Source organism: Lethenteron reissneri, chromosome 39 (assembly GCF_015708825.2).
Source record: "Lethenteron reissneri isolate LAM-NWPU_2019-01 chromosome 39, ASM1570882v1, whole genome shotgun sequence".
NCBI lineage: Eukaryota > Metazoa > Chordata > Hyperoartia > Petromyzontiformes > Petromyzontidae > Lethenteron > Lethenteron reissneri.
In genome coordinates this window covers 9,357,420-9,429,508 of record NC_083817.1, presented here as the reverse complement: position 1 = coordinate 9,429,508, position 72,089 = coordinate 9,357,420, and the positions used below count along the sequence as shown (strand labels likewise).

The following is a 72,089-nucleotide window of genomic DNA, read 5'->3' as shown; positions in this document are numbered from 1 at the left end:
AAAAGTGTTGGAAAGCTGATATTTAGCATAAAATTCACTTGAAAATATTAAACGTCTAACTAAAATTGCAGATGTTCAGAATATTCTATTGAAATTCTCTTATAATTACAAAATAAATAAATAAATTATAACTATAAAAAAATACTTGAAACTTTATAGTAGAACGAAGCAAAATGGAGAGTACAATTACAACAATCTTGATTTGAAGCTTTCGTGACTGCAGGAATCCATACTCTTTGGTTCTTTCGGTAAAGTCACGTAGAAATAAAATAAAATAAAACAAATCACGACGTTTCGCTCGCAACATAAGCGGTCGTCATCAGGCAAAGGAGTCCGCCTCTAAAGGCAAACTGTTTATAAAGGTTTGGAGATGGGCGTAGCCCAAGTGTCTCAACAACACCAGAAGCATGGGCAGTGCACGAGTGCCAATGCAGCAGCAATGCCAATGTAGCAGCAATGCCAATGTAGCAACAATGCCAATGTAGCAGCAATGCCAATGTAGCAGCAATGCCAATATAGCAGCAATGCCAATGTAGCAGCAATGCCAATGTAGCAGCAATGCCAATGTAGCAGCAATGCCAATGTAGCAGCAATGCCAATGTAGCAACAATGCCAATGTAGCAACAATGCCAATGTAGCAGCAATGCCAATGTAGCAGCAATGCCAATGTAGCAGCAATGCCAATGTAGCAACAATGCCAATGTAGCAACAATGCCAATGTAGCAGCAATGCCAATGTAGCAACAATGCCAATGTAGCAGCAATGCCAATGTAGCAGCAATGCCAATGCAGCAGCAATGCCAATGTAGCAGCAATGCCAATGCATCAACAATGCCAATGCTGCAGCAATGCCAATGCAGCAACAATGTCAATGTAGCAGCAATGCCAATGTAGCAGCAATGCCAATGTAGCAGCAATGCCACCAATGTAGCAGCAATGCCAATGCAGCAACAATGCCAATGTAGCAGCAATGCCACCAATGTAGCAGCAATGCCAATGCAGCAACAATGCCAATGTAGCAGCAATGCCACCAATGTAGCAGCAATGCCAATGCAGCAACAATGCCAATGTAGCAGCAATGCCAATGCAGCAACAATGCCACCAATGTAGCAGCAATGCCAATGCAACAACAATGCCAATGCAGTGGGCGAGAGAGCTGCCGTGGCAAGAGGTTATATAGGTAAGAAAGGGGGGAGGAGCTAGGGGGAGAGACGGGGACGGGATGGTCTCGTCTTGTGACCAGAAAACCTCACGGGGTCTAAACTATTGGGGTAGTTGAAGTGGGAATTCAACATTGAAATGGATTCTGGCCTTGCTGGCCAAATAGTGAATATGCCAAACACCAGGTGGTTCACGTTGTACATATAGATCGTGTGTAGTCACTGGAATGTTGCTATAGGGTTTTGGCAAAGGTTAGTAGGGTTAGAACGTTAGCAGTGCGTAATGGTGAATGCTGGAGTCACTGTTACAAGTTGCGTTAATATTATGAGTAAGGTTAGGGAGATGGCTGGAATTAGTATTATAAGTAGGGTTATGATAAGGCAAGAAATTAGTTTGAGCGCTAGGGGGTGAGAGGACGTGAAGCTGGGGGGGGGGGGTGAGTGAGCGGGGCTGGAAGTGCGAGGCTGAGAACGCTGGGGATGCGGGGGGGGAATTAACTCGGAACAATAGACTAGTACCCGGCAGATATGATGGAACAACCATAAACAGTTAAGGTTTTACCTGGTTAATAACATCCTTCCAATGATTGCTCAATTTGTATATATACATATTCATTCCACAGATTGAAAAGCCCTGTTAGAATTATTAGAATCAAAATGTTTAATAACAATCATTCAAAAAAATACTAAATTGATGCGTCTCCATTCTCCCATGGAGAAGCAAAATGCTCCTTCATGGAATAAATAAAAGGTGACCTTAGTAATGTAATTTTAAATAATCAAATAGTTAATAATGAAAATTAATCAAAATTAGTGTTGTTATAACAATTCTATTTTTATATTTATTTAAAGTTGCACATTTTGATGTGACGTCACATTTCTCAAACCCCCCTCCCCCCCTCGTCACACATCGTCACACATATCTGACCCCCTTCCCTCCCTAGGTGTGTGATGTCATTTATGGACGGCCCCAAAGATAGATTCGAAGGCAGCTGGAAATACTACGGTGCCAACAAAACCTTACAATCACAACATACATAAAAATACACTTTTATTGTTCTGCAATAGACGTTCATCAGCAATAGGGCTTCGGTCACCAATACCCAACAAACAAACAAAAAACTCCCAAACAATTCCAAATAAAGGAAAGCGCAAGTCATGTTTGTTAACGTACGAAGAGGCTGCACAAAACCTGATCCACTGCCTTGCACATGCTCACGTCTCAACCGTAATGGTCGACTCGAAATAGGTCATCGCTTTTTGGACCGATTGATATACATTGCAGGAGACCCTCGGTTAACGTTGTTCATCCGTTCCCAGAAAACTATTGTGAACCGAAATAACTGTTTATCGAATATAGGAATTGCACGAGTCTGCCAGAGAGCTGTTTCCACTGCCAAAACAGAAACAACAAAGTTAACAAAGCCAGTCGAGGTCGAAACGCTCATCATACATGGGCGTCGCTGACTGGCCGAGGGCATGGCCGAGTCCCACTTACGAGTGCTCGGATTGACCGAAATTGGCACCACCGCGTGCATAACGTAAAAACAACTACCGTTCACCAAAATGTTAACGTTAGTCGAAACCACGGGGTCCTAATGGGACGCGAAACGTAAACCACAAAAAAACGCTAACTGATGTCACTGTGAACTTTGTAGCTTTTTGGCCACTCCACCGCCCGACCTGTTGAAGGACTCCCGGCTTGGTTGGGGAGTTGGTGATGGTGCTCTCAGATGTCTAGTCGTCGACTTCATGGACCAATTTCCTTGTTGTGATAACTTTTCATGTTATTGTTTGCACTTTTCTAGTTTTGGTGCCATCTCTGAATTCGTTTATTCATCTTTGATTTTGCTTGGTAATAGTAGTTAGTGGTCTTCATTCGCTTGGTGTGTACGCATGTGTGTGTGTTGGGCTTCTTTCGCACACCGTGCATAGCCATGGGATGCTGTTGGCATGATACGACGCTATATAAAATTCAAGTATTTTTAGCCATGAGGCCTCTGATCGGCTCCGCCCCGCCCCCGGTCTCCACCTCCACCTACGAGGCTCTCTGAGACAGAGTGTCCAGTGAGCCGGATCAACAACGAAGGGGGATGCAGAATCACAATCACAATCTTTATCCTGGAGAAATACGATGAGCTATGAAGCTCTTCTTTTCCTACGTATGTCCAGTAGGGGGCGGGTCAGAAAGGTACAACGATAGACAACAACAACAAAAAACGATAGGAGTGCAAAGTATTGAAAAGGTACAGAAATCACTGTGAAGACATTTAAACTAAACTCTTTTTTTATTTTACCAGGTAAGGAACCCTGAGCTATTAGTTCCTTTTCAGAAGCGACCTGGCCACAAATGAGAGCAAGTGGTTTATCATGTAGAAATTTAAAGCAGCAGCCAAATAATCTAAACACGTGACGCTGAGTCTAAATGTGAAGCGAGCAACCGCGTGCCCAAAGTGCAGCAGTTGTGCGTCCCCGCATCCTGCAGGTAGCAAGCGTCATCTTATTCTCCTGTCGTCGCCCATGGTCAGGCACAGTCATGCCATCGGCACCCCAGGATTCTGCAAAGAAAACCGAGTCACATCGGAAACGAGTCATGTCCCAATGATATCCTCAGTGCCCATGTCTCAGCTCCACCGAGCACCTCTGATTAGCGCGGTTGGCTACGTACGGTGCGAAAGAAGTTCATCATACATACGAGACAGAAAGCACAGGAACCTTGAGCACATTCCGTTTTGTCCTGATGCTAAAATTGCAGCCATGACCAACATGCACCTCAGAGAGCGAAAGCAGCCATCTCAACCCTCGGCTTGTATAGCCCAGCCGAGAGCAAAGGCAGATGGACCTCGCTGGCGAGAGACGATATTCCAGGTGGCCGCTCGGACAGCCCACCAGAGGTTAACACAGAGTGGGACTGTTGAGCAGATGATGCTTCGGCACCATCCCAGCAATGCTAATCTTCACCCGAACCCAGGTGACTATGGGAGTCGCCAGCTATCTGGATTGGGGGCCCAATAGGCCTTTCTCCAGACCTTTGATAGAGAGTCTTGAGACTCAGGTTTTTCTGACTGAATAAATGTGTTTTTGTTTTGTTTTACCAGCTGCTACTGAGATTAGAGCAGTTAGCTCACAATTGGAGAGTTGCTCGCATTCTGGTTTGGAGTTTGATTAGGCGAACAATACATTACTCGGGGGGTTTTAAATTATGGTACCACTTTGTGGGGACGGTTACGGTGGTTGTTGACATTTCGAAATATTGGCCACCGCCGTTAAAGTGTTGAAAGGGCGCCGCGGTGGCGAGATGTTAACTACCTCGGCTGGTATGCAGGAGGTTGTTTATTTGATCCCGACCCTGATGCCTGTATATTTGGAGATTGCGTGTTCTCCCCGTGGTCGCGTGGATTTTTCTCCGGGTACTCCGGTTTATCCATCCACATTTAGAAAACACGCGTTTAGAGTATTTGACTGCTATACATTTCCACGTGATAAGCCACTTCGTTGAGATATAATTTGTGGCCAGGTCGCTTCTGAGAACAGCTATATAACTCAGTGGGCCTTTATCTGGTAAAATAAAACCTAGTTTGTAATTTCCACCACTGGCTCAGGAATACCAATGAGCAGGGAGACACCTTAAAGTTCAAGACTTTTGAGGAACATTGATTTAAAAAACCTACCGATTTAATTTGTGCTCGATTCTTGACACCGGGGTGCGCTTTTAAATGTTTAAGGGATGCAGAGACGCGCAAGCATTATTGGGAAATAAATAAGTGTCCACTCGGCGGGTCTAACGGATCCTAGCGAGTTGGATGAGTGTGCTCGACTCTCATGGGTGAGGGGCTATCGTAGGTCGCTGCTGTAAATGTCCACTTCGTTGAGCTATCGTTTGTGGCCAGCTCGCTTCTGAAAAAGAGCTATTGATCTCGGTGGGCCTCACCTGGCGAAAATAAAAAATGTATATCTTCTTGGTTCTTTCGGTAAAGTCACGTAGAAGGAAAATAATAAAATAATAAAATAATAAATTATAATTAAATAATTCTCACGACGTTTCGGCCACAACGCAAGCAGCCGTCCTCAGGAGGAGAACAGGTCTGTCAAGTAGACTCTGTCTTCTACGTAACTTTACCGAAAGAACTAAGAAGATGAATCCCTGCAGTCACGAAAGCTTTAAATCGAAAAAAATATATAGTTTAGTTTAGGGAACACAATCGGATGGTGGAGCGCCATTCAATATCGGATTGGTCATCAGAGAAAACTAAATAGAAATGAGGAGTCGGTTGGGAGACTGTTACGAGGTATTATTAATTTGGATTGGCGGATACTCCTGGAAAATTCCAGGAAGGATGGGGAAGGGAATACAATGAGTGTATAGAAGGGGGTTCGAGACGTCTTGAATGGAGCGATTCCCTGACGTGTCCACGTGCTGTGCAGACGACGCGGAGTTCAAGACGCGGGCTGGAACTCATTTTCGAAATGCAAAGCTAATCATGCAAATTCCGTTGACGTCACGGCAGAAGGTTGGGTACACAATCTCCAAAGGGCTGACAATCTTATCACACCCTCTCCCCACTATCTGGAGGGGGTCTTCCGCTGAGCTGTTGACCTTCAACTTCCACTCCAAGGCCTATTTCAGTAAATCCGCTCTCCTCTCAAATGGTGTAACCACCCAGTGCGTTGTAAAAAAACAAAAAGCAACGCACCTGTCATTTGATGTTGGCACCAGCGCGTTAACCATTGCCTCTACCCACCGTCAACAAACATCAACGTGCAAACAAGTTCACTCTTAAAACTGGTGTGCGTGCTTAACCCTCCCTGTTACTTAGCGGTGCATAGTCCAAATCAAATGTTCGATGAACGTACACACGCACACGGTTGTTCCAGCAACCAAGACCTTCTGGCACTGACTGTTGGCACATGATGGTGATGACCGCAATTACCGACATTTTCTTGCCAATCAAATTAGCCCGGATAGGGCCATGTCAGGTCGTGGAAGCTGAGCAGATCTGTGCCGACATTGTGCTTGGATGCGCGGCCGCCACGCACAGCTATCGGCTGCTGATGGGCCATGTGGTGGACGGGAGAGGGCAGTGCAGGAAAAAGCCGTCGTTACTTTGTGTGCTCTCCACCTTAAAGCCGGCAACCGACCAGCATGATGGAGTATGGTCTAATAACCCCCAAGGACGTTATAATACGGGGAGGCCCTCATCTAGTAGTGGAGCGGCAAAGGCATGTACACGTACATCTACTTTGCAAATTGATACCGTGTGGCGACACGCAAATGCTTCCCTGCTATTGGATTTTGCGTGTCTCTCTCTCTCTCTCCCCGTGGTCCCGTGGACTTTTCTACGGGTCCTGCGGTTTAGCCCTCCACGTTGAGAATCAACGTGCGTTCAAGAGTATTCGGCTGCTATACATTTTCCAAGTGATGATAAGCCACTTTGTTGAGCTATCATTTATGGCCAGGCCGCTTCTGAAAAAAATTGCTTAATAGCTCTGTGTGCCTTAGCTGGTAGAAAAACAAAATAGTTTATAGTTTAGTTTATATGGGTGATGACTCAACATTGGCAACGATTTAAGCCCGTCCGGCACCGTCAATACCCCCACTACCACGATTCCGCAACTGCATATCTCTGCCTGCCACCCACACGCGCGGCGATCGTACAAGCGTTCGTCCTGCCTCCTGCACCTCTTTTCTTTCCACTCTCCAGACGACGTCCCCATCGGACTCACAGCCGAAACCGCTTTGCAACCTCACCGCGTACGATGCGAAAGAGCTTCAAGACGCAACAATACCGTACGGCACAACAGGCATCTCTAGGCTTTCACGCTCTTCAATGTTCAGTCAGTCAACTCTATAAGACATCTCAACCGCAAAAATCTTTTTGACGGAGGGCGCAATTGATACCCTCTGCCTCAATGAGAACTCCACTCGCTACCCCAGTGTTCCTCACTAATTTTCTAAGGGGGGTGGGGCACTTTCGACATCATCAGGGTGCGAGGGCCGCCACACGTTTGAAACCACTGGGAGTTTGACAGGAGCACGATGATGATGCTGGTGAGGCGGTGTTGTCACTCTTTGTGTGTTAATTCTAGATTTGAAGCTTTCGTGACTGCAAGGATTAACCTCACAAAAATAATATCCAGGTGCCTACCTTGGCTCCTCCCACCCTCAACCAGTATATATACAAATACTGTTTCTTGGAATTTCTCTCACTTGATACAGCTATCGTGCTGTGACGGTCCCACCTGAAGACGGAAGCTTGTGTTGCCTCCGAAACGTCGTGATTTTTATTTAATTTTTATTTTACTTTTATTAATTTAATTTTTTACCTACGTGACTTTACCAAAAAAACCTAAGAATATCTTTGTGTATTGTCGGGGGCCGCATGTTAGGGGCCGCGCTAAAGGTCACCAGGGGCCGCGCTAAAGGTCACCAGGGGCCGCGCTAAAGGTCACCAGAGGTCGCCAGTGGCCAACGGGCCTCGCAATGAGGACACCGCAATACCCCGTCTACGAGCGTGTTCGCTACCCTGACGAGAGTCGTGCAATGATGAAATCCAAATTGTATTTTACTTTAGAATTTTGACCAGGGCCGGTTCAAGTTGGAAGGGAGCAAGTGTCTGTTATAGTTTAACACGTAGGCTTTCGTGAACGATATCCAAAATACAGGGGGGGGAGTGGGTTTGGGTTAGATCGCGTAAATATATAAATGTGTTGTTAAACCCGCCCCCACCCGACACAGTCAATTAGTAAGGTTTGTCAATGTAAGCAGAAGATGAATCCTACCCCACTTCGCCCAAGAAGGGCTCACAAGTGATGCCATGACATCTACCCCTCTACTTAAGGAACGAAACAGGAGGATTTCTCCACTCTGGTTGTCGCCTGATGAAGCTAGTTGTAATTACTGACGAAACGTCTGACTAACATTGTAAATGTTGTGGTTTTTTCTCTGAAACACACCTGAGTGCTGTACTCGTAACGAATTGGCATGTTCTGTTTACGTGACAAATCTTACTAATTGGCTGTGTCGGGTGGTGGCGGGCTGAACGACACATTTATATATACGCGATCTAACCCCCCAAAAAACTTTATGACGGATCTGTTATAGTTTCATGGGCTCCCGGTTTGTATTCTCCATTCCTTCCCTTGACTCTTATACCACCACCACCACCACAACCACCACCACCACCACAACGACCACCACCACCACCACCACAACCACCACCACCACAACGACCACCACCACAACCACCACCACAACCACCACCACCACCACCCATGCCCGATGATGCCAAACACACTCGTGTTCACCTTGGCTATTTCAGTTTTGTATGTTCATTGTGATATTTGACTCTTAACGCTAAATCATGTTTAAAAAGAACAAACCCACTTTAATTTAGGCACATAACTGGGAGTAACACGCGTACCGACGATGTGGTTTTAATGACCACATTACCCATACGGATGTACCGTAGTGCCACTGAATTGGGTGTCAAACGTTGTAAAGTCTCCGAGGTTCTAGGCCGCAGCCTCTAAAGCCCAGGCTTCATTAATCTGGCCCTGATGAGAACTCCTGTGTTTTTAGTAGTAGGGTTTTACCCTTTCAACTGGTACAAAACACTGACACCTTTATATAAGGCATCATGTTTGCAATAACCACAACACAAGCAGTCAAAATGCAAACAAAAAGAAACAACTCTGATGATGATAATGATATGCACTGTCCTTGAAGTTGATTGGTCCACACTCGAGACAGCTTTTCTTAGAGCCTAGTCTCCATTGGTGTTGGACCAGATGACGCCAAAAGGCGTACAACTCAAAAACAGCGTACTATCAGAGTATTGAGAGCTCGGGGTAAGCATTTACACTATGAGACCTCCGTTACCAGTGGCAAAATATAATGATAGATTTTTACCCTTTCAACTGGTATAAAAACTGACACCTTTATACAAGGCATCATGTTTGCAATAACCACAACACAAGCAGTCAAAATGCAAACAAAAAGAAACAACTCTGATGATGATGATAATGATATGCACTGTCCTTGTTTCTTTTTGTTTGCATTTTGACTGCTTGTGTTGTGGTTATTGCAAACATGATGCCTTGTATAAAGGTGTCAGTTTTTTGTAACAGTTGAAAGGGTAAAAACCTATTACTATATTTTGCCACTGGTAAAGGAGGTCTCATAGTGTAAACTTTTCGGTTTAGTACCTTCACTCTATTAAAAAATAAACTTTTTTTTTGTAATTTACCAGGTAAAGCCTACTGAGCTACATCGCTGTTTGTCAGAAGTGACCTTGCCAAGAATGAGAGTTCAACGAAGTGGCTTATCACGTGGGAATGGATCGCAGCCAAAGACTCTAAACGGGGTGATGTTGATTCTAAATGTGGAGGGGAAACACTGGAGGACCCGGAGAAAAATCCACATGACCACGGAGAGAGAGAGAGACACGCAAACTCCACATATACAACAGGTTTCAGGGGTTGGGATCGAACCCACAAACGCCTGCATACCAGGCGAGGGAGTTAACATCTCCCCACCGTGGTGCACAGTCGGGTTATTTGTCTGTGAGTCAAATGTTTGATAGCCATGACATGCGCTGACCACTGCTGACGAAAGCATTGCTTCTAAACCGCACAAAGAACCCATACCTACGTACGCGTTTATATATATAGATATAGAACATTAAATCGTGACTGCGTATGCGTTTGTGGTGGGGTGGAGGAGAGGTGTTGAACTTCAAATGTGTTCGATACATGTTATAAAGCTGGTTATATTGTAGCTTGGCTTCGTATCAGTGTTATTATGGTGAGATTGTTAAACGTTAATCTCAGGGTTAGTGTCCGATATAGTGTGAGGGGTCCGGTACGTTTATGAGCTTTAAAATCAATTCTAATTGTGGGCCTTAGAGGAACCACTCGCAGTCATTGTTACTCACAAGACAAAGATCCCCCGTATAGCCTCAACAGACTGTTGGGGCAAGTGCTGTTAGCGAGCACCTATGAAGGCCGGCATGGCACACGAGGGGGTGGGTGGCCAGCACCACACCCGACTGCCTTTGTCTCTCCAGTGACGATGTTTACACACATTGCACGGAGTACTCATTTGAGGCTGAGTCGACCTAGGGAAGGCCCAGGACCGGTTAAGATAATCGTCACCGCTGTTGTCCGTGAGAAGGAATTTGATCGCCGGGTTTGGAGCACAGTGCGCTAACCACTACACTACCACTCCCCATTATGTAATTTTGAAGACAAAGATATCCCTTATAGCCGTAATCGACTTGTGGGGCAAGTGCTGTTAGCGAGCACCTATGAAGGCCGGAACGGTACACGAGGGCGTGGGTGGCCAGCACCACGCCCGATCAACTTTGTCTCCCCAGTGGCGATGTTTACACACCGCACCAGGTACACAGTGCTCTAACGACTATACCACCACTCCCCATTATGTCACACCACGTAAACACACACGCGCGTAGTAGATAGTTCAACACATACCCTACACATTCAGTACTCCCACTAACAACACTTTAACAAAACATTCACTGCACGTTCAAACACATCGTGTCAGTACTCTCTCCTAATGTTTATATATTGTATATGTCTGTTCAGAACGACACGTATTGGGGGGGGGGGGGGGTACAGCGGTTGGTTAGCGCATGGCACCTTTAAACTCTGCCACCTGAGTTTGACTCCCAGCGACGGTCTAGCATCAGTGGAGGGTGATGTCAGGAACAGACCCCCCTCCGACTAATCACGATCAGGGTTCAGCAACCAAAATAACAAGAAGATCCTTTTTTTACGTTAATTCGGTGAAAAAAATAACCCAATATTTCAAGAGCCGCAAAACAATGCAGTGAACACGAGACGGTGGCTCCTTAAACAATAACTGTCCCGGAGCAGTCCTTGAAGAGTGGCAGCGGCTGCCCAGCCGCGTGCTGCCGACCTCTGCTAATGCCCAGACTGAACGAACTCGCGTGCTGAAGTCTTCTCAAATAAACCCCCACAAACGATACGGCGTAGATTGACAAAGGGTTGATTAAAAAAAATATATTATTATTATTCTCGTTCTCGTTAATTTGCGAGTGGTAGGATTTGTTCTGGGGACAGTGTCACCTATCCTAATTTTAGAATTGATCATGAGCATTAAAGAGCTGTTGAGTTTTCGCCCTAATCAGAGGGTTGACTTATCAACACGTGACTCTCATCAGGGTGACTCAAAAGTTCCGCGGAGTCCGAAGTCGACAGAAGACTGGTTTCTGTCACGTAAATATGGAATTCCCATAACTACAGTGCTGTACCATTTCAATGTTTCTGAATGAGATTTGTTTGCTAGTTTGCGGAGGGAGGCACTGACGAATGGCAGTAATATAAAGACACTTTCCTATGAGGGCCATGCATTTGGAATGTTTGGCCTATTCCATCAGTGATCGTTTGTTTTCATGTGGGAGGAAAGTGGTGTACCCGGAGACAATCCACCGCGCATTTCAGCTTGGAACACTTAAACCTCAGCACACATAGATTAAAGAATGCCGTTACATTCCAGAATCCACTGCAGTATTGCCAGATCCTGACCATCCCTGACCGCACCTCCGATTAGCACGGTAGGCTACGTACGGTGCGAATTAAGTTCAACATGCATAAATACATCTCTATTCGGCTGTACCAGGTGGGTGTTATAGGTTCAAGCCTGCAACACCTGGTATTCCCAAGCAATCTCCTATCCCAGTACTAACCAGACTCGAACTTGCTGAGCTTACGAGGTCTGCCCAGATCGGGTGCATTCAGGCTGATTTGGCCATGCGTACATCTTGACTTGAGCGACAAGCCTTGGGGAGCATGTGCTGGGTTTGTGTGTGCCAATATGTGGACAGACGGACCAGAGAGGCTCCAGGGAGTGTGACCAGGGGGCAGACCCTTCAAGGACGGCCAGGGCATCCAAAGGGGTCTCGGCAGCCAAAGCTGTCTCTCTCAGCCCAGCAGCGAAGCCCTGTCATGAGGCGGGGGACCAAGGTCAAATTGAAAGAGCCTCCCTGGCTCAAACGAGTGCTGGGGCAGTGCCCATTCGCTCTCTTAATGATCATGAGCCTTCTTCTTCCTAGCGTTGTTCCCGCTGTGGCGCAGGGTCCGCTTTTCGGCATTGTCTTCTCCATTTGGCTCGGTCCAGGGCATCTTCAGGGGATGCTTCTTCGGACGTCCGCGTGGACGGCGGCCCTCTGGCTCAATACGCATGGCAGTCTTGGCCACTGATGACTCTTCACTTCGCATCACATGGCCGTACCACCGAAGCCTTGCCTCAAGCATCTTGTCCGCAATGGGGGCCACACCAAGTCGCTTCCGAACGTCTTCGTTCCTGACACGATCCCATCGAGTGAGCCCGAGGCTCCATCTGAGCATCCTCATCTCCATGGTGTGGAGAGCTTGTTCGTGTACAGTTGTGGCTGGCCAGCACTCGGATCCATAGAGTGCCACCAGTCGGACGATGGTCTTGTATATTTTTCCCTTCAGCCTATCCGGCATTTTCCGATCACGAGCCAGTGGTGGAAATTCCACAACGGTGCGAACTTCTTTCGCGCCGTTCGTAGCCGACCGTGCGAATCGGAGGTGCGGTACGGGTAGGGGGCACAGTCCACCCATAGAACAAGCACTGGTTAATTCACGCAAAGGGGCGCCCGTTGTATAGGCCCTGTGGTGTTGGTGTAGTGTTGAATTGATCCCGAACCGAAGTTTTGAACGTATGGCTTCTGATCGTGATTGCAGTGATCGTTGTCCACTTTGTCCATCCACTGCTCACTACTGGATGAACACATTCCCACGCCGTGCAGGTCGTGGGGGATGATTGGCCATACTTCACCACGAAACGAATTATATGGTGATACAGCATTTGCAGCTGTGCACAAGCAAACTAACAAAATAACGTTTTTACACGATCGTCAATAATACTGCCATAAAATTCTACTTTTATCGGTAATGTTTCAAGAAATTGTCCTTATTCAAAGCACATAGAAGCCAGAGAGAGTTTATACGTTGAGGGGCGCCACGGTGGCGAGGTGTAGGCTACCTCGCCAGATATACAGGAGATCATGGTTTCGATCCAGACCCTGACGCCTGCTGTATATTTGGAGTCTGCGTGTCTCTCCCTCCGTGGTTGTTTGTAAATTTTCTCAAGGTCCTACCGATTTTTCCCCTCCACATTTACAATCAACATGCGTTTAGAGTATTTGGCTGCTATAAATTCCGACATGATGATAAGTAACTTTGTTACGCGATCATTTGTGGCCAGTTCGCTTCTGAAAAATATCTACGTAGCTCAGTGAACATTACGTGGTAAAATGAATAGATACGAGATTGAGCCTGCACTTTACACCATGGGACCTGATGGAAACTACATAATAATACTAATAAAATGTTTCCCGATAAACAGTTTTGTAAAGTGGCGCATTTGAATAGTTGCCGAGTACTTCATCACGTGGGTCAGCACGGGTTGGTGAAAGTGGGAAACATAGTGGGTGGGGTAGAGTCCAGGGCAACTGACTTTGCTGTCCAATGTGTCATCCCGCAGTACAATAATCGTCTACCTGTAAACTGGTTTATGTGAAATGAAGGGCCCGGCGAGATGCATCTGGGAGTCCCTTACGGCCTTATGTTTGCACTGGGGCCACTCATCCAAACACTTATCCAGGCTCAGCCCGTTGAGCTTACGGGATAGGGCACATTCCATATGATTTGGTCACGGACAAAACAAATTCCACCATCTCCCTTTAAACCCCATCCCGCTTCGAGCTACCACAACGATTTACTTGTAGTCTTTAATTTTTTTATTCTGTAAATGTGTACAGTTCTCAGTGAATGAGAGCAATAATTAGCATGCCTGTGTGTTTTTTTTCCCCTTAAAAAGAGTTCTTGGAAATCCCCGTGTAGGACCTTATCTCGTGTGCTCTGAAGAAGGGCCGTTGCTCAAAACGTCGCCTATTATATATTTTTCATTTTTAGGCCTCGGCGTTCCTGACGAATGAGTTGAGTTTTTTTTTGGTAATTGCCCTTATCTTAAGAGGTATGCGTTTTTAGTGGTTAAATATTTAACTGCCCAATCTCGTATTTTCTAAACCCATTTACCCATTTGTTTACCCATCTAAAGAGCACTTTAGTGATTCTCGGTTGGTAAACCCCGGCGACTACTGAAGTATGGCCCACGCACGGCGTGGGGAGACCTTCATCCAGCAGTTGGTAGACAAAGGGGCTGTACACGAACATACATATAGACACCGAGTCGAGCACACGCATGTAAAAGATAAAGACGCAGCCCTGGAGTTTCTTGCTCACGCCAACTGCTGGCGGAAGGGCGTCAAAGGCAGTCCCGATTCCGCTGGTTCAACTTTTAGTTAATTTAGTAAATAGATTTTTTAAAATGTATTTACAATGTACTTATTGTCATGCTGAGTGTCTGTCGCTGCTGTGTCTTGTACAGCGCTTTGAGATCCTTGGTGAAAAACGCGAACTTAATGGAACAACGATTATTTGTATTCTTGGATCTTTCGGTAAAGTCAAGTAGAAGGGAAATAATAAAATGATAAAAATAAAACATTATAAAATTCTCACGACGTTTCGGCCACAACACAAGCAGCCGTCCTCAGGTGAAGAACATAGTTGTCGTGGCCAAAACGTCGTGAGAATTGTATTATGTTTTATTTTTATTATTTTATCTCCCTTCTACGTGACTTTACCGAAAGATCCAAGAATATGAATCCCTGCAGTCACGAAAGCTTTAAATGGAAATGATTATTTGGCCTGCTCTTCAACACTGACCTGATGTATTAAGAGCGGTGGGAGTCGTACCCACGCTTTACCTCACCACAAAGCACCTGCCAATCGACTGTCGTGTACAAAGCCACGACAATACGATTGTGTATTCTAAGGTTTTTTCGGAAAAGTCACGTAGGTAAAAAATTAAAATTAATAAAAGTAAAATAAAAATAAAATAAAGATCACGATGTTTTGGAGGCAACACAAGCTTCCGTCTTCAGGTGGAACCGTCACAGCACAATAGCTGTATCACTTGATACAGCTTTTTTTCTTGATACAGCTATCACTTGATACAGCTGTATCACTTGATACAGCTTTTTTTCTTGATACAGCTATCACTTGATACAGCTGTATCACTTGATACAGCTATCGTGCTGTGACGGTTTCACTTGATACAGCTATCGTGCTGTGACGGTTCCACCTGAAGACGGAAGCTTGTGTTGCCTCCAAAACGTCGTGATCTTTATTTTATTTTTATTTTACTTTAATTAATTTTAATTTTTTACCTACGTGACTTTACCGAAAAAAACTAAGAATATGAATCCTTGCAGTCACGAAAGCTTCACATCTAGAATTAAGTACGATTGCGGCCACGCAACACAAACTATGGGCAATATCGTAAACCAATGTAGTATGCGCTCCTTTGACGGGCGATAATTTTCATTTTTTTATTTGACCAGGTGAGGCCCACTGAGCTACGTAGCTCTTCTTCGGAAGGGCCGTGGCCACAAATGACAGCTCAACGAAGTGGCTCGTCACGTGGAAATGTGTAGCAGCCAAACACTCTAAACGCGTGATGTTGATTCAAATGTGAAAGGAAAAACCGGAGGACCCGGAGAAGAAACCACGCGACCACGGGGAGAGAAAGAGAGAGAGAGACACGCAAACTCTAAATATACAGCAGCAGCAGGCGTCAGGGTCACGATCTAACCCCACGACCTCCTGCACACCGGGCGAGGTAGTGAACATCTCGCCACGGCTGCTCCCTCCTGAACGCGGCTGCCTGGCGTGACAGTGAAAATTGGAGTCGTCGCCGCTCGCCGCTGCATAGAACCTCTTCCCCATACGAAAGGGAAGACAATTCCAGCGGTGCCGTGACCACCAAAGGCCACCAGAGGCAGTGCGTGTAGCTTGGGACCTCTCTCCCCACCCCGCACCACAGCGCAGCGTGATCAAGCGCCAGTGACGTCACTGGAGAGTGATCGCTACTAGAGAGCCCCGTGGACTCTCTCCGGGCTGGGTTCACACAGAACGGCGAAGGCGAGACGGGAGAGATAGCCCGGGGTCTGTGGAAGCGGCGGCTGCGGTGGTGCTGGTGGTGCTGGTGGCGTTAAGATCTCTACACTACATCCCACCCACCCCCTACTCACTCCTCTCCTGCGCCTCGCTCATTCAGCTCCACTGCTGCGCGGATGATCTTGGCCCGTCCGCGGCGGTGGTGCTGAATTAACGAGGCACTCGTTCGGGTTGTCTCGCTTGTGAAGACGGCAATCGACGGGCGTTGCATTGCGAGCTGTTAGGTTGGGTTTTTTTTTCTTCGGTCGGTAGACGAGAGAGCGTAGTAGCATAGCGATACCTTTAAATATCCGCGCACGCACGCCACGTGAAAAATTGATTTTTTTTTCTCAAAATAAACCATGGGCTCCGATAATTGCATGAAAGGCTTTTGGAAGCGCAATTGGCTTCTGTTCAGCACCGTTGCCGCCGTTGTATTGGGTGAGTATCTCTTGCATGGACGTCTTATTCTACGTTGTTTGTTCGTAATCTCATTAGATGGTGCCGCATTTCATTAAATTATCGTGTTGTTGTTGTGTGTTTTTTTAACGTACGCCTATGTGCGTGCGCTCGTGTGAAACTACGCATTTTAATGGGATCTCCAATGATCTCTGGCAACATCGCGACAGTATCAGCAGCACACTACAGGAATAATAAGCACAGTCTTTACCACTAACCCTTGTGCCACCACTAACACAACCAACAACATGTTAACTAGCAATGCTATTTCTCTATGACCGTACATTTGTAAACACTGCACCAATCACAACCACCACCCCAACACGAAACCTTCGCCACCACCACGAACACAGCATCACCAACCACACATCTCTTAACGAGAACTGTTTTAGCTATGCAATTACATTGTACCAATCACAACCACCACCAAACATACAACCTACCACCACCGCAACCACATCTCTTAACGAGAAATGTTTCAGACATACAATAACATTGTACCAATCACAACCACAACCAAACCTACAACCACCACCTACCACCGCAACCACATCTCTGAACGAGCAATGCTATCTATGGCCATACATATCCACTCCACCAATCACAACCACCACTAAACCTTCTTTAAGCCACCAAATAACCCAAAACGTCCGCATCGCCACCATCAATATCTCTCTTAAAAGACGCACACTGCTTATCCGTGGCCTTACTCTGATAAGAACGCAATTGTTCTCACTCGCAATGACACTGCGACCGACGGCTTGGGGTTGGGAGTGAGAGTTGTTGTTCGTAAGCATGTTCGGAGCTGTCGCTTATCAACTTGACCGTCATTCATTGTTGCAAGCGAGTTTGCCAATGGAATTCCGTCTGATGCTGACAATTGCACGATTCGCAAGCGTGGCAGTGCACAGTGACACACACAAGTAGCGGAGACACACAGAACAGCTTACGCAGTGTGTACACATTGTGGTGTAGTGTGTGTGTGTTGTGGTATTGTGGGCCTTGCTAGGATAAGATGGTACAGAGGGCTGTAGTGTGAACTGTTCTGCCGCAGTCCAGTCTGTTGTGTAGAGGCCTGTGTCTGTATGTGTGTGACTGTGTGACTGTGTGTGACTGTGTGACTGTGTGTGACTGTGTGTGTGTGACTGTGTGTGTGACTGTGTGACTGTGTGTGTGTGTGACTGTGTGTGTGACTGTGTGTGTGTGACTGTGTGTGTGTATGGCTGTGTGTGTGGCTGTGTGTGTGACTGTGTTTGTGTGTGACTGTGTGTGACCGTGTGTGTCTGTGTGTGTGTGACTGTGTGTGTGACTGTGTGTGACTGTATGTGTGACGGGCTGTGTGTGTGTGACTGTGTGTGTGTGACGGGCTGTGTGTGTGTGACTGTGTGTGTGTGACGGGCTGTGTGTGTGTGTGACTGTGTGTGTGTGACTGTGTGTGTGACTGTGTGTATGTCTGTGTGTGACTGTGTGTGTCTGTGTGTGAGTGACTGTGTGTGTGTGACTGTGTGTGTGACTGTGTGTGTGTCTGTGTGTGACTGTGTGTGTGACTGTGTGTGTGTGTGACTGTGTGTGTGTGTGACTGTCTGTGTGTGACTGTGTTTGTGTGTGACTGTGTGTGTGTGTTGTGTGACAGGATGCGGTGTGCCTGTAATTGACTGTTATATTACTGCTGTGTGTGTGACTGTGTGACTGTGTGTGTGACTGTGTGTGTGACTGTGTGTGTGTGTGGCTGTGTGTGACTGTGTGACTGTGTGTGTGTGACTGTGTGTGTGTGACTGTGTGTGTGTGACTGTGCGTGTGTTGTGTGACAGGATGCGGTGTGCCTGTAATTGACTGTTATATTACTGCTGTGTGTGAGAGAGAGAGACTGTTGTGCGTGTGTCAGTGGTGTGTGTCTGATACTGGTGCGTGATAGGTGATGCGTGTGTGTGTAATTACTAACTGTTGTTGCCACTCCATGTGTGTGAGATAGTGGCACACTGTTGTGTGCATAGTATTGCTGCGTGTTTGTGATAAGACTGTTTGAATGTGCGACATTGTTGTTGCCTGAGAGACTCTGTCTCTTGTATACTGCTGTGCATGTGTTTAGAATGGACTCGTGTGTGTGTGTGTGTGTATCAGTGTCTCATGCACTGCTGTCTGATACCGATGTCTGCCTGCAATAAAATGTCACGTCTGAGATTGTCTGTTGCGTGTGGTGCATAACTCCATCACACACACACACACTTTCATACACATGTACACATGTTACACGATGTTAATCCACTGCTGGATGAAGGCCTCCCCCACACCATCTCACGAGGGTTGTTTGAGCAGACTTGAGATTGTTGAAGGGTCGGGATGATCTCACTCGCCACCGATGTTTGCCGTGCCAGGGAATCCAACTCGGATAATCCAGAGAGGGCATAACCCACGCCTCCATTCGAGACGTATTTAAGTCTATCATGCACATACCGTGTCAATCCATACGTAATCAATATAAACAATTCATAGCTGGCAAGCCACACGCTTTAGCCCGTATTCTTGTACGGGGAAATTGAGTTTTCAGGTCCATACGGCGTTACAGCCGCTTCAATACGAGCCGAAACAACTGCGTCTATTGATTGTGTTTCACGCTTGTGATGGGACTTTGTATGATGAACGTTGATATTTATAAGGGCACGGGGTCACCAATAAGGTCTGAATTGGTTTGTAATAAGGTAGACACTGACAAGGGGTTGACAGGTATGCATGCATAGGACTATATATAATGTGTTTGATGTGTATATGTGTACGTATGGTATTTGGGTGTATGCGTGCGTATCAATTGTAGCCTTATGTCCCATAGGGGATGATGAGAAGTAAGTATGTGTATCAATTTTCCGTGTGGTCGTGTGTTCATGTCATTTGTTCCTTACCTTATGTATGCGCGTGTATGATTTAGTGATGCAGGATGACAGCCTTGTGAGAAATGTCAGAAAGGAACGCCTTGACTATAATCAGATTACCAAAGGCTTATTACACCAGTAACTAGCATTACCCAGCTATTGTTGTGCCGCAAGATGAACATGCAGTGGACAAATGTAACACGGTGGACTTTCGCGGTACCAATGTTACGATTCATCATAGACGAGGTTTTTTTGGGGGGTCAGATTGGGCAACTAAGAGTGTGTGTCGTATACCCTCATCCACCCGACACGGCTTATTTGATAAAGTTGTCGCGTGAACAAAACGTGTCTCTACGTAGTATTGTTTCAGCACTCCACTGGTGGTGGATAGAGAGCAATTTGGGTGGTCCGGCGTTTCGCTGGTGGCTAGAAGCGGCATCGTCAGGCAATCGACAGAGTTGTGGAAAAACTGACTGATGATGCCCCTTTTGTTCACGGTGACGTCTTTATGAACTGGCTGTGCCGGGTGGAGGAGGATTTACGACACACATTTTTTGTTACACGCGGCCTGAGCCAAAAATCTATTTTGAATCATGTACCAGTTAAATGCACGTGTATTGTGATTACGCGCATAATACGTAATTAAACATTAATATTATTCAAAGCTCCGTTACAATGTTGGCACGATTGCATCCGGCAGTCTGGGTTGATGTGAGGGTAGCAGTGGACAAACATCCGCGTACTGTTGTACCATAAATCAGGACACAAAAGCCTCGATGTCAACGTATCGTGCTCAACGCAATTTGCGTTGATGGTACTTTACAGAAAAATGTCGTGCAACAAAAATAATCGATCGGATTACGCAACTTTTAAAATATCAAGAGTCAATTGATGTACTAAGAAACCTTGATTACAGGCGTCATTGTTATGAAACTGCTTATTTTTTAAAAAGTAACCCCCGAAACTACTGTGTGCTAGGCTCAATAAAATTCACATGAACGTGTCTAAAGGAGCATGTGTGTTTAGAGAGTGGTGGCGCAGTAGCTGGCACACTGCGCTACTAACCCGGTGACCCGGGTTTGGTCCCGTTCACGACCAATAACAGTGAACCGGTCATGGGCCTCCCCTAGGTCGACTTAGCCTTAAATTAGTACCTGGTGCGGCATGTAAATATCGCCACTTAGGAGACAAAGGCAGTCGAGCGTGGTGTTAGCCACCCACACGCTCGTATTCCATGCCGGCCTTCCTAGGTGCTCGCTAACAGCACTTGCCCAAACGGTCTGTCAAGGCTATATGGGGGATCTTTCTTTGTGAATGTATGTTGTGTATTACTGTGCTAGTGTTTGTGAGGGTGTGTGCTTGTGAAACTGCACCTAGCCTGGCAAATGTGCTGTTGCCGCCTCGGATGTTGCTGGTGTCCTTTTAAACCATCTCACCCCTCCCTGGACATGAGCTGTGTTCATCACCTCCATCACCGGTTTGCCATCCCTCTCCCGGTGTGTTTTCACCCTGTGGATACTAATCCATTATCAGTCTCATCCATCTTCCGTTATCCCTTCTCGCAGCTTATTGCCCTGCCCAATCCTACTTACCGATGTCAGCTTTCTTTTCGTACGGTCGCAAATCCATGCGTTGTTCTGTCCATCAGTGCAGCATTTCTCGTTTCCCTCCATGCATCGCACCATGATTCTGTGCGGTCATTTTTTTGTTGGATTTTCTAAGTCAGGGTCCACGTTTTTCAATTCTTGTTATGGCCACGTTTCTCTTTTGGCACATTGGTAATGTTACTTTTCATGTTAAAATATTCGTGTTTTCATTTTTACAGGTAAGGCTCGCTGAGCTATATCTCTTTTTTTTAGAAGCGACCTGGCCACAGATGATAGCTAAACGAAGTGGCTTATCGCGTGGAAATTGTAGCAGCCAAATACTCTAAATGCACGTCGTCCAAAAACACCTCAACCTACTCTAACTTTTTAATTAATTGATTCTGGTTCACCTTTAAGAATTCCCCTCGATATACAAACTCTTTTGTCTTTTCCATTTGTGTCCCACCGATAATTAACAGCGACAAAGCTCAACGTCTTCATCAATAATCCTAGCTCACAATAACTGCTATTGACTAATGTGTTGAGTTGTTGTTGTTAATTGTGCTTGTGTAACATTGCCAACCCTGCAGCAGTAGCAGCATCAAAAGAAAATGTTTCTAATGATTATTTTTCGAAAAATGCATTCTGCCAACTTGTTTGAAGTGATATTTGCTTTGCTTATGTCTATCGATACTGCAATTTTGCAGCTTCCTTTTGCAAGTTCTTCCTCTTTAGTTTGATTTCACTTTGGGTCGTAATGACAGTCTCATGAGAACACGTGGGATCCGTTTCAATGCTCCTCAAATTATATTTATGGCTTAATTTCTGCAATCCAAGACCCCCCCAAATGATTTCACGTATTGTAGTATCATTATTGTAGTATTATTGTAGTATTCTTATTGTAGTATTATTATAGTATTGTATTATTATTGTAGTATTATTGTAGTATCATTATTGTAGTAGTATTATTGTAGTATTATTATTGTAGTATTATTAAACGTGTCTACCTCAGAAACCCTCCACCGAGTCTCATAAGCCCTCTCTCAGGAAGTCCCTGTCAAGTATTCGCAGTCGGAGGCTGATGGCTTCAATCTTATAATCCCAATTGAGTAATTTGCAGGCACATTTTATGGAAAAATGTGGGCATTGCCTTGAATAACCACGATGGGTGGGAGCCAATCTCCTTGCCTGCCTCCTCATTCGCTTGGCATTTAGTTTTTTGTGTATTCTCAGTGTAGGTTCCATCCCCTGATGTGTGTTTTTTTTTTCTATGCTACATTTATATGAAGGCCTTGCTTTGTGAGAGCTTGGATGACAGCATCAGTTGCCACTGAATTAAATTCCCTTTGCATTAGTCTATAAAAGCAAGGCAACATGCCATTGATATAAATGTGTATTTTCTGGCATGTGATTGATAATATTATTGCGGTTAAATGGATTTTAAAAAAGCCTTTATCTGATTTCCTCACGCGGTTGTTTGGCATCTAAACTGGCGCTTTGATCTAAATAGGTTCTGACGTGACAGGGAGACAAACATCATAATCAGAATACGTATTTATACTGGAGGAATCCGATGAGCTATAAAGCTCTTTTTCACAGATGTCCAGTAGATGGAGGCAGAGTGACAGAGGGATACAAATAAAAAAATATCGAAAAATAAAATTACTATTTGGCTAACAAGTCAAATTCTCACATTGCCTTGATCGGTGTTCAGTCAAACACGACCGTGTACTTGGGGTACCGCTATTAAAAATACAGGCACTTCCACTAACGTGTAAATCTCAAGCTTTTAAAGCGACTCAATTGTACAGAACATAGAATCATAAAAAAAAATCGTTATATGCTAAGATTTACGTAGAACGTGAAGTGTAACTTAACGTTCTGAAACAAAAAAAAAATCTAACTTGTAGACGCTTCCGCAGATTTCTATTGGCATTGGCAGGCCAACACAGGCCTTTAATGACCCCATCTCAACAAACGGGTAATGGGTTTCCAGTGTGTTTTATAGACCGATGCATTCTATTTACTCATGCATACATAACGCCTATCACACCATGCACAAGCAACCTGCTTTACCGTGTCAATCACTCTCTATTTCCCTTACTTAACCGCCAGAGTACATTCAGATAGCATCGCCACAGCTTTATATTTCATTCGCAAAGGTGAATTTACACGCAAGTCCTGAGATAAAATATAATTTTAGATGTAAAGACAAAAAGTAATACGGTGAAAAATTGCAGGTCTCAGTTAATTTTGCAACGTGTATTTCCTCACGTAGTTATACAATGCCTTTATTTGTAAAGTAAAATAAATAAATAATTGCGATGGAGGTGATGTGGTCACGATGCTCGGCTTGTAATCAGAATGTTGTGATCGAAGATCCTGGTCCAGGGCTCAACGTATCCATCATCACTCCTTCAGCAGGGTCGGTAAAATAGGTACCACTTTGAGCAGAGTCAGCCATGGTCATCATACACATAGACTCACCTCGGTCACAAGAATGTTGAATTTCCTGCCACTCGGTTAGCACCACCCGGGAGACATTTTGGACTTTTAATTTTAAAAACCACAAGAAAGCATGGTGGCAACCCTGAGCTACTGGTGAAAATTCCATATTACTATGGCAAGTACCAGTGTCTCACAAAGACAGCCACCCATCGACGGCATACAAATGAGTACTCATTGCCACGCTAGAGATGGATGATGATGTCAAGTTGACCCCTCAACCACGAGTTGAATTCTTGACCTTCGGATGCATGACGGCAACTGCAGTTTAAATTTTAACAGTGGCACGGCAATTCCCGCGGGAGAGCTGCAGCCCGAGTCTGATTCTAGCCCAAGGCTAACATCGGTGTAGAGGGATATCATGACCCAATCCTCGGCCTGCCAGTCCTAGGCCTGCACTGACCACCGCCATGCCGTGGTATGGTCAAACGGACGTCCATGGGCAAAGTTGGCTTGGGGAGGTCTTTATCCAGCAGTGGATTGACAAAGGGTTTTGAGATTATTTATTCTTTGCGCTGTTACCCAGGTGCCCACTGCGATAGAGGCAGTGGGTTTTTTTCCCCATGAGTCTCACCGAGTTTATTTAATCTCCTGGTTACACAATGGATACAAGAACAACGAATGGCGGTCATTCCTGGACAGTCGCTCTTGATACCAGTCGAACTTCCCCAATTCGAAATTTACTCAAATTGGATTACACAGCAATCGTCGTCCCCCTACTGGCAGACCAATGCCCCAGGTCACTCCTGCATATGAGACTCATCCTTGCCTCAGTCAGTTCTCACCTGGCTCATTCTTTTGAGAAAGGCTCTGCAAATAATGAGTTGAATCGTTACGTTAATCATCACCTTGTTCCCAGCCAAGGTTGTCCTCGCGCTGAAATGAGCGTTGTTGCGTGCAGTTCCCGTCTCCGTGTCGGCCAGGGGAGTGGGGTCCCGGGACGGGTTCGGATATCGCCCGCCCGTCACCCCGGAATCGAACTTAGGTCACGTGATTCATAGTCCGGCGCTAAGACCGCCACGCCACCCTGCCACACCTCTGAAACATTCGTCGCGCTGAATGAAACGCCGCGTTGTCCGCACCGCACGCAGCCAACCGTGCTGACGGGAGATTTCAAAAGCGCCGTGGCTCCCAGTGGCTTCCAAACATCGGAAGGAAGAGCGTTCCGGGAAACCGCAGAAGCGCATCCAAAAGCGCGCGATGCAGTGACTGTCTTTGTTCGATAGTTTGCCAAAAGTCCGCGGTGAGGATGCCCGCAGTTTGCGTGATGTTTGATGTTCCTTGACGACACGAGGGAGGTGTTGTGCGTTGACGCAGGCATCGGCACGGGACTGCTGCTGCGGGAATTCGCCAACTTCAACAGCCTGGATATCGTGTATTTCTCCTTCCCGGGTGATGTGCTCATGCGGATGCTCAAGCTCATCATCCTGCCGCTCATCGTGTCCAGCATGATCACAGGTGCCGGCAGCTGCACCGAACAGCGCAACGTCACGGTTGCTCACTTCAAAATCATCCGAATAAATGCGCTGTGTGCGTGTGTGTGTGTGTGCACCAACACTCGTAGTTTCGTGGTAATTAATTGAAGGTGGAGGGGTTACCAGCCCCTCGCACCCGTCCAGAGCCCCCGTTTAGCCACTGTGGTGGTCACAGACGCCATGAGGGGAGAGGCCAATGAGGCATTGGCCTTCCCCCCACAGCACTGCCCACGACAGTGTTGCCCGTCCGGCACCACGAGGAGGTAGGAGGTTGTTTTTCTGGTCATCTTGGTCATCTCGGTCAGTCGACCCGTGGCACTTGGGTCTGCCCCGTGACCTGCTAGCGGGCGTTCGACACTTCACGTGGCCTCAAGGTGCACTTGGCCTAGCACAAGCGTCGTGGTGACGTCACCGCCACTTAGTGGCGAATGGCGGTTGTTGTTGCACCAACACGCACATCCCACTTAGCCAGTCAGTTGCACTGCAGGTTGAGGGGTCTCCCCGACGCCGTGTGGTCGGGGTTGAGGTCCTGGTGGTTGATTGGCCATACTTCACCACGCCGGTCAGTGCGTTTTTGGTGAATGCGGAGAGCGTGGATGTGGACGCGTAAAGGTACGGTACGCAGTCGTGTTTTGCAGCACTTGCCTTACCTGGTAACGTAAAAAAATATACCTGGTAAAAAAAAAACTTGCCCTCTGTGACCCACGGCGTATCAGTAATAGCGTAATGCACATCGGAGGTAATGGCTCCATAGATTTGCTGGGACCAAAGCATTGGGAATGTGCCCACTCTCATCAGATCCCCGAAGCTAAGCAGGGTCTTTAGAGCCTGGAAGGTTCTTGGATGAGAGACCACCACCACCACGATGCACAAACAGTTGTCATAGTGTATGCTTCGTGGTGGGCAGCAGAGAGCAGTGCGGTACGCTGCTGTACTCTACTCCTATGCTCCCCATCACCAACCCCGCACTGACCAGCGCAGGGTGGGTGCCACCGTGGCGAGATGTGAACTACTTCTCCTGGTATACAGGAAGTCGTGGGTTCGATCCCGACCCTGACGCCGGCATGTTTGGACTTTGCATGTTCTCCCCGTGGTCGTGTGGATTTTTCTCGGGGTCCTCCGGTTTTTCCCTCCCCATTTAGGATCAACAGCACGCGCTTAGAGTATTTGGCTGCTGGAAATTTTCACAGAAGCCACTTTGTTGAGCTATCATTTGTGGCCAGGTCTCTTCTGAAAACGAGCTACGTAGCTCAGTGGGCCTTGCCTGGTTAAAATAAAAATAGAAATAAACTTGGCCCAGCGGTAGCGGGTCTGCCGCTTGTTGCAGATTGAGGTTCGAATTCGGCAGGCCGCCGTGATTATTGCTGCTGGTTCACTGGCCGTGGATGCTAAAGATCCCGTGATGTCGTTCGAAGCGAGTCGGCCTGTTGTTTTTCCCTGTCACGGTGCAAATTTGCCAAATCGGAGAACATTTACCCCCTGAAAATGACTCAGTTTTAAATTCACATCGCAACATTGCCCCCCCCCCCCCCATCACAGACTACGTCTTCTTGATACTTCTTCTTCTTGCGTACGGCAAGTACGTGTACATCGTACATCCACATTTAAGTTCGCGAGCTGTGTGATAGCCTTGCGACACGAATGTTAAATGCGTAGAGGAGAGATTTACGCGGTGCGCGCTGTTAAGCGGGTGCAACTGAGGTCGAACATATGTATGCGTTGTAACATGAGGTTTGCACCGACAAACCACCAGTAATTAAGAGGAGAAGCGGGTGCAACTGAGATCGAACAGGTGGATACGCTGTGACCGGAGGTTGGCGTCGGAGAGACGGGAGATGGGGGGTGATGGTGAGGGATTAATGGGGCAACAGGCACCGGGCTGGCGGCAGCTTGAGGGGAGCAGGTGAGGACTCGGAATGAGGAGGGGTATATAAGGGGAGTGTGCGAGTTGCCCGGGAACGAAGAGTGTAGACATCTCGCCGCTGCCGCTCAAGCCGTCAACGGGACCTCAACCCTCACGCCGTTGCCGGGCGGGTGTTGGCTGAACCCCCCGCCCGGGACAGACGGGTGAGCGGGTCTGAGGGAGCGTAGTCGAGGGCAGCGGTGCAGAATTGCTGAGTGCGGAGCTGCTGTGTGCAGAGCTGCTGTGTGCAGAGCTGCTGTGTGCAGAGCTACTGTGTGCAGAGCTGCTGAGTGCATAATAAGTGTGGTTGCAGAATAGATGTGAGCGGGGAGAAGTCAAGTGTATGTGACCATACAGAACGTTACAGGAGTGCCTACGACTGGTGTGAAAACAGGTGCAATATAGTGTCAGCAGGTGACTTGTTACAACGTGTCGTTGTGAGTCATTTAACAAGACGCTATAAATGTACTAAGTTATTAACTATCATGGTGAAGTATTGCCATGTCCCGCACGGTGTGGAGGAGGCCCTCATCCAGCAGTGGATTGGCACAAGGGCCGCACAGGGGCACACCTGTAGTTGATGGAATAAATGCGGCGGTTTGACACGTACAAGAACCTGAATACATAATCACCGTCTCAGCGTGGGTAACAAATATTGAGCTTGAGTACAGATTTACCTCGCTTAGTGCGGTAGATGCATCCCAAAAAATAGGGGGGCACGCAAAGCAAAATCACGTGGCGTGGACTGCGCCAGTCACCCAACCCACAATGCACCTGCGCGAGAAATCTACCTGCCGAGTAGCAGTGCACCGTGCACAGACAATATGGTCCCGCGTCCGACCGCGTAGCCACGCACGAATGAATTCGAACCGCATGTAAGCGAATTTTGGGCAGAAATTGGTCTGCCGCCGCATATACACAAAAGAAACAGGCGTAACGGCGAGAGAAAACTGTACGGCTGACAACGGGGAACATTTCTGAGCATTTCTCCAGAATCAAGAGAGGTGGACAATTTTTGTTTTCCGTCTGAACTGCAGCCCTAATTGGTTGACATACTATGCCGCAGTAAAAAGCCACTTCGTGATTATGCCATTGATTAGCCATACGTTTGAAGTCTCTAAATGGTTCTTCCAAATTCGTGAGATTGCCCAGGTACGTGAAGATTCTGGGTAATGGATTCGTGAGAACGTAAGCAGGTCTGGGAATATACTATTCCTTTGTTAAATCTATCATAACGGTGAGACATTAACACCATTGTACTGGTAGGAACCTCCTGGTTACACCAGCCCACAGGGGATTATTGTGTTTGTCCGTCCGTCGTGCAGGGAGGGGTTGGGTGGGGAGGGTGGGGCTGGGTGGGGAGGGGAGGGTGGGCAGGGGCTGGGTGGGGAGGGTGGGGCTGGGTGGGGAGGGGAGGGTGGGGAGGGGCTGGGTGGGGAGGGTGGGGAGAGTGGGACTGGGTGGGAGGGGTGGGACTGGGTGGGGAGGGGCTGGTCACCCCGTGGTGCCCTTATAAAACTCAACGTTTAACCTACTCACGCCGGCTTGTGCCCGCCCTCACAGTCGGGCATATTTTCGGAATACACCACGCCGTCGTTGACCCTGGCCATTGACCGAGCAACCCAACGTTCCTACCAGCTCCCTCAGCAGGGATGTGTTATTTAGAAAAGCACAGTATTTACTAATGCATTTGTCATCGAGTAATGTATTATCTACATTTATGACGAAAAATTTTTGTTCCATCGTTGAGTTTTTCTGGTAAGTAAGAACGCTTTAGTAGTATTTGTTGAACAGGTCTGAGTAAGGGCCCCTTACGAGAAGAAACAGCAACAATTTATTGACGCGGAAACTCATGCCAAGACTCACTGCTCCCACGTCTGCAAACTGGGACTGTGGTTGAGAAGAAGATTTGTGCCATCCATACGGCGATCTTGTACTGGGCCTGTCTTGTGCAGCGCTCTGAGATGCTTGATGAAGGACGCTTCGTGAATAGACTCATTAGTATTAATAACGTAAGAAATTAACCGGTTCATGAATCACAATTGTATTTTCAGTAACAATGCATTCATATTATCATTATTGCCACATTGTCTGTAACAAGAGCAGTTAAATAAATATTGCGTGGTTTTCTTCCTGCTTTGTATTACCGAACGACTATTAATGTCGTGACAATACATTTAGTGTGATGATTTTTGCACGATCAGACATTCTGTCGATTAAATCGACAAAGTCAGCATATTGGGTGGCGCTAATTCCGGTTGTTTGCCCCCAGGACCATTTGGTGGAAATTCTCCATTCATATGGCAGGGACAAGTATCTAAGTTTGATGATGTGCACGCAACTCGGTGCTCGCTAACCGCACCACCCTGGATGCTTTACAGGATTGAAGTCACGGTTTCTGTGTTTTTAAGTATGTGTGTGCCATTGTCTTTGTGTGCCTGTGTCTCTGCGTGTGCCAACTGCGGCAGTTGTGCCAGTTGGCAGGGTTATGTGCTCATTGGCGCAGTTGGTAGGACAGGTGGCGCATTTGCCGTGTCATCTCGCTCAGTTAACCCATAACACCTGGGTCTCTCCCTTCAGCTGCCTAGCATCAACGAGACTTCCACATTTCACTTGGCCTCAAAGTGTCCCTAGCCTGGCACAAGCACTGTGGTGTTGGTGGCGAATGGGGATTGTTCTTTCTATGTCGGTGTGTGTCCGTGTTTACGTGTGTTTTGTGAGTGCTTGCTGACAGCGCTTGCCCCAACAGTCTGTTCAAGGCTATCTTGGGGATGTTTGTATTTGCGTGTTAGTTTTTGTCAGTATCTGTGTGTGCGTGTGGCTCTATGTACAGCATGAAGTGTGCTTTTCTTCGTGTGTGTGTGTGTTGTCTCCTGCGTGCCTGTGTCTCTGCACATGCATATGCATGTGTGTGTGCGTACTCACGGGGAGCGGTAGTGCAGTGGTTAGCGCACTGTGATACGAAGTCCCTGACCCAGGTTGTAGCCTGCTCACAGCCAACACCAATGACAAACATCTGAATCAATACTGCACCTCCCTTAGGTCGACTCAGACCTAAATGAGTACCTGGTGCGGTGTGCAAATTTCAGTACTGGGGGAGAACAAACGTGGCCAGACGTGTGTGTTGTTCACCCACCCCCTCGCGCACTTGTGACGGCTTTCATAGGTACTCGCTAACAGCACTTGCCCAACAGTCTGATGAAGGCTATACGGGGAACCTTTGTCTTCACGCGTGTGCATGTGCGGTGCGCAAGAGTTTAACCCTAGATTCGATCAGGGCCTCAATTTCCACGTGATATACAGGCAGGGGCAGGAGGGAGTGATGGTGAGAGGTAATTGTTTGGGTGTTCGGCACAAACTGCAGGCGTTGCAATAAGTCACCGATAAGCGTCACACCCACACTCGTGCACTCACGTTCATTGCCTCGAGGGAAGTTCAAAGGTTGATCCGGAGAGAGTGATGTCATTTAAATTTTGCGTTGGGGAAATGCTGCGGTAAATATAAGTACGTAATTTTTTAATCCTTTATATTAAGTTCACTTGCTTGCTTGCTTGCGAGCTTACGACCGTGCAAATCTTTCGGTCGTTTTTTAACCCACTTCCCGTGATCCAATCGAGCTGACATTTTGCACACAGACTCGTTGTGCGTGACAATGTATTTTCGTGAATTTTTTTTTCCATAACTTTACACTTTTTAGGAATTTTTTTTTTATATTTAATTACCAATTGCTTAATGGTGGCAGGCAATCATCTGACCCATAGGTTGCAGCCATCTCAAGCCAGAGGACGAGAGGACTCTAGCCGCCACGCATATAAAGGATTTATAGTGAAAAACTTTGTTTTTCCGGGTTAATTTTTTTTACTTTAACTAGAATTTCTACTCGTGCAAATTAACGCTTAGTTTAACACGTAGGCTTTCGCGACCAATGTTATTCATAATCAACGTTTTTGGGTTTAGATCGCGTTATTTATAAATGTGTCGTAACCCTCCACCACCCGACACGGCCAATCAGTAAAAAAGTGTCACGTTGACAAAGACAAATAGTTCACTGCTTTAGCCCACCGGTGAACTATTTGTCTTTGTCAACGTGACACTTTTTTACTGATTGGCCGTGTCGGGTGGTGGAGGGTTACGACACATTTATAAATAACGCGATCTAAACCCAAAAACGTTGATTGTGAATTAACGCTTGTTAGCGTTAATGGGAAATATAAAGGTGCAGCCCTGCAATGTCCTGCTCACGCCACTGCTGGCAGAATGGGCCTCCACCTGGAGGCAGCTAGAGAATAGCCCCTCTGGAGGGTGTGTGGCTGGCCTACTCATCCATGCTCGCCTGACGCCTTTGAAGAAATGGAAGTACCCACAATTTACCCCACCACGTGCTTTAAACCCAACACACTGATCGAGCCCATCACACGCTGGCGGTGGTGAGATGTTAACTACCTCGCCTGGTATGCAGGAGGTCGTGGGTTCCATCCCGACTCTGACGCCTGCTGTATTATTTGGAGTTTGCAGTGTCTCTCTCTCCCGTGGTTCGCGTGGATTTTTTTCCAGCTCCTCCGTATTTTTTTTATCCACATTTAGAAACAAGCGTTTAGGGTATTTGGCTGGCTATACATGTCCACGTGATAATGCACTTCATTGGGCTGTCATTTGTGGCCAAGTTGCTCTGAAAAAGAGCTACATAGCTCAGTGGGCCTTACCTGGTAAACTAAAAATAGTTTATAGTTCAGAGTGGCGAGCCAATTAACATCGCTGGGTGGACAGAGGCAGGGTGGGGACGGGAGATTGGACGTCTGTGAAAAGAGCTTCAGAGCTCATCGGATTCCTCAATTATAAATCAATATTCTGATTCTGATTTAACTGGCGACCTCTTGATTGCCAGTCCAGCGTCCTAACCACTACCGCGGCATAGCAATTGGACATTTCCAATATCCCATTAACAACAACAATAATATCATGTTTCGTAGAGAGAAACCATTGCATTTGAGCGTAATGTTTAGAATCTGGCCACTGTGGTGGTATAGGCCTCTGTCCGTACTGCGTCCTTTGAGGGCCTAGAATTCGAAACAATGGACAACAATCTCTCCAGCAATGCAGGCAGGTGAACGAGTTTCTCCGTCTCACAGCCAAACTGTAGTTTAACATTTTTGTATTAATAATTATTGCAGTCTTTTATCGGTCTACTCCCGGATGAAGCCCTCTCCCCATGCCCATGTCGGTCTTTAGGTCGTCGCTTGACCGTACTTCAGCACGCCGGTCAGCACAGGTTGCTGCCGGGACCGGCTCAAATGCGTCACTCGCCACGTGACGTCTCTCCCCACTGTGGTTGGGAAGCAGCTTCAGATCACCGGGTTCATAGCACGCTGCGTAAACCACTGCGCCGCTCCCCCCCCCCCACCTCCTTTTGAACATTAATATCGTTAAATATCCTTCTCCGTACGGCTCATGTTCGTGTCGCGCGACGACTATAATTTGACACTTCGAGTGGGTTGAGACAGATAATTGCGTCAGGAGCAGCGGAGTGCATCGCCGCCGCTGTTGTGGTGATGATGCCTCCTCCCTCGTGTTTGTCAATCGAGGCGTTGAGCCGCTCTACGTTCCACGGTTCTCTTCTGGGTGGCGACCGCAGCTGTCGCACGCCGCCTGACAGTTTTTAATTTCCCGATTGCGCTTCAAGTAGCCGCAACCGCTGCTGCCATGGTGCGTGTGCGGATGCGGTGCCAGGGGTTGTGGCCACGAAGCTTCGCGGACATTCGAGCCGCGGGTCTTCCGCGTCGGGTCCCGGCGTTTGTCTGTGACCTCTTGTGAACTCCATTTCGGCCTTCCAAGCCTCGTCATCATCAGGGTTGAAGTCGCGTTGTCAAAGGTTACGTGCCTGGGTTCAAAAGGGCTTTGCGCGACTTCATTCCTACGGCTGCTGATGAAGATGCAGAGCGACAACAACTACAATTTCACATTCAGTTGGTCAAGGCACATATATCCGCGTCAGCAGTAAGCGGAGTGTATCGCCGTGATGTCTCCTTTGTATTTGTGGATCGGGGCATTGCGTCATTATATTTTTTATGGTCTGTTCTGGATGACCACATTAGGTATCCGCATCTACTGCCGTGGTTTGTTTGGATGCGGTTTAGGGTGGACAATGAGCTTCGTGGAAGATCTTCTGCATTGGGTCTTTCACAAGGTGTTTGTTTCATGAGTTCTTTTCGAGTCCAGCTCTCCAAGCTTCATCGGGGTTGAGCTTGCATTGTTGAAGGTTTAAGCGAATGGGTCAAAAAGGGATTGCGTGCCTTCAAGCGGTGGTGATTGACATCATTGAGTTCCTGGTGAATGGAGAGACGTGCATTAAATAATAACATTAACAATCTTCTTGGTTCTTTCGGTAAAGTCACGTAGAATGGAAATAATAAAATAATAAAAATAAAACATAATAAAATATAATATAATAATTATATCCATTCTACGTGACTTTACCGAAAGAACCAAGAAGATGAATCCCTGCAGTCACGAAAGCTTTAAATCGAAACATTAGCAATACTAAATTAACCCTTATAGACATCTTGCTTTAAGAGACGTCTGTAAGTTGCAGGGTGGGTGTCTCGTTCACCGCTAAGTCTCGGAACATGCAAGCGGCTTAGCGCTTTTAAAGACATTGTACTCACCGCAGATAACCATAGCTACACGAACACACTCTACGATAGCTGGCGCCAAACTGTGCCACATGCCCTCTCGCATGGCCCTGTGGGAGCCTCGGTACCAATAAAGTTATTTTTATTTTAGTTTTTCTTCCGGTTTGGTTTTGATGACGTACGTCATCGGAACGGGAAAGGGTTCATAGTAACTGTTGTGTCCTCTCTCTCCCTTTATCTGTCGCAGGATTGGCGTCTCTGGATTCCAATGTTTCAGGGAAGATTGGTGGTCTCGCGGTGGCTTACTACCTGAGTACCACCGTCCTGGCTGTCCTATTGGGTATGCAACAACAACAACAACCGCCATTCGCCACTAAGTGGCGGTGACGTCACCACGACGCTTGTGCCAGGACATGTGCACCTTGAGGCCACGTGAAGTGTATGCAGATACACACACACACAGAGACATACTGATGCACACACATGCGCATAGAAATTCAAACGCACGGACATACACTGATAGAAACAGACACATACACAGGCATACTCAAATACACGGACAGAGACAAAGAAACATCGTGTAGTCTTCAACAGATTATTGGCTTGAGTGCTGTTAGTGAGCACCTATTAAGGCTGGTACGTGGCACACGTCACGCAAGGAGATGGTGTGACTGCACCACGCCCGGCCGCCTTTGTCTCCCCAGTGTCTATACACAAATAGCAGGTGCTGTTAGCGAGCACCAATGAAGGCCGGCACGGCACACAAGGGGGTGGGTGGCTCGCACCACGCCCAGCCACCTTTGTCTTCCCAATGGCAATCTTTAAACACTGCACCGGGTACTCATTTTAGGCTGGTTCGACCTATGAGAGGCTCCCGACCGGTTCAGATGTCACCAGCCACTGATGTTAGCTGTGAGCGGAAATCGAACTCGGGAGTGCCGGGTTCTTAGCGCAGTGCACTAACCACTGCCCCTCCGCTGCGCTAGATACAATGTTATGCATCACATTATGTGAGTCAAGTATGTGCTTTTTTCACGGGTTGGGAGGAGGGAGCGATGACTAATTTACATAAATACTGCACAATCTGTCAAGTAAATGATGGGGCAGGCTGCGTGTCTCTCACAGGGGCTATTGTTTGTCTCGGGGCATTGATCCGGCGGGTGGAACGGTTGCACCGCGGTTAGCGCACCGCGCTATTAACCCAGCGGCCGATGACGATGCCTTCATTTGGCAGTGAATCGTGGCTGATGATGATGACGACGATGATTGGGATGGAGATGGAAGAAGGGCAAAGAGGTAATTTAACGTTCAACAGCGAGAGTTTATCACCATGGGGGAGCGGTGGCGCAGTGGTTATCGCACTGCGCTGTGTATCTGAGCTGACCGATACGGCTTTGGGGGGATGGTGGTGCCGGTACCGGGGGTCGCGGCGGCATCGTACCGTGCCCGGCGTCGAGGGGCACCGCCCTTTTGTCTCACGCTCGCTTGCCCGACAGGGATCGCTCTGGTGCTGCTCATCAAGCCCGGCGTGTCGCAGAGCACCGACGAGATCGACCGCACCGGCTCGACCCCCAACGCCACCACGGTGGACACCCTGCTCGACCTCGTCAGGTCGGCAATCAAGTCGTCGTCGTCGTCGTCACCATCGTTGTCGTTGATAGCGTCATACTCGGCAGCAGCATTGTTGTCATCACAATCGTCACTGTCATCATCAACACGTCTTGTGATCACCATGATTCGTTTATCACCATCGTCATCATTAATATGTCCATACATCCCAATTAACATGAGTCTGTGAACTGTAAACTATTATTGTTATTATAGCAGACAAATACTCTAAACGAATATTGATTCTAAATATGGAGTGAAAAACTGCAGGACCCGGAGAAAAATCCACATGACCACGCACACTCCGAATATACAACAGGCGTCAGGTCGGGATCAAACCCACGACCTCCTGTATACCAGGCAAGGTAGTTAACATCTCACCACCGCATCTAAATTGTTGTTGTTGTCATCATCTGTACATCACCACAAAACCATCGTCACCTTCATCAGCATGACCATTATTAGCATCGTCAACATCATCACCGCTACCACTATCAGTGGGTGGTAGCTGCAGCTGCAGCATTGCTCGGCACAGCGGCAGGATGATGCTCTTTAATCCTCATTATGCTCCACTTATCCACTCTCTTGCTCTTCTTGGTTCTTTCGGTAAAGTCACGTAGAAGGGAAATAATAAAATAATAAAAATAAAACATAATAAAATAATTCTCACGACGTTTCGGCCACAACGCAAGCAGCCGTCCTCAGGTGGAGAGCAGGTCTGTCGAGTAGACAGTCTGAATGATGGTGGTGAGCGTGGTGGTGTTTCATTCAGACGCTGTCTCCCCGACAGACCTGGTCTTCACCTGAGGACGGCTGCTTGCGTTGTGGTCGAAACGTCGTGAGAATTATTTTATTATGTTTTATTTCTATTATTTTATTATTTCCCTTCTACGTGACTTTACCGAAAGAACCAAGAAGAAGTGGCCCAGATTTTACTGACGCTAAAAGGACGATGAGACAGGTTGACCCCAGGCTTGGAGCGACTATTTAAGCTGGGATGGAGGGGGGAAGGGCGCCTTGACAACACTATCTTGCTCCCCACAGTCATCACGACCTTAAGACATTATTCATGGGAGCAGGCCGTGTTGTGTCATTTTCATTGTCCAGTTGCAACGTTTGAACAGTGCACACAGCTTGTTGTCACGGGAACAGACTGTTGTGCCCCTGCTATGAGAACGTGGAATTTCCACCGTTGGCCTATGGCCACCAGCAGAGATTGGCACGACCCAATTACTTGTTTGAGCAGGGAGACCAATTTGACCTAAAGCCAATATTATAACCGCAACCACGCAATTAGAAACCCACGCCTTCCTCGCAAGAGGTGTACAGGGCTGCAGTATAATACATCGTAATTATTGGCGGATTTAGTATTAGTCAACTTCATTCTTATAGCATGAGGATATCACAAAGGAGCTATGTTTCCGCATACAGGCGTAGCCTGCCAATAGGAGGGAAGGCAATATTGCGATGTGGTTTTACCCAATCTTGATTTTAAGCTTTCGTGACTGCAGGAATCCATACTCTTTGTTTCTTTCGGTAAAGTCACGTAGGTAGAAAATATATCACGACGTTTCGGGCGCAACACAAGCGTCTGTCATCAGGTGGGAAAGCATGGTCTGCTGCTGAGGCAGACTGTTTTAAAAGGTTTGAAATGGGTGTAGCTCAAGGGTTATAAAGAAGTGGCCGGGGCTAGTGATGTTAATGTGAGAAATTAGCATGTCACTATAAGATAGGAGAGCGGCCTCCTCAACGAGGGCAATCCAAAGGCATGAGAGTGCAATGCAAAGGACATGTGAGCATGAGAGATCCAAGAGAGAGGAATATAGAGAGAGAGAGAGACACAGTGAGTCGGAAATAACAGCTGACATAGGCAGGTAGGATGGAAACATCACAGTCAGTTAAGACTTCACCTGGTTAACAACGTCCTTCCAATGATTGCTCAGTTTGTACCCATCCTCTCGGTTGAAGTTGTTATGTATCTCAGAGAGTAATTTTCCATCTTCTTGGTTCTTTCGGTAAAGTCACGTAGAAGGGAAGTAATAAAATAATAAAAATAAAACATAATAAAATAATTCTCACGACGTTTGCAGTCACGAAAGCTTTAAATCGAAAAGTAATTTTCCACTTTTTTTTGTTTTCGGCCAGAATTGTTTGGAGAAAAGTAAAAAAACCTCTACCCCGCGGAATTAGCGGTCCCTAGGAATCGCGTCGCTACGGCGAGGTGGTTCACAGCGGCGGCGTCCGCGACGACGGCAGGGCACCCATCTGGAACATCGGCCGTCTGCTCGTCTTCCTTTTGAATCCTCTGCTGGTTTCTTTACCCCGGTGGCGAGCGACAGGGCTTCTCTTCCGTCAGGAGCTCATTGGCGGCTCTCTTTAGTTTTTTTTTTCGTGACTCACATTGCTAATTTTTACGCCGTTTTGACGACTGGTCGTTTGCGGGGCTGTTTTGGAGGAATATTTAGGAAACTATGCAAAAAGAAAGTTTATTCTTACGGCACCGCACAAAAAGTTTGTTCGTTTGCCAGCATTATCCAAGGGCGGACGTGAGGTTCGAACCGGGAAAGCGCGGATGCGCCACCACCCCCTCCCTCCCCATGAAGGAGGTGGAGTCGCTAAATGTCACTGTTGTTTTTCAGGAATATGTTTCCAGAGAACTTGGTGCAGGCCTGCTTTCAGCAGGTAAGGCCCCTCCCCCCTCCCGGCCCCCCCCCCGCCCCCTCCCGCCCCCCCACTGCCCCCCTGTCATGATCACATCTCGCCACACGCACGGTTGCTCGGCAAGGTATCCAGTCGTGAGAGGTCATTCGTAGGCGGTGGCAAATATTCACACGTATGAAAGGACCTCGCCAAGTCGAAATTGTACAGGGTGGTCCAGATGTCGTGTGACCCCCATTTAATTCACCCCCAATATTTTTTTTCCTTTGCATATTAATTTCTGTTTAAATAAACCTTACATAAAAAAATATTCTAAAAAAATAAGGTTTTAGAGAATTAAATGGGGGTCACAAGACATCTTGACCACCATGTAACTTCTATTATTTATTTCAACCACCGCAATACACTCAGCCACAACCAGATCCACCCACCAACTTGCCTGTACACCTGTATGTATGTTGCACTTCTTTCGCGCCGTACGTAGCCAACTGTGCCAATCGGAGGGTGCAGACGACCCCTGAGCCCCATCATTACCACCCTCTTCTTTGACGTGACCTCTCCACGCGTACGCAGTGCGTATGGCCGTGCGTCCCGCGCGAGTGCGTGGGCAGTGCCAGCGTGTTTAGAGATTGAAAGTTGGTCAACTCCACGCGTTCCTGCGACCCCGGCGACCCCATCCCCATGTCACTCCAGCGGTCCACCCTCGTGTAGGACCGGGCAAGGGCGTCTCCTTCATCTTGTCTGCCGTGCCCTGGGGGAACGGTGGTGCAGCGGTTAGCGCGCTGCGCTACGAACCCGGCGATCCGGGTTCGATTCCCGCTCACGGTCAACACCGGCGACGATTATCTGAATCGGTCCCGGGCCTCCCCTAGGTCGGCTCAGTCTCAATGAGTACCTGGTGCGGTGTGTAAACATCACCACCAGGGAGACAAAGGTGGTCGGGCATGGTGCTGGCCAACCACCCACCCCCTCGTGTGCCGTGCCGGCCTTCATAAGTGCCGCTCGCTAACAGCACTTGCCGCAACAGTCCGTCACGGGCTGTACGAGGATCTTTGTCTCTGTCTTTGCGCCGTGGCCTTTCAGTACAGGACGCGGCGCTCGGAGATCGACCCCCAGGTGGTGATCGTCAACTCGACGGCGTCGCCCGTGACCACCACCCTCTCCATGGCGCTCTCCACGCTCGCCGAGCAACTTGGCCAGGTGGGGACCCCCCCCCACCCACCTCCCTTCCCCCACCCCCCGCGAGCCGCGCACCGAAGTTCGGCGTTAATGACAATCCGGTGCCAAAGGTCACCGTCAAGGTCAATGTGTCACCGAGACCAGGTCCAGAATCAGAATATTTATACTGCAGGAGGAATCAGATGTCCAGTAGGGGCGGGCAGCTCCTCGCTCGCCGCGACTCGGCGCTAATGGCAGTCCGGTGCCAAAGGTCACGGTCAAGGTCAATGTGTCACCATGGCCAATGCCGTTACTGACACTGCATCAGCTGCTTACTTCTACTGCGATACTGCAGCTGTTGCTACAGCTGCCCTCCACTCCTACAGTCTCATCATCACCACCACCACCACCACCATCTGCCTTAGGTCTTCCCCTGGTTACTCAGGTGGCACGCGCTTCAAGGGCTACTCTTACAGTCATCTCATCATCGCCATTCAGATGAAGGTCTTCCTCCTTCGATTGCCGAGCGAATGTGCCGCTACAACGTGTGCATGCATGTTGAATTTCTCTCGCACCGCACGTAGCCGGCCTTGCTAATCCTGCGCACGCGGTACCCAGTTAGGTTGATAATCATTTTTCTAAGATCGAGTTTCCGGATTCATGGGAATTCAACGGTGGTTATTCATACGTAGAGATTTGCGTTGAATTTTCGCGATTCGTAAATGATTTACTTTTTTATACGCTCGCCGTTTGATGAATGTATCGTGGGCATAATATCGATGTTAATCAATGAAATGGAGCGCCGCATCGCGTGCCGCAGAATTTATGAAGGATGTTTAAATGATTTTTGACGAAACGCCTTATCTGCGGTGACGTGACTTGGCATCCGTTTGCGTCCACATGGCCACTGGTGGGCTAAAAAACGCTCGCCTTGCCTCGTTCGCTTTACGGCGACAAAATCAATGAGTTGCGTGAATGATCTGTGTCTGATGTTTATTTTATATTATCGGAGGGTTTTTTTTTTTCCTCTACGCGGCCCAGTGATGTGAGGAATGAGCTTATGGATTTTGACATAACCCGGGCAGGCTGGGTGTCTCAAACGGCGGCTATTGGTTTTCTTGGACCACTGATAGAGCATCTCATAGAGCCGAGGTTTAAGCCTTGGGCCCGGGTGCCTTTCTGACATAGTCAACATGATGTGTGATGATGATGATGGCGATGGTGATGATGTATTGATCACCATGATGACAATTATGACATGATGATGACATTTGTGTTCATTGATTGGTGGTGATGATGAATAATTGGATGATAGTAGTGAAGATCAATTTGAGGATATTTTATGAATCATGGGAATGGAGTTGTGGCACAGCAGTTAGCACTGCACTATAAAGGCCAGCAACATGAGTTTGAATTTGGGCCACGGCCAACATCAGCAGTGAGTGATCTCTTAACCAGTCCTAGTCACATTTTAACCAACTCCCATTGCGGTCAGGCTTTCATCCAGCAGTGGATTGACAAAGTGGATTAAATAATAATTATTACTATGAAATTTTAGGCCACTTTCATGAGTTCAATGATTCCACAATTGCAATGGACAACTGATGTTATTTTTTACGTGGACAGATTGGTCCCTTCCACAGTAATGTGGAATTTCAAACCAAAATTTCTCGCGGCTGCAAATCCAGAGGAGCATCGCCCCACTGTCAATTTTGGAGCCCAGATGTTTTTTTTCAAGCGTGCGTGCATTTGATCACTGTGCATGCGCTGCGTATTTATTGTGCTCGTGGCACCATGTTGATGCAACGACCTCGCCATTCGGAGTCTGACCGTGTAACACGCTTGTTTATGGATTGTTTTGTGCAGGTCTTTTTTGTGTGCTGTACCCAGGTGTCTACGGTGTAAACCAGGTCTCCCTCATCGACAAATGGCCATTGAATGCCCAACGGATTTTATCCGTGCCACGATAAAACCTCATAACAATCAGGCGAGAAGGAGCAGCCGTCAGCGTCTGACTTACCGCAATGGCCGTGGAAGGCGTAATAGAGAGTTAACTGGGGAGTGGGGTCACGTGCCAGTGAAATGTGCATGTCTGTTAGCGAGTAGCACCTATGAAGACCGGCACAGCACACGAGGCGGTGGGTGTTCAGCACCACGCCCGGCCGCCTTTGTCTCGCCAGTGGCGACGTTTACACACCGCACCAGCCACTCATTTGAGGCAGAGTCGACCTAGGGGAGGCCCAGGACCGGTACAGCTAATCGCTAAACCGACGGCGCCCTTCCTACACCCGCCACCCCCGTTCGGCATACGTGAACAAAAAAATAATAGCATCGCCTAAATGTATGCGTGTTGTGTTTTATATAATGCGTGGATTGGCTCTATCTGGGTCATCCTGCCCCCTTCCCCGACACCGCCCCACCCCCCTCCATTAACCCAGATAATCGAGGAATGACTGTACAAGTCTTTAGGTCCCTACGTAAGTCTCTGGGTCGATGTAAGCCGGCCGAGTGGTGTTTGAACCTCGCCTGAACACGCCTTTAGTCTCGCTTTTAATTCTCTCAGTCGGCGGCTATATGTCTTGCTCTTTCCTCCACCTGGCCAACGATCTACTAACTCATTTATTTTGTGGTGTACAGCGCGTTGAGTACCTTGCAGAAGTATGCTTGATTAATGCATTTTATTAATACTATTATTACCGTATAAGTTTCTGGAGACCGGACTGAGACCCGTTAACTCACTGCCCTTGAGAACCCCGTTTCAATCACGCGCGTCAGAAACCCTCATCAGCCACCAGCGATTAAGCAGGCAATTTGGTGCCTCTGGTTCCGAACCTGGGCCCTCGGCCATGCTTGCGAAGCATCTCGGACCTCTGAGCCACCCGGCTACCTCAAACTAAAAGGGGGGTTGTGGGGTTGCGGAGGGGGGGGGGGCCTTACCGACCCATTACAACAACAACACATTTTCTTGCTGTGGATTTCACACCTGATGATAATTGCTTGTGTTTCAGTCGAAACGTCGTGAGAATTTTTATTGTTTGATATTTGTATTATTTTATTATTTAACTTATACGTGACTTTACCGAAAGAACCAAGAATATGAATCCCTGCAGTCACGAAAGCTTTAAATCAAAACAACAATGATCTGACTTCCATCTACCTGCCCCCCACCACCACCACCACCACACATCACCTGGACATCTGTCCAAACAAAACAAAATAGCTTCATAGCTCATCGGATTTCTCCAGCATAAATAAAGATTCTGAGTTTGATCGGCTCGTCTCCCTGCCCCCCCCCACGCCTCGCTCAGAATCTGACGGTGGTCAAGGAGTACCGTCTGAATGGCGAATATTCCTCGGGCATCAACGTGCTGGGCCTCATCGTGTTCTGCGTGGCGTTCGGCTCCGTGATTCGCCGAATGGGCCCCAGCGGGGAGATCCTGGCCGCCTTCTTCGACGCGCTCAATGAAGCGACGATGCGAATTGTCGCCATCATCATGTGGTGAGCGCACACAGCGGGCGGGTACATTGGTGGATGGGTGAGTGGGTGAGCGGGTTGGTGGGTGGGTGAGTGGGTGGGCAGGTTGGTGGGTGGGTGGGTGAGTGGGTGGGCAGGTTGGTGGGTGGGTGGGTGAGTGGGTGGGCAGGTTGGTGGGTGGGTGAGTGGGTGGGCAGGTTGGTGGGTGGTGAGTGGGTGGGCAGGTTGGTGGGTGGGTGAGTGGGTGGGCAGGTTGGTGGGTGGGTGAGTGGGTGGGCAGGTTGGTGGGTGGGTGAGTAGGTGGGCAGGTTGGTGGGTGGGTGAGTGGGTGGGCAGGTTGGTGGGTGGGTGAGTGGGTGGGCAGGTTGGTGGGTGGGTGAGTGGGTGGGCAGGTTGGTGAATGGGTGAGTGGGTGGGCAGGTTGGTGGGTGGGTGAGTGGGTGGGCAGGTTGGTGGGTGGGTGAGTGGGTGGGCAGGTTGGTGGGTGGGTGAGTGTGTGGGAAGGTTGGTGGGTGGGTGGGTGTGCAGGTTGGTGGGTGGGTGAGTGGGTGGGCAGGTTTGTGGATGGGTGAGTGGGGGGCAGGTTGGTGGGTGGGTGAGTGGGTGGGCAGGTGGTGGGTGGGTGAGTGTGTGGGAAGGTTGGTGGGTGGGTGGGTGGGGGGTGTGCAGGTTGGTGGGTGGGTGAGTGGGTGGGCAGGTTGTGGATGGGTGAGTGGGTGGGCAGGTTGGTGGGTGGGTGAGTGGGTGGGCAGGTTGGTGGGTGGGTGAGTGGGTGGGCAGGTTGGTGGGTGGGTGAGTGTGGGGAAGGTTGGTGGGTGGGTGTGCAGGTTGGTGAATGGGTGAGTGGGTGGGCAGGTTGGTGGTGGGTGAGTGGGTGGGCAGGTTGGGGGTGGGTGAGTGGGTGGGCAGGTTGGTGGGTGGGTGAGTGTGTGGGAAGGTTGGTGGGTGGGTGGGTGTGCAGGTTGGTGGGTGGGTGAGTGGGTGGGCAGGTTTGTGGATGGGTGAGTGGGTGGGCAGGTTGGTGGGTGGGTGAGTGGGTGGGCAGGTTGGTGGGTGGGTGAGTGTGTGGGAAGGTTGGTGGGTGGTGGGTGTGCAGGTTGGTGGGATGGGTGAGTGGGTGGGCAGGTTGGTGGGTGGGTGAGTGGGTGGGCAGGTTGGTGGGTGGGTGAGTGTGTGGGAAGGTTGGTGGGTGGGTGTGCAGGTTGGTGAATGGGTGAGTGGGTGGGCAGGTTGGTGGATGGGTGAGTGGGTGGGTGTGCAGGTTGGTGGGTGGGTGAGTGGGTGGGCAGTGTGGTGCATGGGTGAGTGTGTGGGCAGGTTGGTGGGTGGGTTGGGACCGAGCGAGTGGCGGGATGGGCGGGTTTGTGGGCGGGTGGATTGGTGGGCGAGCGGACATGCAAAGGGTGGCATGCGTCCTCATTACAGGTGGACATTACATAGAAACGATGATGAATATGTAAGAGGAAAGTTTCAATTCTAACAGTCCACTGACAGATACCAGTCTCCTCTAAGTACAATCACTATTAACCCACACAGAATGTTCTATTCACCCAAGAGGGATGATGGGCCGAGGTTATCTCTATCCGGCATTTGAACCTGTGACCTATCGAGCTATGTGGTCACCGCGTTGTCCGCACATGTTCAAGCGATCGCACGTTCTGACGTTTTTGTCCGGTTCGTGGGCATGAAGTCATTCACCCGATCACTCCCTCCCCTTCCATCCCCACCCCATCTTCTCCACCTGGGGGTTTATCAACATCAAAAAGTCAGAGTGCCGTCCTGCTTAGATGGCTCATAGCCCTGAGCCAGTGGCGGAAATTCCACATTCCTATGGTGGGGGATGAGTGCGTCTGTAGGATAACCGCTATCTTTTGACTTGCCATAAAGTGGTATCCATTTTATGTACGCATGAGCGTAAACATGGATTTCAATTGAATCGTTAATTATCACTTTGCCTGTTGCCTTCATTGTGTTTATGCTCCTATGCTCAGGTACATGCCAATCTCAATTTCCTTGGAGACGATCGTCACGATCCGTCTCATATGTTCCGCCAGTCTCATTCTGTCCCGTTGGTCTTATTCCATCGTGTCCGTTCACAACACGCCCGGCGTTTCCGGCGTCAAACCATGCAGGGCAGATGCGCAAATACGGGCAACCTCCGTTCAAATTTCTAACTCATCCCAACGCACGTTTGCACGCTCTCGCTCTCCGTGGTCACGTGGATTTTTCTCCGGGTTCTCCGCTTTTTTAACTCCACATTTATAATCCATGTCACGTGTTGAGAATATTTGCCTGCTTTAAATTTCCACGCGATAAGCCACTTCGTTGAGCTATCATTTGTGGCCAGGTCACTTCTGAAAAAGAGCTGCATAGCTTAGTGGGTCTTACCTCGTTAAATAAAAAAAAATATTGTTGTTCAGTTTGAGAAATAGTAGCTAGTAATAAACATATTGAGCCATAATTTCTGGCTGTTATTTCTAGTTTAAGAAAATGTGTCTTATTTAGGCGTTCGATAGGGAGCTGCCATGCCGAAATAAAGAGATACGTAGCGACCCACATCTCAAGTTCCTGAAACGTACTGCCACACTCATGGAACCTGCCCCACACACGCAGATTTGATCCGACGCGTCACGACCGTAATCGCGCTCATTAATCGAATCATTCCCACGTGTGCCTCTCGCGTTGATTGGCTGTGCTGCTCAGGTACATGCCCATCGGGATCTTCTTCCTGGTTGCCGGAAAAATTATGGAAGTGGACGACTGGGAAATCTTCCGAAAGCTCGGCCTCTACATGGCGACGGTGCTGTCTGGGTACGACACAAGAAAGGCCCGAGTTCGATCCGTGGCCGTGATGTGTGTGTGTGCGCGTGCGTTTATGTGTGGTGCTGGCTACCCACCTCCTCGTGTGCCATGCCGGCCTTCATAGGTGCTAGCTGGCAACACTTGCTCCAACAGTCTGTAGCGGTTAACACGCAGACGCGAACCCGGCGACCCGAGTTCAATTCCCGTTCAAGGCCAACACCGATAACAAATATCTAAACCGATCCTGGGCCTCCCCTAGGTCGACTCAGCCTCAAATGAGTACCTGGTGCGGTGTGTGAACATCGCCGCTAGGGAGACAAAGGCAGCCGGGCATGGTTCTGGCCACCCACCCCCTTCGTGTACTGTGCCGGCCTTCATAGGTGCTCGCTAACAGCACTTGACCCAAAAGTCTGTTAGGGCTGTATGGGCGATCTTTGTCCATTGTAGGAATGGAGTGGTAGTGCCAAGGATAATGTCTTGCGCTATGAACCTGGTGATCCAAATTCGATTCCCGTTCAAGGCCAACACCATCAACGACTATCTGAACCAATCCTGGGCATCCCTGATTTCATGCACATCCGTGTCTGTGTGCTTGTGTGCCCGCACGCAGTGGGGGGCGGAAGTGTAATGGTTAGTGCGCTGCTCGACAAACCCTGTGACCAGCGTTAGAGTCCCGCTCGAAGCCAATATCGGTGGCGATTATCTCAGCAGGTCGTGGGCCTCTCCTAGGTCGACTCAACCTTAAATAAACACCTTGTTGTGGTGTGTACAAATCACCGCCGGGTGCGGTATTGGCCACCCACCCCATCGTGCACCGTTCTGGCCTTAATGTACGTCCGTTAAAAGCACTTTCACCAACCGTCTATTGAGGCTATTTGGGGGATCTTTGTCTTTGTACGTGCAGCCTGGCGATTCACAGCCTCGTCGTTCTGCCTCTCATCTATTTCATCGTCGTCCGCCGCAACCCGTTCTCCTACATCGCCGGGCTGACGCACGCCATCACCACCGCGCTCATGATCTCCTCCAGGTGAGGTACACCCACAGCAACGATCGGCGCGGGACATTGGGGCGGCCCGGTACGGGAATACGGTGCGAGATCAGTTCACGGGGGTATGCATCTGGGAAGTAGCTGTGGAAGAGAATGAGGTGGGATGGCATCAGGATATTGCCCGCGACGATGATATCAATTAAGGGAATGAATGGACTGAGAGTTGTGACTACAATTGTTGTGGTAGATTTCTTGGGCGATACGGTGGCGAGATGTCACTTACCTCGCCTGGTATACAGGAAGTCGTGGTTTCGATCGCGACCCTGAAGCCTGCTGTATATTTAGAGTCTGCGTGTCTCTCTCCCCATAGTAGAGTGGATTTTTCTCCGGGTCCTCCGGTTTCCCCCCCTCCACGTTTAGACTCAATATGCGTTTAGAGTATTTGGCTGCTATACATTTCCATGTGATAAGCCGCTTCGTTGAGCCATCATTTGTGGCCAGGTCGCTTCTGAAAAAAAGATATATAACTCAGTGGGCCGTACCTGGCAAAATAAAAATAGTTTAGTTTTAAAAATGGTGGCCATCTCGACATCCTCCCTCCTGAAGGCAGGAAGGAAACCCCGATCAGCCACAACCAGCGTGACGAGGCCGATGATGCCGATGACATCGCAAAATCCTGCCCATCACTTCCCATCCTAAGGCAAACGTGGGGTAGAGAGGGGATACTTTTTTTATAATTGCGTCACCCGATCAGTCAAGTAACCCAGCCGCTCAAGAATGGTGTAACTGATTACTCAGATCATTACGTATTCCAGCTCTACGTCAGGAACGGGAGGTTGAGATGGGTGGGTAGGGTAGAGGAGTCTGCAGAACAATCCAGAAAAGTAAACAGGATGTGGATTCCATTGGAACCTCATTTGCCAGTAAAAAATATGATAATTGTTTTTTTACCCTTTTATCTGGCAACACAACTGACACCTTTTTTACAAGGAGTCATGTTTGCATAAACCACAATACCTGCAGTCATAATGCAAACAAAAAACATAACTCTGATAATGTGCACTGTCCTTGAAGTTGATTGGTCAACTACTGGCAAATGAGGTTCCAATGGTGTAAATGCTTACCCCGAGCTCTCATACTCTGATGGTGCATTGTCTTTGAGTTGTGCGCCTTTTGGCGTCATCTGGTCCAAAACATTGTGAGACTAGGCTCTAAGGAAAGCAGTCTCGGGTGTGGACCAATCAACTTCAAGGACAGTGCACATTATCAGTTATGTTTTTTTGTTTGCATTATGACTGCAGGTATTGTGGTCTATGCACACATGACTCCTTGTAAAAAAGGTGTCAGTTTTGTTGCCAGATAGAAGGGTAAAAAAACAATTATCAGGATGTGGATTGATCACACAGAGGTGGACGCTTGATGAAGGATGTTCTGGAAGGACGGATTTTGGGAAAGAGGAGGGGAAATACAAACTCTGCTTGATGGCGTGGAGTGAGTGGGATAGGTGGAGGATTTCGAGTGAAATATCAAAGCAAGATCAGGAGGAATCTTTGAGACAAACAAACATCTGTATTTAGGCAGAGGAGCTAAAGAGAGAGGGTGACTACATTGTCGCATCCATTAATATTGGCCGGGAAGAGCCGAATGAGACAGGACATCTCATTAAAAGATGTCTAACCTTAAATCACAGGGTCAGGGCCGCTCAAATTTGATCTAGCTTTAAAATATATATTTTTTTACCAAGGCGTTGGCTAAACGTATGATATATTTCCGCTCTTCTTTTAACATTTTCTATTCAGCGTTATCTGAATAAGCTCACTATATTTCTTCCCCGCGGTGTGATCATTTGCCGTGTCAGCACGTGAAGAATTAAATGAAACTGTGGCCACTCGCTTGAATCCGCACTATATTCACGTATTATGGTTATTTATGTGGGCGGCTGTTGAAATGCAGACGAGAGCGAGAGAGAGAGCAAGAGAGGGCGAGAGAGAGAGGGCGAGAGAGAGAGGGCGAGAGAGAGAGGGCCAGCAAAAGGGGAAAGAGTGTCGGGAGAAGGTGAGAGAGGAGAGAGACGGCGAGAGGATGAGCGAGAGAGACGGAGATTATTTTTAACGCGGCTGTTTTAGGGTACTTGTCGCTAAGCTTGGTAAATATCAAATTGTAAATGTTGTGGGTTTACTCTCCAACACACGGGTGTGCTGAAGCAGTAACTAATTGGCACGTTTAGTTTACAGACAAACGTTACTAATTGGCTGCGTCGAGCGGTGGCGGGTTTAAGGACGCATTTATATTTGCACGATGTAACCCAAAAAAAACTCTTTATTATGAATAAATATCAATGTTCGCGTTTCTGTCTGTTACAAGAGCTCGTCCCAGCCTAGTCACCAATGACTGCACACACTAAACACGTTGATGTAAATGTAGCTTTTTTTGTATCGTTTGGAATATTTATTGCCTGTGAAATATAAACTTTCATGTCTCGTCATTGCGATCAACATCTCTGTCGGCGAATTTAGGATCGAATGTGCCACGAAGAAGGGCCATTGCCCAAAACGTCGCCTATTATATGCGATCTTTGGTTTATTTTAAGGTAGCACTCTGCGTTATTGACGCACGCGTTGGGCAGTGCGACTAATGAGAGGCGACTGATTGGGAGCAATTTGGGCAAGTGGATCTGCGATATTGGCCCCACGCACCCCACCCGCAGAGAGTATGGACATCATCTCGCGCCGCCACTCACCAACAGCCACGTGCGGTGAGCGGTGAGAGCGGCAGGGCACGAGCCAACGGTGTGAGCCCTGAGCGTGTTAACGGGGGCCGCTGTTTGTTCACCCCGCAGACTAACCCGTCCCTCGTGTTCGTCGCGGCACGACGCGGAATCTACACGTCGTGTTTTTTCCTTTGCTCCTCTTTTAAGGCGTACGTGCCGCTGTCGAAGCAAACGTGTGTTGAGCTCTTTGTTTGTGTCTTCCGTCAGCTGTGCTCGTGCACTGCTGCCGGCGAAGCAGGCAGCGACGGCATCATCACCAGATAGACCGCACCGTGATCATTGGATAATGACTCAGATTTTTTATGTTTTTATTTTAAACCAAGATCATAGTGATATAGGCATTCTGATTAGATAGTCTACCGAGGCACAGAGAAATAACATACAAAGATCCCCCGTATAGCCTTAACAGACTGTTGGGGCAAGTGCTGTTAGTGAGCACCTATGAAGGCCGGAATGGTACACGAGGGAGTGGGTGGCCAGCACCACGCCCGGCCGCCTTTGTCTCCCTAGTGGCGATGTTTACACATCGCCACTAGGGAGGATGTTTACACATCGCACGGTTCTCATTTAACGCTGAGTCGACCCAGGGAAGGTTCAGGACCGGTTCAGATAATCGTCACTGGTGTTGGCCGTGAGTGAGAATCGAACACGCCGAGTTTGTAACGCAGCGTAGCGCTGACCGCTGCATTGTCGCTCCCCACTACGCACGCGTGCACAAACACCTCTGACCAAATCCAGGAGCGTCTTCTTCCAGGATAAATTACAAAAATAGGAGATGGGAGGGAGCGTGAGCCAGAGCGGCGTGGGGGGGACATGGAACGTGCGAGAAAGCGAATGAGCAGACGAGAGAAGGAAGAGATCGCTACCCTTGACTTAAGTGACCTCGAAACACGCGGCTGTGCGCACGCACGCACGTGCGCACAGCCGCGTGTTTTATGCGGGCGTCGCGCAGATTTAGATTTATTTTATCATTGCTTTCGCTGGGCTCAGCGTTAGCGCGCCCCCCCGAGATGATGCCTTGCCGGGATACTCGGCCACAGGCGAAAGGGGGCGGTGGTTGGTGGTGGCGGCGGTGGTGGTGGTGGCGACGAGGGGATGGGAAGGCAGCGGAGCGAGTGTGTTGAGAAGGTGGGGGGGGGAGCTCAGCGCACCATGGCCGTGCACCTCCGCCATAAGTAACGTCTCGATTAATACGCTCTCGTCTGCGACCCTTTCATCTCTCGACTTCTTCTCGTCGCAAGATGATAACGGGGCGGCGTGGCTACGCGTTTTTTGTTATTTTGGCGATAACGTTTGCTGATGGTAATAACGCTCGCGGGCGGATGGGTGTTTTTTTTGTTTTAAATTTGCGTGCGCGTAAATAAATCACCGCGATTATTGTGGTAAGGGTGATGTAACCTCGTTAAGTGAACAAATGGGCGATAGTAAAAATAACGCTTCATTTCATTACCGAGTAATTAATAGCGCAGTAGAGAAATGTACGATAAAAAACTATTTACGAAGTCATTTATTTGAAAATACCTTACCGGTAGTAATAATATTTGAAAACGATTTAATTCGGCTGGCAAATTACGTCAATATTAATCAATATTTTTTAGTTTCTTGTTCGCGACTTTGTTATAAAAATGTCGACGTAACATTCTCATATCAGGGGTAAAACTGTAAATAAACTGACATGCTAAAGTAATTAGTTGTTAAATCAATTTCAATTAAATATAAGCATATAGTCAAATTCATCGTGTCTCCGTGAGCAACGATTCAGTTTTGGTTATAATAACTCAATAGGTGTGCGTGCGTGTGTACTTGAGTTCGATTCCCGCTTACTGCCAACATCCATGACGATTATCTCAACCGGTCCTGAGTCTCCCCTAGGTCGACTCAGCCTCAAATGAGTACCTGGTGCAGTGCGTAAAAAACATCGCCACTGGGGAGACAAAGGCGGCCGAGCATGGTGCTGGCCACCCACCCCCTCGTGTACCGTGCCGGCCTTCATCGGTGCTGCTAACAGCACTTGACCCAACAGTCTCTGAAGGCTACACGGGGGGATCTTTGTCTTCGTCTTTGCAGTGTGTGTACACATGTCTGTATATGCATGTACGTGTGTATGTGAAACCATACATGTGCATATGTATATACTTGCCTATATTTGATTGCATATACTGCATGATATAGAGGGGAATAGTAGTGTAGCGCACTGCGTCACAAACCCGGCGACCCGAGTTCGATTCCCGCTCACGGCCACACGCCTACACATGTTAAACTAACACCAGTGATGATTGTCTGGACCGGTCCCGGGCCTCCCCTCGGTCGTCTCAGCCTTGAATGAGTTTGAATTAATTATCAGCACTGGGGAGACAAAGGCGACCGGGCGGGGTGATGGTCACCCACCCCCTCGTGTGCTGTGCCGCCCTTAATAGGTGCTCTCTAACAGCACTTGCCCCAACAGTCTGTTACAGGCTCTACGGGGATATATATGTGATTGCATATATATATTTTTGCTGTTGTGTGGATGTATGTGCGTGCGCTCGTGTATATGCAAGTGCGTAACTCATTTTCTCATATCTGGTTATGTTTTATTATCGTGTAAATTTTTAATACGCGAACATATTTGACATCGTACATTATTTCTTCACGCCCCAAGTCTTGTTTCTTTAGCAAAAGAGACTGTTGTTCCTATGTGCGTGTGTGATCCTTACAAGGTCCCCCGTATAGCCTATAACGCAGAACGCCCCCCCCCCCCACCGCCGCTATGATGCAAAACAACCCCCCCCCCCCTGTTATAACGCAGAACGCGCTGCTCGTTATAACGCGGAACGTGCCCCGTTATAACACATAACGCGCCCCCCGTTATAACGCGGTTTCTGAGCGGCCGATGCCGAACTACTTTCTTGAGCCGCGCGGCTGTGCGGTGCAGCGATATGGTAACGTGGAATGATGCAGTGACGCGGCGGTGTACCCTCAATCATTCATCCCGCCATCTCACTGCGCGGTGTGCATAGTAGTAAGTGCATCGCATCTCGCCAAACGTTCTCGTTATTACACTGTCACTGGGGGAAATCGTTTTCGCTCGACGCGTTCTTCGCTTCTTCGTTCGCCGAACTGACGGCTCGCGCGCGGAAATCCCGGCCGGCTCTCCTCCCCCTCCCCCGCACCGACCCCCACAGCTCGGCGACTCTGCCCGTCACCTTCAAGTGCCTGGAGGAGAACAACGGGGTGGACAAGAGGGTGACTCGCTTCGTGCTGCCCGTCGGGGCCACCATCAACATGGACGGCACGGCGCTGTACGAGGCCGTGGCGGCCATCTTCATCGCGCAGCTGAACGACATGGAGCTCAACTTCGGGCAGATCGTCACCATCAGGCACGGCCCTCGCACGGCAACAACAACAACAACGACGACGACAACGACAACAACAACTACAGCGACATTAACGACGACGACAACCGCCGTTCCCCGCTATTAGAATCAGAATATTTATACTGGAGGAAATCCGATGAGCTATGAGGGTCTGTTTTCACGGGATGGGTCAGAAAGTTAGAACAACAATACAAAAACACAATAGGAGTGCAAAGTATAGGAAAGCTAGGCAAATCACTTGAAAAAAAACTATTTTATTATACCAGGAAAAACCCACTGAGCTATTAGCTTCTTTTCCAGAAGGAACCTGGCCACGAATGATAACTCAAATGATAACTGAAATGATAACTCAAATGATAACTCAAATGATAACGGGCGGTGACATCACCGTGGCGCTTGTTGTCAGGCCAGGTGCACTCTTGAGGCCACGTGAAGTGTCTCGCTGGCAGGTCATGGGACAGACCCAGGTGCCATGGGGTTCACCGAGTGAGAGGACCACGTGCACTCCCTGCTGCGCCAGCTTGCGACCTTATTAGCGGCTCTCACACACACACACACAAAGATCCCCCGTATATAGCCTGCACAGACTGTTGGGGCAAGTGCTGTTAGCGAGCACCTATAAAGGCTGGCACGGCACGCGAGGGGGTGGGGGGCCAGCACCACGCACGGCCACATTTGTCTCTCTTAATGGCGATGTTTACACACTGCACCGGGTACTCATTTGAGGCTGAGTCAACCTAGGGGAGGCCCAGGACCGGTTCAGATAATCGTCACTGGTGTTGGCCGTGAGCGGGAATCGAACTTGGGTTGCCGGGTTCGTAGCGCAGCGTGCTAACCGCGACACTGCCGCTTCCCACACAGGCACACAGACACACACAGACACACACACAGACACACACACACAGGCGCACACAGACACACACAGACACACACACACAGACACACACACACAGACACACACAAACACAGACACACACACAGACACACACACACAGACACACACAGACACACACACAGACACACACACAGACACACACGCAGACACACACACAGACACACACGCATGCTGTTAGTGGCCGTTTAAATCATGATACGGCGGGAGCGAGCACGTTACACGAGAAGCGAGTGTTGACAGGAGCTCTAGAGATCAAAGCAGGGAGACTACATAATCATCACTAATAAATAATAATGATTGTGCAATCATAAACACGCAGAAATATGTTAATGGAAATGTAGTGAGAAATCCACAATAACGTTTTGCATGAGAGGAACTCACTTTTGGCATTTTAAATAGGAATGTGATGTTGGTGATGTCATTGATGCCGGTGATGTCGGTGATATTGGCGATGTTGGTGATATCAGAGTGATGTCGGTGATCATAATATCAGTGATATCAGAGTGATGTCAGTGATATCAGAGGGATGTTGATGATGTTGGTGATATCAGAGTGATGTTGGTGATGTTCATAATATCAGTGATATCAGAGTGATGTCAGTGATATCAGAGGGATGTTGGTGATGTTGGTGATATCAGAGTGATGTTGGTGATGTTCATAATATCAGTGATATCAGAGTGATGTCAGTGATATCAGAGGGATGTTGATGATGTTGGTGATATCCGAGTGATGTCGGTGATGATGTCGGTGGCGATGTCGTCGGTGATGTCGGTGATGATGACGATGTTGTCGTCGGCGTGCCCCTTAGCGTGACGGCCACCGCTGCGAGTATCGGTGCGGCCGGAGTGCCCCAGGCCGGCCTCGTCACCATGGTGATGGTGCTCACGGCCGTGGGGCTCCCTTCTGAGGACGTGACCCTCATCATCGCCGTCGACTGGCTCCTGTGAGTGCCGCCCCCCCCCAAACACACCCCACTGCCGTTATCTCTCCTCGTGGTCCTCTCGCTCTCTCGCTCCATGTGTGCGTGCGTCGGCCGTGTGTTGATTTACTGATCCCCCCCCCCTCGCCCCCCCCATCTCACACCTCGACAATTCACATTCAGATGTCACGTAACAATTGTGTTTGTAGCATCAGTTTCGTCCTGTCGTGGTGGCGAGATGTTAACTGTCTTGCCTGGTGTACAGGAGGTCGTCGGTTTGATTCCAACCCTGACGCCTGCTGTATATTTGGAGTTTGCGTGTCTCTCTCCCCGTAGTCGCGTGGATTTTTCTCCGGGTCCTCCGATTTTTACCTCCACATTTATAATCTGCATGCGTTTAGAGTATTTGGCTGCTACAAATTTCCACGCGATAAGCCACTTCGTTGAGCTATCATTTGTGGCCAGGTCTCTTATGAAAATGAGCGATATAGCTCAATGGGACTTAACTGTCTTCTTGGTTCTTTCGGTAAGTCACGTAGAAGGGAAATAATAAAGTAATAAAAATAAAACATAATAAAATAATTCTCACGACGTTTCGGCCACAACGCAAGCAGCCGTCCGATGAATCCCTGCAGTCACGAAAGCTTTAAATCGGGCCTTACCTGGTAAAATAAAAAAAATAGTTTAGTTTCTCTGTTTAGTTTGGATCATCTGTCCGGTTTGTACTGCCCGTCAAGTTTTCTACCAGCTGACTCGTTTGTCCTGTCTTTCTTTGCGTTATAAGTCTCAACGTTTACCGTCTCTTCTTGGTTCTTTTGGTAAAGTCACGTAGAATGGAAATAATAAAATTAAACATAATAAAATAATTTATTATGTTTTTCCATTCTACGTGACTTTACCGAAAGAACCAAGAAGATGAATCCCTGCAGTCACGAAAGCTTTAAATCGAAAGTTTACCATCTCGTTTGGATTATCCGTCCTGTTTGTTCCACATCGTTTGATTTCGGTTGTTTGTCCCGGCTCATTTATTCCAATCGACACATGGTTACATCCGCATGTGTGTTAGTAGATCACCAGTTATTATGCTCGCGAAGTAATTCAAGCATTGCGAACGTAGGAATTGATTTAAGTGGATGAATTAGTTATTCATCACATGCCTCCTATATGTATCTACATGTATGGCTCTCTCATTAATCCAATGTGAGAAAACCCGTAAAGGTCACGGGGTTAATCGACCACAGTTCACAACCGAGTCGTGCCGACACCAACGCGGCGTGGCACATGAGGTGGCGTCTGGTTTTAACTTGATACCGATGCAAGCTCGATCCATGTGATTAACCCCCGCTCCTAACCCTGCGTGGCCCAATGAGTCAGATGCCCTGTAAGGCGCCACGGTGGTGAGATGCTAACTGCCTCGTCTGGTATGCTGGAGGTCAAGCGTCTGATCCCGACTCTGATGCCTGCTGTATATTTGGAGTTTGCGTGCGTGGAATTTTTCTCCAGATCCTCCGGTTTTTCCCTCCACATTTAGAAACAATGCATTTCGAGTATTCGGCTGCTAGAAATTTCCACGTGGTAAGCCACTTTGTTGCGCCATCGTCTGTGATCGCCAAGTCTCTTCTGAAAAAGAGCTACATAGCTCAGTGGGCCTTACCTGGTTCGAATAAAAATAGCAAAATAAAAAAAATAGTTTCATGTTGTGGTTTTGGCTTGGCTCAGGAAATAGCCAGTGGAAAGCATTTTTTTTTACTTTAACCGCGCCTCCAATTAGCACGGTTGGTTATGTATGGTACGGAAAAGTTCAACACAGATACGTACGTAACCCTCCACGTCGTGGTCAAATACGCCGATTGATTTAGCTTATCGGCAAAACCAGAGAAGGAAGAATGTTGAAAGCAAGTAACATCTTTGAGATCACACCCTGCATGACCAAGACTGAGGATTACAGATAATATAACCATTGATATTATACCTTCGCAATTTAAACCAAAGTAAACCAGTTATGAATCATAACATTGGTAGTCAAAGCCTAGGTGTAAAACTAGACGGTGGAAAATCATCTGTATCAGAAGAGCCCCACGCTGCCTTGGCTCGATTTTGCCAGTGGAAAATCGGAGTGATGTCGCGTGTTCAGTCGTTTAAATTCGTGTCGCAACTCTTGCTGGTGACAATCGCCAGCCAGTCACGGCCTTAAGTTTGTCCTCTCCCATTCCTCCCATCCCTCCCATCCCACCCATCCCTGTCCTCCCATCCCTACCCTCCCATCCCTACCCTCCTGTCCCTACCCTCCCATCCACCCGTCCGCCGCGTGCAGCGATCGTTTCCGCACGGCGGTGAACGTGCTGGGCGACGCGATCGGCGCGGGCGTGGTGGCGCACGCGGCGCGGCGCGAGCTCAGCGTGCTCGACCCGCCCTCGCCCTCCGTCTTCCCGCCGCCGTCGCCGCTCTCGCCCGGCGGCAGCAACAGCAACAACAACAGCAACGACGAGGACGGCGGTGGCGGCGGCGGCGGCGGCGGTGGCGGCGGCGGCGGTGGCGGCACTGCCGCCGCTCTGCTGCTCAAGCAGGCGGGTGGAGGTCCGGTTGCCGTGAGCGGCCAGAACTTCACAAACATGCGCGAGTACAGCAACGGGGGCTTCGTGAGCGACCCGCACGACAGGGCCACGCTGCCCGAGCAGATGTCGCGCTTGTAGCGGACGGCGCCCCCTGACCCTTCGTTCTGAGATTTTCAAACCCACGAGTCAAGAGTTTCGGAAATGCTCGTTTGGAGCGCCTGCGCGCGCACGCACGCGCGCACGCACGCGCGTCTCCCTGCCCGGGCGAGCGTTGGGGCGGCTGTCTTTGGCCGTCCCTTTATCGGCTGCCCCAAGTCGCGACTGGCAGGGAGAATTAAAACAAAGCCGACAGCAGCCGCAGCAAACAACAACAATAACAACAATCCGGAAGGCCTTGTGTCAAGTCAACAGTTCGGAGGGGGTGTCCCCCTCTTCAAACCCCGGTGTTGGGCGTGCCTGAGCCAACAGTGGGAATTCCACATTCCCCACGATAGGGATCGATCTCTCTTGATAGCATGACGGCTGTTGACTTGCCACAAAGTGTTTTTCTCAACTCTGTGACCCTGGAGAAATGATAGGATGAGTTGAATTCTCACAATAAAAATTTGGTGATCGCAATACAAATTTAAATTAAATAAAAAACCTTTTGTTTCAGGTTTTTTTGCCAATTCCCAAAAATGGGCCTTTGTTTGGCTAGTGGGAGGAAACCAGAGGACCCCGTTGTAATGAAGGGGGGGAGGGGGGAAACACTGAAAACTCCTTACAGCTGGATTAAATAATCCATCGCTGTGCTCGCATCTCCTGGCCAACGCACGGCCCAAGCCCGTAACACCTGCTATTCCCAAGCGGCCTCCTGTGCAGCACTAACCCAGGTCTGACGAGATCCATAACGCGGGAGTGCACAGTGAACGGCAAGCCTCCGATTGTCAGTCAAAAGCGCCCGTCACTGCATTATTACCTGCGCATTTTTAACGAAAAAATAATCAACAAAACGTGACTTGAAATGCAAAAGGGAAGTTGCATCCTCCCCTTGTTGGAAGACCACTTGGTAGTGGTCGTGCGTATTGCTAAAATACAGTGTCATCAGTGCCAAAATCAGTGCCAAAATGAAACTTTTTTTATTCCTTCAATTCGCTTAATAAGATATGGCCATTTGTCAATTCAACTGCTGGATAAAAAAAATATATTCTTGTGCAGTGTTGGTCAATGGTGGTGGGGGGTGGGTGGCGACTTGTTTTGACCGTACTTCACCACGCCGGCCAGTGCAGGCTGCTGAAGGGGGCGGAGTGGGATCCCCAGGGGCAGTTCGGACCTCGCTGTACCGCCGCTGTTCGCCGCGGTCACCAATGGGAACGCGAGTCACTGGCTTTGGAGCTCAGCTACCATCATCTCGGCAAACCGCTTCGCCACCCGCCCCGCCACCTCTTCCTCCCCACCGTCAAATCACCGCTGCTGGATGATGGCCCTCGCCACGCCTGTGCGGGTCATAGGGGTTGTTTGACCATACCTCCCCACGCTGGTCAGTGGGGGTTGGGCAAAGCAACGGACGCCTGTTGGCCGGCAGAGGCTGACTGGCTCATGACAACTCGAGGTTCACCGCGGGTTGTTTCCTAACGACTCCTTAACCCGCTCGGGGTGTTTCGCTCCATTGCTACTTGAGTTGTCTTTGTGTTTAGCCTCCATTCTTCGTGGCCGGAAACAAAAAGAAAAAATGTGCACGGGAGATGAGATGAAGCCCGATGCGCAAGGCAGCGTGTCGTGAACCGTGCGATGCCCTTGGCGGCGGTCTTGTGCTACTGGCGCATGTGCGATCGCGTCTCCCATCCTCGCGCAATCCACCAACCCCGCTGGGGTTAGCGATGCTCTCGTTAATCGGAGCCCCGACGCCAGCGCCGCTGATGTCTCGACGCTCCCTTGCTTAAAATAAAAGTTAAAAAAAGTTATCAGTGGACCCGGGTTGCTGGAGCCCAGCCCACATTATCAATGACAACGTGAAAAATATATACATAATTACTGTAAAGTGTTGTTTTTGTACGTAGCGTATGTTAGTCGGGCTTTGTTCGTGGCTACGCGCATAGTGCGTGGTACAATGGCTCATTCATTTGCATGTCTATAGAAACTAAAACCTATTTTTATTTTACCATGTAAGGCCCACTGAGCTATACGGCTAAAACATTTTAGAAAAAACCTGGCCACAAATGATAGCTAAACGAAATGGCTTATCATGTGGAAATATATAGCAAGCAGTAAAAATACTCGTTAAACGCATGTTGACTCTAAATGCAGAGGGAAACACCGGAGGACCCGGAGAAAAATCCACGGGGGAATCGAAAAATCCACGGGGGAATCGAAAAATCCACGGGGGAATCAAAAAATCCACGGGGGAATCGAAAAATCCACGGGGGAATCGAAAAATCTACGGGGGAATCGAAACCCGCGACCTCCTGTATACCAGGCGAGGCAGTTAACATCTCGCCACCGTGGCACCCCAGAGTGGGAGCGTAAAAAAGTTGGACCAAGGATACCGGGGGCGAAAGTTTTGTGATGTTACCCAAGGGCCCATTGCCCGTTTGGGACGTGGAGTTTACTTTATTTGCAGGGGGGTTTGGTCAGGAACGTTTTATTTCCCTATGCAATCGTCGGGGAGAACAGCGAGCTGTGTCGTCGCAGCGAGCGCCGGTGTCAACAGTCTAGAGCAGGGCTGGGGAACGTCCGGCCCGCGGGCCGTATGAGACCCGCGAAATAAGTTGGTGTGGCCCTGCCAAGGCAACCACAGGCGGGACTCGAAATTCAATACATCTAGGAGCAAACCTGAAAAAGCAGTTGCGAGTAGCAGCAACATCATCAATACCAGCTAACATCACACGCCTCGCCAAAGAGAAGCAGTTCCAGCCATCGCATTAGGGGCGAGTTAATTAAATGTTTGACCAAATATAGCGGGCTAATTTTCAAGTGGATAATTTTGTATGGCCCGCGAATGATGTTCTAAATATCCCAATGACCCTTGGCAGAAAATAGGCTCCCCACCCCTGGTCTAAAGGGCCCCGCTGCCCAAACCAAGCGTGGGGCGGCGCGCTCACCTCCGGGCGTGACCCCGAGCCGGCGTTGGAAATTCCATATTCCCATGGCGGGGCCAGTTTTTGGTCGGACGACCACCGTAGATTTGAAAAAGCGGTTGCCCATTGTTCATCGACGTTGGACGGGCGTTGATTGGCCGAGACGCCATCCGCACCCTGACGGCGAGCGTGGCGCTCGGACAATGGCGCAGCGCGACTGGCGAGGTTCTGAGTATTCTCGCTTCGCTGCCCGGAGTAAGCCGACAGCTGTGCATGTGCGGTGTAGGAGGCTTCTGATGTACGTTCGATGTGAAAGATTCACTATGAGTGTAATTAAATCGGTTTCACTGAAAACTAAAAAAAACAAGCAAGCCTTGGGCTGTTTTGCGTGCATGTTAGCGATGGTTTCCGATTGGAACAAAAAAAAACAACGGTGAACGATTTGGCTTAGTGGGCCGGAAGCCGTTTGGAGTTTATAACGGGCATGCGACGATCCATCGATCGGTATCGACGATCGCGTGCGCGAGACGCTCGTCGAATCGTGCACGGACGAATCGATTAGTTTCGATTTGCATTTTTTAAAAAAAGGTAAAGGCGCAGCCCTGCAACTGCTCGCTCGCATGACTGCTGGCGGAAGGGCCCAAGGAAGGACCCTGCAGGGCGGTGGTTCCCCTGTGGGCCGCAAGGCCCGTGGAATAGTGGTCTGTGGAACCGGTGCAGAGGAGATTTCTTTTACTGCAGGTCGGTCCGGGATTCGTTGTTGTTTTTTGTTGTTGTTCGTTTGAGGGTCGACAGAGTTGGGAACCACTCCGGTGCACGCTCCTAGAGCCTATGCTGTCCTGCTCTTCCACGACGATCGGATGTGTCTCGGAAGGGGCGGTCGAAACCCACACTTTACCCCCCCCCCCCCAGCACGCGTCCTTGCCGATGGGCTCGCTGCCGTTCAACCCGACGACCCCGCTGGGTCGACAGAGCCGGTGGGGGGGGGGGGGGATTTAAACAACTCGCCCCCCCCCCGTTGTCATTGCAACTTCCGTGCCGGGTAGATGATGGGATCGAACCGGCAACCCCTTAATTTGCAAGTCCGGTCGCGCGGCTGACCGGTAAAGCCCTCTCCCCAAATCCGACGAGTGTTTTGTACGTGGAATTGTTTGCGGAAACGCGCAAGCCACTAAGGGGGGAGGGGGGGGGTGTGGCCGGGTCTCGTACGTACCACGGTCGTTCAAACTACGATCACCCCCCCCCCCTAAACCGATAGCGATGTGGAGGATCGTTGGAGGGGGAGTCGCTCGTTGCGTGTGCCGAGCTCGCGGCGCCGTTCGGCTCGTCGCGCCCCCTTGACGTGAGCTGGGGCACGCTGACCTCCCCCCGCTGACCTCCCCCCTGACCTCCCCCTGACCTCCCCCTGACCCCCCCGTTGACCTCCCCCCTGACCTCCCCCTGACCCCCTGCTGACCTCCCCCTGACCCCCTGCTGACCTCCCTTCTGACCTCCCCCTGTCCTCCCGCTGACCTCCTGCTGACCTCCCGCTGACCTCCCCCGCTGACCTCCCCACTGACCTCCCCCTGACCTCCCCCTGACCTCGACCTGACCTCCCCCTGACCTCCCCGCTGACCTCTCCACTGACCTCCCCCTGACCTCCCCCCTGACCTCCCCCTGACCTCCCCCTGACCCCCCCACTGACCTCCCCCACTGACCTCCCCCTGACCTCCCCCACTGACTTCCCCCTGACCCCCCCTGACCTCCCCGCTGACCTCTCCGCTGACCTCCCCCGTGTGCACGCGGTGCGATCCCCATCATGGCCCGCCAGCTATTCCCGCGACGAATCAACACGAGTGCTCGTTGTTTCTTCAACTTCTGCGATGGAGCGGACATCAGAGGCCGCGCGCGCCCCACGTGATCGTCCGTCGGAATGGAACGTTGTGCGCCTGTGGCTTGAACATCGTGACCCACGCCCCAAGTTGTGCCGCAAATTGGCCGCAGGTGATTATTTCGAGTGAATAATTAGAATCCACGGCCCTTGTGTAACCGTCAGTACCCATGTGGTCAATGCCTTGTTTTCAGAACTTTATTATGACCGCCGTTGATAATCTTATTCAGGGCGTGATAAGAAATCCCTTGGCCTGACACTTAGAGTATTGAGCGGCCCTGATGAGTTCTGTGTTACGTGGCCTCCTTGACGTGCGATGCAAATGGAGCATCGTCATCGTAATCATCATCAACACCAGTATCATCATCGTTATCATCATCGATGCATGTAAGGCTCTTTGTCCCCAATGAGAAGAACGCTGTCTCACTCACTCCTCAAGACCGCTCTCTCAGCTCACGCCGCTCCACTGACACTCGAAAATCACCTTTCTTCACGAGTAATTTTATTTTTGTTGGGCTGTGGAACCATGGGAGAACCGGGGTGTCAAACACACGGACCGTGGGCCGGACCCGGCCACGTGTTTAAATTTGTTTCGACATTTTATATTGATATATAAAAAAAAATCTTTATTCACTGCTTCGACAGAAATTCAACCTGAATTTAAACCGGACGTTGAAACGGGGCGATGGGGGAATTTGGCACGACCTGCCGCAAAAACTAAAAAAAAAATTGGAAATTGAATCGGTCAATGAATACCATATCATTATTATTTTCGTTTTCATAGGCCCAACTGTGTGACCCGCGGGAGGTGCAATTCCGGCCCCACTGTCCGATTGAGTTTGACCCCCCTGATGTAGAAGGGGCATTGGGAGCCAGATGACGTTTTCTCAAATTCACTTCATATCTTAACGAACGAGCAAAGATGATTTCCAACAGCGTCTGTAAGAGATAACGTACTGGACAAATGAACTATTGTAGAAGTGCTGATTTCATTTGCGGTGTATTTGTGGGCCCTTAACGCACGCGCAAAAACGTTTGTATTTCATTTTCAAGGCCGGTTCTTTAACAAGCAAGTAGTACGGTTATTTTTTATTATTATCGTGATATGAATCGCCCTGTTAATATAACTGTATAGAAAATAGTATTAAGGGTCTGAACTCGAAGTGTCATATCTGAAATAAAAAAAAAACATAGTGCCAATGTTTATACTATATATATGAAAGAAAAAAACAATTGCAATGATACGCTTCGATGAGCCTTATAGACTGTAAAGGCAATTGTTGTTAGCGAGCACCTATAAAAGGCTGGCTCAGCGCATATGTGATAGGGTGATGTTTGGCCATCGCACACAACACACCTGTCAGCCTTTGTTTTCCCGGTGGTCAGCTGATTCCACCGCTGTAGCATGTGCTCGTCTCAGGCCCGGGTCGATCTAGTTGAGAGGCCTAGCCAGGGTCAGCTGTAAAACAACAACAACAACAGTAACAACAACAACAAAACGGTCGTCTCTGGCCAATGTGTTTGTTGGCCAGGAATGAACCTCAGGTGGTTCGGATTGTAGCACCGCTCCAATCGCTCCCAGTACCTCCAGTGTAGCCCTACGTAGACTATAGGGGGAAGTGCTGTTAGCGAGCACCTATTTGGTAAGGCCGGATGGCACGTGGGACAATGTCGTGGGTCCGGAATCATAGCCAGTCGCCTTTGTAAACATACGAGACTAGGATCCCCCCGTATAGGCCTTTGAGAATACGTGTGTGGCAAGCGCTGTTAGCGAGCACCTATGAAGGCCGGCACGGCAGGTGTGGATGGCCAACACACACGCGCGCGCGCGCACGTGTGTATTATATATGTAGATATAAAAAAAGCTAAATAATATAATCTCATATAATGACTTGTTTATAGATAAGTAAATTGCTATATCTGATACGGTATGTGAGTAACTCATTATGAAGTATGCTATTACGTAAACTGTATTGAAAAGAGGGACATTTAAATAAATAAAATTGCCGATAACACGCGTTATGTATTCCGATGCAGCTTTTCACATTGCCAACGAACTCACGCAGTATGCGCACGTGTTCTCTCTTTGTTGCGTAGCGTTGATCAGAATTGCGGGTTCTGCAAATTCCACCCCGTCGGCGGCTATCACCACGATTCACGGTTCGGTCGACGTCGCGCTGAGCACGACACGAGCGGAGCAGTTGACGGGGGGGAGGGGGGAGAAACGGCGCTCGTGGGAGGATCGATTTGAACGGCACCGGTAACGGGGCAGCTGCGATCAAAGCTGCCCCTTTGTCGCGCTGCGTAAAGTTTTGGTGAGCTCCGTCGCGTTCCACTTCGCTCCCTCGCAGGTCAACGTTGACCCGGCCCACCACCGGTGTCTTCTCGTCGCGACCTTTCGTTCTGGCTCCATTGTGACGTGGAGACGTTCTGTCAAAGTTCGCTTCCTTCGCGTAGTAGCAGCGGTAGGAGGAGCGGTTGAAGCTTCTGCACGCAAACGCACGTGGGCACGTATCGACGGACGTTGTAATAATATACGATGATGAGTAGGTACAGCCGTATGTATGTGTGTGTGTCGCTGTAATGCAGGTGTGCAGGCTATCGTATAAGGTGCTCCAGATGTCTTGTGACCCCCGTGTAATTATCTAAAAACTTCATATATATTTTAAGTAAGGTTTCTTTGAAACAGAAATGAATGTGAAAGGGAGGGTCAAATATTTAAGGTCAATTAATTGGGGGGGGGGGGGGTGTCACGTGACATCTGGACCACGAGGCAGCTTGTGTTGCGCTGCTCTGCGTCTCGTCATACTCGTGGTAGCGTTTCGGCGCGGTGCTTATCTGCGTGTCATGCTGGTCCAGAGGCGAGCGGAAATTCCACATTCCTATGGCGGGCTCCGTCGCGGCACTGATTGTGCCACCCCACGAGTCAGCTGGTGACGTCTCCGCACTGCATGGAGGAGCCTGACGCAGGTGGTGGCTATTTTACTGGGCCCGGATTGGATGACGGTCACTATGGTGATGACGGTCATGATGGTGGTGATGGTCACTATGGTGATGACGATCATGATGGTGATGATGGTCACCATGGTGATGATGGTCACGATGGTGATGATGGTCACCATGGTGATGATGATGATGATCACGATGGCGGCGGTGATGATGATGGTGCAGGGTTTGATGATGATAGGGACACTAGAATTGAACTCGTACTCTTGCCGATCACGAGCCAGCTATTTGACAACATTCACGAGCAACACGCGTGGCGTGTGTGGCGTGCTCAAAGTAAACAAATAAAGCACAGCATCTCCCTCCTCACAATACCAATGGGGCCACGTTCATCTCCGTTGAAGCCTTGAGCCAGTAGTGGAAATTCCACATTTCCATGGCGGAGACCAGTCCGTGCCACTGTACACCCGTCGTAGACTTCCATGAGTGATCCACAATTTTATCAACCCGCAGAGGGATGATGGGCCTGCGCCGAGTCGCAAACCTTCGGATTGTGAAGCGATCACACTCCGGCGTTGAAGTGACTGTAACTAAATTCAAAATGTACGTAAGTGTGCTGTTAGTTTAAAACGTAGGGGATCACATTCATGCCACTTATTTCGGACCCAAGCAGGAGGATTTCTCCACAACTCTGGCTGACCGCCTGACGATGCCGGTTATAATTGCTGGCGAAACGTCGTACTCGAATTGTAAATGTCGTGGGTTTTACTCTCCAACACACCGGTGTGCTGAACTAGTAACGAATTGCCATGCTTTGTTAACGTGACAAACCTTACTAATTGGCTGTGTCGGGTGGTGGCGGGTTTAACGATGCATTTATATTTACGCGATGTAACCCAAAAAAAACTGTTATGGAAGTGTACTGTTATTTGCGTATTACATGCGGCTAATGTTTATATGGGTCTTGTTAGTCCGTTGACGTGCCTGTTGTAGTCGTAACGATCACAGCAATAATCGAAGCTTACGTACGATGGTTGATTTTAAGCTCTTTTTTTTCTCGACGTAGAGATCACCGGGTGGCCCTGACGAAATTCTGTAATTTCGCTCTGCGGTCGCTTTGTAATGTCGTGCGCATTTGGTCAATAAGCATCATCATCATCATCATCATCTCATTGTCATCAGCATCATCGTCATCATCTAATTGTCATCAGCATTATCGTCATCATCATCTCATTGTCATCAGCATCATCGTCATCATCATCCCATTGTCATTAGCATCATCATCATCTCATTGTTATCAGCATCATCGTCATCTCATTGTCATCAGCAGCATCGTTATCAGTGTTCCCCAAGGCTTTGAATTCTGCCCGGAAAGAACTCTCCGTCTCGTTCCTCAAACTACCCCACTCACAAGCGTCCTCTTCATTACAAGCCACAGTGGTGCGACTCAGCCATGCGACCCAAACTGTGGACTGTTCAGTAAACCCACTGTAGTTTGCGTTCCTTCAACGGAGGAGGAGGAATAGCAAAACTACACGAACTATCTCTCTCTCCTGAAACTCTCTTGTCGTGGCCAGCATCAGACCTCGGACATTGGCACCGAGCTTCTGAACCACAGTGCTGCTGCCGTCATCATCGCGCACGAAAATAGAATGTCTTCATTGTTACAGCAACGTTGCTTTGTCCGCAAGCGTTTTGTTGTTTGAGCTGTGGAGATGCGTGGAAGGCGCTGGGAGCCACATCTGGGCAAGTGTGTGGCTTTTCTCCAGATTGTTGTGGCAAAAACATTTCAGGATGCCTGTTGTGTAAAAATAAAACGAATTGGGTAATCTTTTATTTTGGCGTGAACAGAAAAATGTCACGCACTTTCAAACGAACATATCACCAGCTATAGCAGCACTGCTCCTGCCGTTTCAGTCCACGTGCTTTTCGATCGCCCCCCTCCCTCCCCAGCACCACTTAGCAGTGTGCACGGGAGATACGATTGATATTGCATAGATGATGTACATGTGTCTGTTGAACTTTTTTCGCACCGTACGTAGCCAACCGTGCTAGTCGGAGGTGCGTGGGAAGGACAACAAACTAAACACAAAGAGCAGTTTGAAAGAAATTTGTTTTCAATCGAGATCATTTAAAAGCACATAGCTACAATGACTTCCTGATATCGAAAGGAAGAGCGTTCCAAACAGCCGAAGAAACGCATCTGGAAGCGCCGCGCGATGGCCAGACAAAAGCCGCTGTTGCTGGGAGGATGACCAGAGTTTGCGGTCATTTCACGTTTCCTGTGGCATACTGGTGTCTGCTCAAATCACATTTGTAAATATGAACAATGCAGCGAGTCTCATCGTTGAACTGTGGTTCCCAGGTCGCCAATGCAAGAGAGATCATAGGGTGTCAGCTGGGTTAAGGACATGCGATGTATTCGGTATGTATAGATAAAAAAAACATTAGCAACAGACATTAAATGAAATAGTGTATTTAGTGCTGATTATGATGAATATAATATTGCGTGTTATAAACTGCTTGAAAGTGTCGTTTGTAATTATGCTGCATTATGTGTTATGTTGCCCATTTCTGTGCATAATTTCAAATGTCCCCCTCCCCTCCTTTGAGGTCTGGCAAACGTAATGTGAAACACTGAACGTGGCTGCAGCGTGCTGGGTTATAACCGAGTGATGTCCATTCGCATTTATAGAGGTCTATTGGAATGTCACATACACGTTACTCACTTTGATAGAGATCTATTAGCGATGGTCACAGATATGTGTCTATCACTATCACGAATATTTATTTCCTGAAAGTGACTGGCGGTCATTGTGATATCGATTACCATGAGTGGCAATCACTTTCATGGACATGTCTTTGCTGTCATGGAGATTTATATAAAGCCACTCACTTTCAGAATAGATATATTGAAGTGGCTGTCACTCATTTTCACACAGGTCTATGAAGTAGACTAAATAAGCAGACCTGCATTTCTCAAAATAAAAAAAGATGTTTATCGGTTTTTTTTTACACACATACCATCGGCCACATGGCCTTCTGGGAGTTATTTTTTGTTGTCGGTAACATTGCTTTGAAAGAAGAAATCTCTGGCGACGGTTACAACACTCGGTGTGTCATCAGTTGTCAGTTTTGCTAAATCTTAATTTTAGAGCTTTCGTGACTGCAGGAATTAATTTTTGGTTCTTTCGGTAAAGTCACGTATACAGATAAAAGAATAAATTAAATAATAGCATACGACGTTTCGATTGCAACACAAGCAATCATACCTGATGATGAAGTTATACCTGATGATGATTGCTTGTGTTGCAATCGAAACGTCGTATGCTATTATTTAATTTATTATTTTATCTGTATACGTGACTTTACAGAAAGAACCAAAGATTTGTTTTGCTGAACTCAGTGCTGCTGGTGAACTGCCTGATGTTCATAACCCAACGAGCCTCTCCAATATGGGACGCTCGGAGTTCAATGCAAAAATAATTTGGGATTTTTAAAATTATACTTCCACGGCAATCTATTGAAATTACTTTTTCACGTTCAGAGAGATCTGTTAAATAGAGTGACTGACCATTCATGTTTAAGGAGCGACTGCTATTCACTTCCACAGTGCTTTTATTGGGCTGGCCATTGAGTTCCACAGAGGTCTATTCAACTGGCTGCTGTCATTCACATTCATATCGTCGCCATGAAGTTAAACGGCCAATTCACTGTCACAGAGCTCTATGACATAGAGTGGCCATCACTCGCTTACAAAAGAGATCTGTTCAAGTGATGGTTATTTCCATTCACGGATGCCTATTAAATACTCAAATAAAACTGTCTCCCAATAGGCTCGGCCCAGATTATGAATAAAGGAAGTTGATCTAATCGAGCGATGTCAGTGTGGGTTACGTGGTATCCCGGTCAACTCGGGACGTTGTCCCAAGGTTGCACGTTCAAAGGCATGGTCTGGTTAACGACGAGTGAATCAAGCGTCGATGTGACACCAGGGTTAAGTCAATTAAGAGAGTTGGTTATCGGAACGACGGGAATGCTCGAAGTTGTAACGAATGCATTATTCCGCCCCTGGGCAATAAGCGCGCACGTCACTACTGGCGGCCATTTTAAAATGCTCGCACCTGCCACGGAGTCGGCTTTGAGCAAGAACGGGAAAGTGGCAAAAGGTTTCATAATTTCCAATCGGCAGCTTTTGCTTGGACAGTTTTTCGCGGATGACTCTAAAACGAAGCTACTCTATGTGTCCTGAAGCCAAGGGAAGAAATTGTGTTTTTTTTACATGACAAACCTTACTAGTTGGCTGTGTTGGGTGGTGGCGGGTTTAACGACACATTATTTACATTCACGCGATCAAACCCCCCCTAAAAAAACCTTTATTATGGATAACATTGGTCGCGAAAGCCTGCGTTTTAAACCGCACACGGAGTGGGAGTTGTCCCAAAGGTGCCATATAGGGTCAAACAGGTCCCTCCAGCTTGTGTAGCTCAAGTCTTGCACCTCGTTAATGGGTTTTTTTTCTCACAACGCTTCAAGTTGATTTTGTTGAACCAAGACGCTCAAGAGACCACGATGAGCCTCCAATTGCAAAGAGTGCCCTGCGGTGATTTACTCTGCCAGGAATACCCAGCAGACGTGGTACGTTGGGCCCAATGGCTCCAACCACATTCCAACGTAGGCCCAAACATTGCGTGCTTATTGGGCGCTATTTACACTCCCAATCGAGTTATTTGGTGTTGCAATTTGCCAAACGCTGGACCATGACGGCAGCAACACGATGGCCAACTGCTCTTGGAAGGAGAATGACGTCGGGCGATCCGTACCGGCTGCTGTGAAGCAGACGGTGCGCAGTGGTCGGAGTGTTGTTTATTGCACCCGCAGAGTTTATTTTACCAGGTAAGCCCCACTGAGCTGTGTAGCACTTTATCAGAAGCGAACTGGCTATCACAAATGATAGCTCAGCGAAGTGGCTCCGTGTCACGGAGAAATGTCTCACCGGGTCCTCTGGAAAATACCAGAGGACCCGGGGATAAAAATCCATGTGATCACGGGGAGAGAGAACACGCAAACTCCAAATATGCAACAGGCGTCGGGGTGGGGATTGAACCCACGACCTCCTGTATGCCAGGCGAGATAGTTACCATCTCGCCACCACGGCACCCGAATTAATCAGGGCGGCCGCTGGATTCGAACCGCAAACCTCTACAATAACGGACGGCGGCAGCGACGTTTGACGCCAGGCCGCATCGCCACCGCAGTGCAGCAGTGGAGGAGGTCTCTAAATCAGGATCCTTGCGGCTGAGCGTTAACATGCTCTGGCACTTTTGAATCCAGATCGATAACGAATTTCTTTAGAACTGCCTTTTTATGTTTTCCTTCAACGGTGCGAAAGAAAGTTCAACACACGTACGTACGCACTGGCTTGCCATTGCTGTACAGAGTAGGAGAGGAAACGCAGCTTGTGCATGTACAGACATCCCTGTTTGTCAATCCGATGTCGGATGATGGCTTCACCACAACATCGCGCGACATGACCATACATCACCGTTACTTTCAATGCAGGTTGGCGGAGGCGGGGAGCATACACGTTGTATAATTACTATCACGGTACATTGTCGAGTTTCTGCTTCACTCCTGTCGGCTGGCAACGTAGCCCCCGTGGCAACCTGTAACACCTGTGATGCATGGTGGTCACCGATTGAAGCATTATCCAGGCTCACCCCCCTACTTAGATTTCGAGATTTGACGAGCCTGGGCATATTCAAAGTAACAGGGCCGTTGGCATTAATCTCGGCCAATTAAATTTCAAATTAATGTGCTCGAGTTGAACTTAGCCATTGCTGAATAACAAAGTCAATTGTTTGCATCTTTCATCCTCTACCAGTGGTGTGCGGTGTGGTGAATGCGTTTTCACAGCAGCGTCCTAATTATAACTGCACGGCGATTGGATGCGATCCGTCACAAATGTAGTTTTATTTCTCCTTAAATTCCATCTCTAAATGCTATTCTACGGAGTATAAAGGGCCTATGTTTGTTTTAATCCCCTGGGCGTGCAAGATGCCCTTTTTGGAGGTGCGAAACATGGCCAGATTCATACTAGAAAGTAAATAATCGAAATACAAATTAAGCGAGGGCACGTAAGTACAACTATTTTGTTTCATCAAACGTATGTATTCAATAACATAAAACATTTTTTACGATTGGGAACCAAAGGGGTGCAAGGCTGCCGTAAACGTGAAGAACCACTGCATGAGAGTGAGATTCGCCGAATGAGGGTTACGTTTTTGGAAATCGTGTACAATGTGTCTCGCTCGTCCCATCGACTCTCCAAACAGTTGTATTCATTGAATGACATGCATTTTTTGAATGGCATTTTGTATGGAATGGCATTAATTTGAACAACCTATATTCGGCATGTGAAACCCTATAAGTTTCCTTTAAAATTTCAAGACAAGGTCCATCCGTTCCAATACATCTGGACCAGGTCCTCGTCTCAATCAGTGGCCCTGAGCCAGTGGTGGAAATTCTACATTCCTATGGCAGGTACCACGAGTCCCTCTCTAGGACCAGCACTGCTTGCTGGCTTACCTCTCGACCTTTTGACCATGAATCCAGTGTGCTAGCCGCAGTGGATTCGTTTTCTCCGGGTCGTGATGTCATCCATCGTAATGACACTGGAGGGGAGCGTGTGTGTGGGTGGCGGTGGTGGTGGTGGAGAAATGAAATTAGGTGTGAGCTGTGTTGTGCAGGGCGCGGCTGTGCGAGTGTGAAGGTTACGCCTTCGAGCTAACGGCGCAAAGGGTCGTATATCACTGATTTATGGGCCCCCTTCGTGGATGTCTACGGTGACCTATCCCGTATAGAAAATTGGTAAAGACGTGTCCTAGTGCACGCAGTGCTGACCACACTGTTACCGGGCCCTGCCGTAGTCTTCTGTGCTGACCGCGCAGATTGCAGACGGGTGATGGACATGCCCAGACTACCACCGATAAGCGTGGGGCTTTTACCCATCTTCCTCCAAACTCCACGGCGATTCGGTTAATTGTAATGGGCCAGATTTCGTTAGTCCAGTGGAGTTCGGCTCCATTAGACCATATATGTATGTGTACGTTGAACTTCTTTCGCACCATACACAGCCAACCGTACTAATCGGAGCTTAAATGGAACGGCGTATAATTTCCCCCAAATCTGGAATAGTCGCTTCTCACTTTCACGATGCGGTGATGGCGACAACCGACTTTAATGAGCTGTATTGGCCAGCCGTAGCGTCTTATACAGAGCGGTGTTATTTACTGCGAGACCCGTTGGCCACTGCCATCCCCTGGTGGCCTTTAGTGCGGCCCCTGACGTGCAGCCCCTGACAATACACAAAGAGTGACAA

At 48.6% G+C, this 72,089-nt stretch overlaps 1 protein-coding gene across 1 annotated transcript; it reads left to right on the top strand.

Moving 5' to 3' along the window:
* Positions 1-16,157: 16,157 nt before the first annotated feature.
* LOC133352077 (excitatory amino acid transporter 3-like) lies at positions 16,158-61,507 on the top strand. The gene is made up of 12 exons (XM_061567820.1): positions 16,158-16,669; positions 24,963-25,103; positions 33,900-33,992; positions 35,149-35,263; positions 37,900-37,942; positions 39,002-39,118; positions 42,385-42,575; positions 45,255-45,362; positions 46,258-46,380; positions 52,276-52,470; positions 54,171-54,305; positions 56,596-61,507. The coding sequence occupies exons 1-12, from the start codon at positions 16,591-16,593 to the stop codon at positions 56,972-56,974; spliced, it is 1,719 nt and encodes a 572-aa protein (XP_061423804.1). The 5' UTR covers positions 16,158-16,590; the 3' UTR covers positions 56,975-61,507.
* Positions 61,508-72,089: the final 10,582 nt, after the last annotated feature.

Coding starts and splice junctions, on each gene's coding strand:
- LOC133352077 (XM_061567820.1), top strand. CDS start 16,591: ATGGGCTCCGATAATTGCATGAAAGGCTTTTGGAAGCGCAATTGGCTT. Junction 39,119..42,384: donor TCGCCGAGCAACTTGGCCAG/GTGGGGACCCCC, acceptor CGCCTCGCTCAG/AATCTGACGGTGGTCAAGGA. Junction 45,363..46,257: donor ATGGCGACGGTGCTGTCTGG/GTACGACACAAG, acceptor TTGTACGTGCAG/CCTGGCGATTCACAGCCTCG.